Source organism: Rhinolophus sinicus, chromosome 2, assembly GCF_057876585.1.
Source record: "Rhinolophus sinicus isolate RSI-liver-muscle chromosome 2, RSI-T2T, whole genome shotgun sequence".
Classification (NCBI taxonomy): domain Eukaryota; kingdom Metazoa; phylum Chordata; class Mammalia; order Chiroptera; family Rhinolophidae; genus Rhinolophus; species Rhinolophus sinicus.
In genome coordinates, this window is record NC_142502.1 from 64,004,934 (window position 1) to 64,077,022 (window position 72,089).

General features: G+C 37.8%; 1 pseudogene; it reads left to right on the forward strand.

Moving 5' to 3' along the window:
* The first annotated feature begins 9,468 nt into the window (after positions 1-9,468).
* LOC109453496 (Y-box-binding protein 1-like) lies at positions 9,469-52,776 on the forward strand (annotated as a pseudogene).
* The last annotated feature ends 19,313 nt before the right edge of the window (positions 52,777-72,089 follow it).

The window sequence follows — 72,089 nt, forward strand, 5'->3', positions numbered from 1 at the left end:
TATACTAAGCATATATTACTTACAGCCACTACAGAAACAGTATGGACGTCCCTCAAAAAATTAAGAATAAAATTACCATATGACCTAGAAATCCCTCTTCTGGGTATGTACCAAAAAAATCTGAAAACATTTATTTGTAAAGATATTTGTACCCATATGTTCATTGCATCATTATTCACGATGGCTAAAACATGGAAACAACCAAAGTGTCCTTCGATAGATGATTCGATAAAGAAGATGTAGTATATATACATATATATACAATGGAATATTAACTATAAGAAAAGACAAAATATTGCCATTAGTAAAACATGGATGGATTTTGAAATTATCATGCTAAGTGAATAGGTCACACAGAAGAAGTTGAGATCCATATGATTTCACTCATATGTAGGTTATAAAATTGAAAGCAACAAATGAACAAGACAAACAAATAAGTAAAAACAGACAACAGTTTAGTGGTTACTGGAGGGTTAGGGGGGAGAGGGAGGTAGAGGGTCAAATATATGGTGACAGAAGGAGATTTGATCTCGGGTGGTGAACACACAATGCAATATATAGAATTGTAAAAAGGAAAAAAACAACTAGACATCTTTCCGTCAAAAAAACAAATACAAAGCCTGCCCAAATAACCCTCATGATAAAGGAATAAGATATTGTGGAGGACAACAGTCTTTGGGCTCCATATTTTGAACATTGTCAAAAAAATTATATTTTGAACAATATTGTCTTTGCAGCAAAAGCCTGATTCTGGCCTTGTAGAATCTGCTAATTGAGAACTATTCCAAATATTAGCAATATGCATTTCCGCGAAAAGGCTGGATACCTTAACATATCGAAAAGCCAGTGGCAAATTAGAGCTGTGTACTGCATTGCACTAAAGGATTGGCTGGGCCCCAGAGATCTGGACAAGTCACTATGCGAAAGGGAAACAACCAACAGAGAGTACGTATGTAAAGAATGAGGCCAAATGCTGCTGAGCTTGACACAGTGAGTGTACATGCTGTTTTAAAAAGTATCATTTACTTATAGGATAAAAGCTAAGATCCATATTTGGATGATGATTTAAATTATGTAATCTATGGCTAGCTCTTCAAAACACTTGAACATATACACATTATGAAAAATTATTTTGGCCAAAAAAGTAACCTGGTGGAGTTCACAGAACTGATTATTATTTTCTAATTCAATTTTATCTCCAGTACCTTGAAAAACTACTGGCTCAGTGACTTATTAGAAAGATAATCTATAACTTAACATGCATATACATAGGTAGGGGTTTCAGGCTAATGCGAACTATTCTCTTACCATTGCTATCTGGGTGAATTAAATTCACTGAGTCGGCCTCTCATGGGCACCTGAAATTCTCTCCCCTTTGATCTTGTTCCTCCTCTGCTTTTTTACAACTCAAACTTTCTTTCAGGATTTCTATTCCATATTGCCCTTGCTTTTTAGGAGATCTATTTCCTGGTATGACCCTGGCTAGGGAGATAGGTATATTTCTGGCTTTATCCTGGAAGAGAATGTGGGTTCTCATGTTTTTCGAAGCAGAGTACCAACAAGACAAGCCAACCCCTCTGTTGTTAATGTTTACTGCCTTTCTTAGAGAAACTCTGATATGTGGGTCATTAGCACACAGACAACGGTCAGGAAGAGGATTGGATTGATGGAAGGAGCAGACACACAGCCTAGGGTAAATCACACAAGGTTCACGTATCAAAAAACAGAGAAGAAAGTCAGTGCACAGTGCTGGAAGCTAACATCTAAGGGAGTAAGTGCCACATCAGACCTTGTGAAAGCTCAGCTGGCCCCCTTCAAGGCCAAAGTTACATACAGCAAAACTTACGTGCCACAAGACTGGAATAGTTCCACACATAGTCTAGTCTGGACATGTGCAAAAGACCACCCATCAAAGCCAAGTACATACTATCAGTTTGGGGCACAATGGGCCACATGACCCCAGAGCTTCAGGTATGCACAAGGTCCTCATGCATCCCTTACAGCCTCTCCAGGCCTATACATCCTGGTTCACATACTTCCCGGAAGTTAGAATCACAGACATAGAACAGGGCTTTGTTGCCCAAATGCCTATAGACATCAAAGTCACAGTCATTTGAGGAACTACCAGGCAAATCCTGCCATGTGTTATTATACTAAAAAATCTCCCTACCTGCCATCCCCATAAGGGTGAAAAGAGGAAAGAACAAATACTCTCCATTGTTTGAAGAGTATTACATGCTATTTGCTTATCAGTTTCTGTAAATTTTGACCCATACATGAATGCTAAATATTAAAACTAGTATTTTTTTTTAATGAAATAAAATATGGTGCCATAGAAATCTTTTAACGACAAACACCGCGGTACTGCCCATCTTTTTTTTTTCCTCTCTCTTTACTCACATAGAACTAAATTAATAGTTAACTAAATTAGAACTAAATTAGAAAAATTAGGCCCACCTAACTGGTTACCTGCTCTTCTAAAAAAAATGAAAAAGGAATTCTTTTTTTTTTTTAATAATTTATTTTTTAAATTTATTGGGGTGACAATTGTTAGTAAAATTACATAGATTTCAGGTGTACAATTCAGGTGTATTACATCATCTATAAATCACATTGTGTTTTCATCACCCAGAGTCAGTTCTCCTTCCATCACCATATATTTGATCCCCCTTACCCTCATCTCCCACGCCCCACCCCACTTACCCTCTGGTAACCACTAAACTATTGTCTGTGTCTATGAGTTTCTGTTTCTCATTTGTTTGTCTTGTTCGAAAAAGGAATTCTTAATCTTGAATGCTAACAACTTTTATCAACAAGCTTGGTGAGACACTTTTGGAGTTACTGAGGCCCCCGGCTTCACATTTGAGGACTGCTGGCTTAGTCCAGAACTGTGGCTAATTCCCACTGAATGAATGACAGGAGCAGGACCTATTTCTAGGTACCACCTTCTCTTTTCCTCATCTCCTACCTTCTCCTACTTAATACACTTAAATACTCCAGTCCTCACAATTTAATCTTTTTTTTCTTTTTCTTTTATTTAATACTTGGAAAATAAGGTTAATACAGCTGTAGAGACTTGGGCCATCACTCTTTTATTTCTGCCACCTTGTTCTCATTATACTTTTCAAAACACAAAAACATTTCCCTCAAAAACAACATTTCATTTTGATAAAGACTCTGGATACATGTGGAAAAAGTCCTTATTCAAATGGATCTGAAGATTGTAGGATTTATTCTGTATGGTTTTGTTTGATACAATAGCTCAAGTCACTCAAGAAATCATTGCAATTTAATAATCTTCTTCCCTGAACCCTTGTCTACATGCCCCAGATGTACACACAGAAATACGTGTTTCCATATCTGTAGAGCACTTACCCTCTGATCTGTACAAAGTGATGTCGCAAACCCTATTTTAGGAACCCTGACTTCTCCAAGTCTTGGTTCAACTGATGGCAGGTTTACCTCAAGGGAAAGTTTTAGAACACTGGCCTTTCACGGGGCTTAAGAACAGAAATGTGACACATTTAGAAGCCTATTTAACGCCGTCTACAGCTATTTTTCCCATTTTGGGAAGCTGTCTATGCTTTTTTTCTTCATACAGTAAAGGCTTACATATGTTTAGGCTGTCAGGCAACCTGAGAAATTTCCTCTTACTATGTACAATCTAGAGGCCACAATTTATCATAATATAGAAATTTTGCTCTTTGTTTAAAAATAAAAACAAAAACCAGTAACACCTTTGGAACATTTTCATGGGGTAAGAAAGACCACCTACTCCACTTATCCACATTTTTGACACCTAAAACCCCAACCTTGCTGGACTGAATAGGAAGACAGACTGAGGTCCACGAGGATAAGACTGAAGACATAAATTATTAATTCAAGCCAGAAGGAAAAGGAAGACCCTGCAGAATTCTAACAAATCAGTAAATCAGTCTTGGATTACTTGTAAGATTTATATACAGCTGAATGTGAGTTAGGGATGGGGAGGGAGAGGAGGGAGGGAAGGAAGGAGGAAGGGAGAGAGATAGAGAGAGAGTGAGAGAGTGAGAGAGAGAGTGAGAGAGTGAGAGAGAGAGTGAGAGAGTGAGAGAGAGAGTGAGAGAGTGAGAGAGAGAGAGAGAGAGAAAGAGAGAGAGAGAGAGAAAGAGAGAGAGAGAGAGAGAGACTTAAAGTTCTCTGATTGCAGTTCTTCTAAGCTAATCTTAGGAAACTCTCATCTTTTAATTAAAGCAAGAAATCGCAAACAATGCCACAAGAACAGCTTTGTCTGTGATCACACGGGCAACTTCTGGACTAGGGCTTATTGCAATGAACTGTATTCTTCACTCTGCACAGAGACATGTAGAGAACTGTTAGCAGGGAGTTGTGAAAGTATTCGGTTACTGCAAAAGTAATTGCAGTTTTTGCAATTATTTTTAACCGCAATTACTTTTGCACCAACCTAATACTTAGGACAGGCCCAGGTATTGTAAACCACAGTGGCACAGCCATTCATCTCCTCCTAAGGGAGGGATGCACTGTATGCGCTGTTCCTGGGGACTCTGGCAGGGGTATGGATCTCTTTTTCCATAGGCGCTTATCGAGTAACCGTTGCATTCACAGGCTGGCATAGGGTACAGGTACTGTTGATCCTGTGAGCCGTGCTTAGAAAAATTAGATGGCCTGGTTTAAAGTGCCACAGAAGCATCCTGCTTAGAATACTGCAGATAGAAACAAGGGGAAAAGCTACTTAATCAAAAGTGATAAAAATAGAATTATTTATTGAATCAATTGAGATTACCATGAGAAAAATTAGTGGTTTAGATCAGACTTGCAAATACTTTTTTGTTTTAAATGCTGCTCTGCAAAATATTATTTACTTTAACTTATTCTTTTAGACCCAAACACCTTTATACAATAGCTGCCTCTTCTACTATTTCTGATACATTTCATAATAATGACTATTACTGCAATATGGTGAAATAAGAAAACACTGATTTTATTGCAGTTCTAGCATTTACCATCTAACGTACCTAATTTAAAGGAAAAGAAAGTCTCTTAAATTCTCTGTAACTTGATTTCCTTATTTATAAACTGAATAATGTATATGTGAAATAATATCTCTGTGACCTTATTGTGAAGATTTAAGTTAATAAGAGTGAAATAATTTTAAAAGTTAAAAGCACTATTTATAAAATATTAATATTATATACATATCTTACCATTAAAACATGAGAAAAATCATGTGATCAGACTATAAGTGATAAAAGATAATGACAAAATAATAAATCTGCTTTTTGAAAAAATATACCAGAGCTTACACATCCAAATGTGTGCTGGTTTTTCACAATAGACATCTTGAGAGGCAGTAATTTAATGGGACAGTACTGCTCAAACATGTTTGAAGTTCTTTCATTTGTTTGTTTATTTGTTTTTGGAATTGCTATCAGAAACCAACTTACAAGCAACAAGAAAATCATTCCTAATTAGTTTGTCATTAAATCTTGTTTAGCACAAAAAGCAGTACTCCTAATTTAAACCCCTGACACATTCATCAAACTTAGATTTGTTTGGCTCATAGCACTCAAAAAATTAGTCACACTTGAAAAAGATAACTGGCCAGGATTTTCAAAGTGAGTATTATAGACTCTGAAAGTAATTCCAAAATAATAGTTTCAGAATTTTTTGAATAAAGCAGTATCATTGGAATAATTGTATAGCTTCCAAGATAATTATTTAGAGAGGACAACACTATTGCATGAGTAATTTCTGACTATATTTTTAAAAAATCAGTTCCAATACTTCATAGTCCTTCTTTAAACATTATAATGTCCCTTGTATCCTCTAGTTTCCATAAAGAGAAGAGAGGATTGGTTGGTGGGAAAAATCTATACCTCATACCATTTAAGTTGATAATTGCAAAGTTGTGAATTTTACAAAATTCACCTTAGACAACAATACATGTTAAAATATTAATTCTATTCCTGAAATTATATTGATTAATTAAATATCTACCTTTTAAATATCAGACTTTGTCAGTTAAAACAAAATGAAGTGATACCAAATACCAAATCATGAGCAAAGACCCAACACGGTCCTGGGTAACTAAAGCAACCGCTGTCCTAGATCATTTTTCTTGTTTGAATTAGTCAGTACTTATGGTGAATTAAAAGCAGCCACAAATTTTTTGCCCCTCCCTCCAATATCCCCCCCATTTGAATCTGAGCTGGCCCTTGATAGCTTTAACCAACAGAATGCAGCAAAAGTAATACTGTATCGTTTTAAAGACTGAGCTTTAAAATATCTGCAGTTTCTGCCTTCATGCTTGAAATGTTTCCTTTGCCACCATACTGTTAGACCCTAAGCCCATGAAGCAGCCATAGGAAGGAAAACCAAGATAGTCTAATTAATAGTCCCAGCTGAGTTCCTCAAAATCAAACTAGGAGTCCTGTAAGTGAGCCCCCTTGGATGTTCCAGCCAGAGATGACCTCAGCCCCAGCTGACACCACTTAGAGTATAACCTAACTCTCCTACTTATCAGCTATGTTTCTAGAGCCAATTATTTAATCCTCTGTGTTTCAACTTCCTCATTTTTAAACTGCAAGAATAATAATCACTGTCTTATTGGTTTGTTGTTGTTAAAAGGAAATAAAAGATGGAATGCATTTATGTAACAGTAGCTATCATCAGACTGATAAATAAATTTGCCATTTCCACATTGGTTTTTTTGTTTTAAATCTTGCCATCAAGCTAATATAAGCTAAGTATCACTCTCATACCTGCTATCTCACTTGGGAATCTCTCTCCACTGCTTATCTTTAATTTTATTTCTAGAAAATGTCAACACATTTATTAAAGAGACTATCATGACAATTATACATAATTATACCTGTTTCTTGATGAGGACATAGGCAATAATTCAATGGAAGTTTGTTACAGGTTTTTCTTCAAGTGAGCATATTCTGTCATCATCATCACCATCATCATTTTGCTCATGTGTCGTGATTTCTATAAGTTTTTGATGAAAATTATCCAGAGTATGTTTATAATGTGCAACCGCTGCTTCTCTCCTCCATTGGATAAATGCCCTAGAACCTGAGGTCACGTCATGTCATGGAATACTATTCTGTGATAAAAAGGAATGACAACTAATACATGCAATAAATTAGGTAGATCTCAAGGGCATTATCCTGAATAAAAAAAGCTAATCTCAACAGGTTGTTAGTGTATGATTCCATTTACATTACATTCTTGAAATACCAAAATTATAGAGATGAAAAAATGAGTAATGGGTGCCAATAAGCAGAGATGGTGGAAGAAAAGGGTTGTGTGCGACTGATAGAAAAGTTATGTATCTTGATTGGGTGTTGGTTGCACAAACCTACATAAGCAATAGGATGGCATGAAATTATACACATACATTGAATCAATGTCACTCTACTGGTTGTGGTATTATACTATGGTTATGTATCTGTCAACATTGACAGAAACTGGTTTAAAGGGTACACGGGACCATCTGTGTGACTTTTGCAACTTCCTATGAATCTATGATTATTTTAAAATTAAAAATTGTTTTAAAATACTAAATGTTGGTGAGAGTGGGGATCAAGTAAACATGTCAAACACTTTGGAAACTGTCAGTAACTAGTAAACCAAACCTAGACCTGTCCTATGATCTAGCAATCGCAGTCTTAGCTATATACTCAAGAAATGTGAATGATTATGTCCACCGAAAGATATATACAAGAATGTTCACGAAAAAAGAACAATAATGGAGGTATCACACTTCCTGACTTTGGCTTGTACTACAGGGCTACAATAATCAAAATAGCATGGTATTGGCAGAAAAACAGACACATAGACCAATGGAATAGAATTGAGAACCCAGAAATAAAACCACATAAATATGGACAGATAATTTTTGACAAAGAAGCTAAAAATATGCAATGGAGGAAAGACAGCCTCTTCAATAAATAGTGCTGGGAGAATTGGATAACCACGTGCAAAAGAATGAAACTGGACTGCTATTTGTCACCATGTACCAAAATTAATTCAAAATGGATCAAAGACTTAAGCATAAGACCTGACACAATAAACTGCATAGAAGAAAACATAGGTACTAAACTTATGGACCTTGGGTTCAAAGAGCATTTTATGAATTTGACTCCAAAGGCAATGAAAGTAAAAGCTGAAATAAACTAATGGGACTATATGAAACTTAAAAGCTTCTGCACAGCAAAAGAAACCATCGACAAAATAAAGAGGCAACCAACTGAATTGGAGAAGATTTTTGCATACAGTGCCTCTGATAAGGGGCTAATATCCAGAATATACAAGGAACTCATGAAACTCAACAACAAAAAAACAAACAACCCAATTGTAAAATGGGCAGAGGACCTGAAAAGACATTTCTCCAAAGAGGACATACAAATGGCAAATAGACATATGAAAAAATGCTCAACATCACTAATCATCAGAGAAATGCAAATCAAAATCACAATGAGATATCACCTCACCCCAGTCAGAATGGCTATCATCAACAAGACAAATAGTAACAAGTGTTGGAGAGGCTGTGGAAAAAAAGGAAGCCTCATACACTGTTGGTGGGAATGCAGATTGGTGCAGCCATTATGGAAGGCAGTGTGGAGGTTCCTCAAAAAATTACGAATAGAATTACCATATGACCCAGCAATCCCTCTCCTGGGTATCTACCCAAAAAATCTGAAAACATTTATACATAAAGACACGTGTGCTCCAATGTTCATTGCAGCTTTGTTTACAGTGGCCAAGACATGGAAACAACCAAAATGTCCCCCGATAGATGAATGGATAAAGAAGTTATGGTATATATACACAATGGAATACTATTCAGCGGTAAGAAAAGATGATATAGGAACATTTATGACAACATGGATGGATCTTGAGTGTAATGCTGAACAAAATAAGTCAGACAGAAAAAGCAGAGAACCATGTGATTTCACTGATATGTGGTATATAAACCAAAAACAACAAAAGAACAAGACAAACAAATGAGAAACAGAAACTCATAGACACAGACAATAGTTTAGTGGTTACCAGAGGGTAAGGTGAGTGGGGGTGGGAGATGAGGGTAAGGGGGATCAAATATACGGTGATGGAAGGAGCACTGACTCTGGGTGGTGAACACACAATGGGATTTATAGATGATGTAATACAGAATTGTACACCTGAAATCTATGTAATTTTACTAACAATTGTCACCCCAATAAATTTAAAAAAAATTAAAAAATAAAAAGGATAAAAATAAAAACTTAAATAAAAAAAACAGGTAAGCACCAGGATTTCCTCCCTTTGCTCTGTTATGTGTGTGGCACTGATGATAGGAGGCAGATAAAACTGAGAAGCCATAAAAGAATATATTCTGATATTGGGGCTAATAAAATTGTGTGAAATTAACAAGTTGGGCTTAAACCAGGGTCCTGACCAGATCCCACAGAATGGGGATCTATGATACACGCAGAAGACTCTGTGTCCCTTTCAATTGCCCCAGGATCCCTACAAGCCCCTGGCACAGGTAAGAGACCTGGTGCAGTAACATATGTACATCTGCCAGATTATTTTTAAACCTTGAGGGAAGAGGCAAATCAAAGTAGTATACCTCTTATTACTTCAAAGTGCTAATTCCACAATAATTGTCTGCATTTAATTTAAAATTAAATGAGATTTCAATTTAATTTTAATTTTAATTTAAAATTAAAATGAGATTTCTTCAAAAAGCAACATTCTTGACACTTCTTGTCAAGACGCCTCAGGTTAAACAATAAAACAGGCTGAGGTTTGAACTTATCTCTCACATTATATTTTAATTATGCTGCTATTTTTATTTGTAGTTCTTAACATGCTTCTGTCACTGTCACAGAACACTGGGGAATCCCCTTTGCATCTAACATAACACCAGTTAATCCCCTTCCTCACGAACCCAGAACTGCAGGGCCTTATGGTGCAACCGGAGGATTACCAACCTTTTGCAGAGGGAGTCATTTTTATTGGTTTTATTAAATCTGTTTTATTACTTTGCTGAAAAAAGCAACAGGATTATGACATCACGGAGGAAACAGTTCATACACTTGCATAAGAGTTAACTGATCTTTGCTTATATAATGACAGCAATTTAGGGTAAAAATCTGGTTGTGTTGAGTGCAACCCAGACAGCATTTCTGTGACGCCAGTCCTCGAATTCCTCTAGGAGTCCCTACACATTGTCTTTCCTGGTATATGAGCAGTCCCAACTCCATGTGATGGCTACCACTTTCCTCCTTTCCTGTCTGGATTCCTAAAGGGCTCTTGTTGAAGCCAGTGAGACCTGGCCCATGAAGCTTGTACAGTGGCACCAATTGTACATCGAATTCTACTTCTGCGCTATTCCATTTGTATCAGTCTAGTCCTGTTACTATGTGTGCCTCAGTGTGGGTCAATTAAACGGTTTTTATCTTTTTGCCACTATACATAGGATCTGAAGCAATAAGACCTGGCACCTTAAAAATATCAGAGTTTAAGAAAGTGAAACAACTCCATACCATAATGATCGATACATGTCGTTAAAATTTTGTCCAAACCCATAGAGTGTACAACACTAAGAGTGAACCCTAATGTAAACTATGGACTCTGGGTGATAATGATGTGTCAGTGTAGGTTCATCAGTTGTACCCCTCTGGTGGGGAACGTTGATAATGGGGGGAGCTGTGCATGTGGAGGGGGGAAGGGGTATATGGAAAAATCTCTGTACCTTTCTCTCAGTTCTGCTGTGAACTGCAAATTGTTCTTAAAAAGTAGTCGATAAAAAAAATATATATCAGAGAATTTAATTAACAAAATAGGTGGGGTTTTTTATTATTATTACTTAATTTTAACTGTCACTTTTATAAAAGCTTCCTTTCCAAGGGCTCAAGTTGAACTAGCTGTTGGGTATGGTCTCCATACAGCGGATCAGATCACCTTCCCCTCTGTCTTGGTCCACTGTCCTTGAGCCAAATTTATGTGCATCAACTTTTCTTCCCTTAGTGTGAATTCTTCATAAGAGGCTCCTGGATGCTATGGGCAGGTAAGACCCAAGTGAACCAATCCTTGTGCAGACAGGTAAAAATGACATCCCTAGCACACCTTTATGGCTCAGCTGGTTCGTAGACACTTGCCCAATTACACCAAAGCAAGGGAAACTACCAACCTTTAATCTACCAGCACAGCACACAGTTCAGGTAGAGACCGTGAAGGAAATCTGCTTTGGGTTATTTGGCTCATTATTTCAACATTTTATCCCAGAGTAACAAATTTTAAAAGAGGACAAAATTGGTCCCAATTTCATAAAATATATTATCTCAGCACTTCCATCTTGTAGCTTTTTAGTATTATTTCCTACAGCAATGGTCCCTTTTTTTTTCCCAATTGTTTAATATGTACTCCTTACATTTTCCCAGCTTCCACCAGCAGGGACCAGTTAAATATCTTCCTGATTGAGCCCTTCCTGCTGGCCAAGAGCTCACTCAATAGTGGAGAGACGTCTAAGGTTAGTGAGAATAAGTACCCTGAGACACAAGGAGAGAGTATGATCAGTAACTTAGAAATGACATTTCACTGTGAAGAGCAATGAGGCATTTTTCTACCACACTGTGTATGCCCAAACTTGAAAAGGAAATTTGTTCTTCCTGCAACTTTCTGTAGCCAAGGAGAGCCTTTAAACTTACCTCCTGTATGTCCCACTTAATTGTGTATATGTGACCAGGAATTGGTAAATACCATTTACATTTTATAATTAATTCCAGAAGCTAATTTGCTTTCAATGGGTGTTTGTTTAGTTCTGTTTCTTGGAAAGAAGCATTGACAGGGAGCATCCTTTCACGATTATACTGGTCCTTTCTCTCTAATGGACAGAAAAATCCCTGCGGCTGCAATGCCAGCAGCAACAAGAATGTCACAGATGTTAGCAGGTTTGCTATCAAGTATCTGTTGACATTTCAAATGTGTGCTGTGTCTTCCAGGACCTGCACCCTGGCTTTCTGTGCCCTCGGAAAGTAACATCCTTCAATTCTTCCCTGAGATAAATGTTTATGATTTGTCCACCACACTTTCCAGAATACTAATGTTGTTTAGGATGCAGACAATCTTTGAAACGTCTTCAGATATTTAAGGGTCCTTAGAACTGGAAACAACTTTTAAGGTCATCCAAATCATTTTATAGACCCAGTTTGAGTGACCAGCTTGAGACCACCCAGGCTACTGGCAGCAAAGCCAGGACAAAGCCAGTGCGCTCGACACTCAGTATTACATTCTTTAAGTATATTTGGGTTTTGTCCTATTACAAGAAGCATTCTTTACAGGGTTGAACCTCCATCTCTCAGTTCCTATTTTAACGCACAGAAAGCTGTTGCAGCTATTGGAGAACATCCAATAGAAAGTTCCCTGGAGTACAATGTGAGGAGCCCTGAGTATCAACTTGTCTTGGTTGATTGTGATTATATTCACATGATTTCAGTTACTTTTGTCCTTCATGAGACTGAGAATAAAGTTGGCACAGTACTTTATCTACAAGTTGTGGTGAGGTCATCGTTGTGAAAATAGATTGCAAAGATAGAGTGGTACACTTAGCATTCTATTATTATAATGCACTCTTATTTCCATACTTTCAAAATAAAAACAAATTGATTCTATGTTTAGGCCGTGCAGCACTGATTCATTAGAATGTGCAACCAGTCCTTTTAGGTCACTTACCCATGCAAACACTGGGTTCTTAGGACATCCCTAAAGCCTGTAAAGGCAAGAGAGGAGGGGTAGGTCTATTAATTTCATTATAGCGCTTGCATTTCTTTGAAGAGTTAGACCTTATCTTGTGACTGGTGACCTAACCTCTTCTCTTTTGCTGTACTATCCTCCACACACTCATTATTCTGGTTTTTACTCCTAGGCTTGGTCCCTATTGCCACAGATGTAAAAAAAAAACAAACAAACAAAAAAAATCCCTAATTAGAAGTACACATCACTGCTGGGTGTGGCCCACATTTGTTAGAATCTGACAATGGCATCGCTCAACCAAATAAAATGGAAAACGAGATGTACTGCAGTAAGATGTGAGATCTATGATACTTAAATCAAGGTGTTCAAGAAATATTCGAAGTGAGTCCAAACCAAATAACAAATCCCATGACTGGTCAACAAATAAAAGGAGACACTGAGGCCTTATATGTGACTTATTATAGCAATTTGAGAAAGTAGCCTCTTAGACCCTAAGATATCAATCCTATAAACACAGATTTTCAGTTTTTATTAACAACTGGATGACTCTGTAGTTTATGACCTTGAGGATATCTCTAGTTGCCTCTTTCTCCATATCGAAGGGAAGGTCAATACCATTTAAGCAGTTTTGAGACTGATAGGCTTAAGCATAAAGATAATTATTGTTTAACTGCTTCCACATCACTTTCTTAAATTGTCCTACAATGCCAAATATGATCATATATTAGGATTCCTGATATACACTGTATATTCAATTCAGATTTGGCAGTGATTTCTATTCTTATTTCATATTTACTTGAGTAAGATCTCCTTGGGTCATAGCTAGCAGTCCAATGTACTTTGACTGAATTAGAATCTGATATGAAAAGACTTCAGCTGAATAATATTGTTTAGAAGTCTTGACTATACTAGCAGTCGTTTGCACTTCAATAAAAATTTCAAAGAAATTTGGTCTCAGCTATACTGAAGACCATCATAATGTTCCAAAAAGCCAACAGTTTATTTAACAAAAAAATATAACCCTAAGTAGGGAGACAAGACTCAATAGTTCATGTATCAGTTTCAAATATCAACCTTGCTATGAATCTGTCTTATGAAAAATATCACTCATCTCCGTTTTCAGTCTTCTTTAAGCACCCATCCCTCTTCTCATATCATTGGCCCATGTGTGTACTACATATATTTATTCAGAAACCCCAGGGACCCATCCTCCTTTTTTTTTCTTTTTCTGTATCTTTAAATTTAATAGAGACTAGGAAGCAGAATCTTTCTGGATATTTAATCTATATATGTTGCTTTTACCTTTCAACCAATTATGTTTAGCATAACAGGTTTTTAAATTATAGTTAATTATTATTAAAGGTTCCTAGGTAAAAATATAAATATTAATGAAAAAAGCATAGTGAAAATTATGTTGATAAAGAAATCTGTTATAAATTCATAAAGAATGAGACTCACTATGTTAGCTCATTATGGCTGCATACCAAATTACTTCAAAAGTTAATGGTTTAAAACCACAAACGTTTATTATCTTACAGTTTCTGTGGGTCAGGAATCCAGATTCATCTTAATCGAGTTCTCTGATTCAGGGTGTCTGACAAGATTCTAGTCAAGGTAACAAACAGGGCTGCCTGCATCTCATAGCTTCACTGGGTAAAGAGCCACTTCTATTCACTTCTCTGGTTGTTGGTAGGATTCAGTTCCTCATGGTTGTTTGTTGAACTCAAGGCTTCAGTTCTTCACCGGCTATGGTAAGAGACCACCCTCAGTTCCTTGCCATGAACCTTTTCCAACATAGCAATTTGCTTCACCAAAGTGTGCAAGTAAGAAAAGTCAGAGGAAGTATGCAAGTAAGATGGAAGTCACAATCTTTTATAACCTAATCTCAGAATTGGCATCCTATTAATTTTGTCATATTCTATTCATTAGAAAAAAGTCACTAGTTCTAGCCATACTCAAAGGGAGGGGATTACAGAAGACATGAATAGCCAGGAGGTGGGGATCATTGGGAGCCATCGTAGAGGCTGCCAACCACACCCAGACATCCGGCCAGCAGAATTCCAGTAAGCTCAGCCATTTGGGATATAGTCATAAAAGCTAAAGCCTACAAAAGGGGTAGCAAAGGAGATAGATATTCCAAGGCCATTGCCCTTTTTGACCAAAAGATGAAGTTATTCTCAAACTTATAGAAAAAAAAAAAGCCAAATTAACTTGAAAAATTAGTAAAAATTAAACTCACTGATTTCACAAACTTAGGTGGGTTTACTAAGAAAAGTTCAATTCTAGTTATTAGAGATGGCAAATTAAAGATAATAGGAAAAGATGGGATGCTAAAAGCTGATATATTAAACGGTTATGTGGTGACGATTGAAGAAATAGCAGAGATTCCTTCAATTATCAACGATATCTGTCCTTTAATCACCAGGGCATCTGGCCAGCACATGATATCCCTAAGGGGATCAAACTATGACACTGTAAAATAAAGGCACTCCTTTGTGTGTCTTCTTGAATGAAAGGGCAACAAATGAGGTGGTGAATGGCATGTCTACCCAGGAGGGCATATGCTTTCTGCACTATTGGAGAGTTCTCTGCCATTAAGGATATTGGGAAATAAATTCTCAGGTAAGCCACAATCTTGATTTTAATTTGGAGCTGCATTTCATTTGTTTTATTAACTGAATCTTTCACCAAAATTGCCAGCAAAATACCAGACTAGGAAGTATGTGAGATATAGGGATAACCAAGAGCCTACTCTGAAAGAGTGCAGTCTTTCTGCGAAGGAAGTTATGTTTCCAGTGACTCCAACACAAGGCAGAGTGGTGACAAATTCCGTACCTCAATACAAACTGCAACCCTGCTCCTTGAAGTAGTTCCAAGATCCAACATCAGCGTGGGCATCCCCTGAGAGCTTATTAGACATACAGAATCTCAGCTCCATTCCAAAACTACTGAATCTGAACCTGCATTTTAACAAGCTCCCCAGGAGACCTGATGCACAGTAAAGTCTGAGAAGCACTGCTGTAATGTAACATCAAAGAGTTTTGAGAGAACCGTGAAGAGGAAGACTAAGCTCAACTGGAGGAATTAGAGAATGCTTCACAGAGAAGGTATCATCTGAGCTGAACCTTCTGAGGTGTGTATGATTTTAGCAGACACAATTTCAATGGAAAGAAGAGACTTTCTTTGTTGGGGGTGGGGTGGGGATGTTAAAGCATTGATAATAGTCTAGTACAGGAAAATGAACTGTTTGTTTGAAAAATTGAAATGAAATTTGAACATACTGTTAGGTTGAAGTCAGATTACAATGGCCTTCAAGTACTTACTAAAAGATTTTTACTTTATTGTGTTGGCAATAGAGAGACACTCGGGGTTTTCGAGCAGAGCACAACAGCAGTAAGAAAAATTATATGGAGGCAATGTGGAAGATGTATTGGTGTGAGGAGAGGCCAAACACATACCAGTTGGAAGAAATTAACACAGACAGACATAGAGTGAGGAGCTATAGTTCAGAGATGAGGTTATGCGACCTTGAAATTCTAAGCAGTAGTAATGGAAATAACGGAGAAGTGATGGAAGAGACATTTCAGAGGTGGAATCTAGATAAGCATTAGAGACTTTGCACCTGAATGATGGGGAGAAAAGTTATGTCATTGAGGGAGATGAGATGATGGAAATAAGAGCACATTTTGAGAGGAAGAAGATGAGTTTGTCTTTGGCCATGAGATTATTGCTGCAAATTTTGAGAATGTGAGCCATGTTATAGCCTTCCATGCTCCCTTCATGCAACAGTATAACCTTTCTGGTTTTACAATTCTCACCCTTTTCAGTGTCTTCCCCTGAGAGTTCCAAACAGATACCTGAAAAAGTCAGTGCACTTCAATTCAATCAAAAAGGCTTTATTCTTTTTTTCTGGTTTAAAGTGCCCACATAGAAGAAATCCTTTTATAATGAATCACATTCTTGCAACTATTTAGAAAGCTCTTGATTCCAATGTACTGTTGGACAAATTGAGTGAAAGAAATCCCTTTCAATAGAGTCTGAAAAATTGCGTCGTATTTCAGGAAAAAACAGAAAGAGGGTATAAAAAAAATGGTAGCTGTTACACTAATCGGAAAGAGGGAAAAAATATGTACAAAGAAGATATCAATGACTTTTCTTTCAGGTAGACGGAAACTTCTTTACTGATTAGAAATGACACGGCTAACACGTTCCAATTGAAAAGAGTATTTTTCTCTCTTGCTTTAGACCTTCATTACTTTCCTGAAGAACTTCCTCATTGCTTTTAGCATCACTATTTACCATTTGTCATGCAACATTCATGTGGAGTGCTTTGTTTTGTGGTGTGGTCCTCATCAGCGCCCTAAAATGTAGATCCTTTTACAGTAGGTTTAGATGTCTTCAAAGATGCCTTATTAAATTAATTACAGAATAAGTCTGTGCTGAAAGCATAACAGTAACAATATATCCCAAAGGGCCTTCCATGGAGTCATCTGGATGAAATATGACATGACTTCCCCAAAGTCAAAATGACCATAAAAGGTAAACGTTTTGAATTGATTCAGGACATCAAGGCAGCCACAATAGCACAACTAAAGACACTCACAAAAGTGGACTTCCAGAACTGCTTCAGAAACTGGCAAGAATGATGGGATAAGTGAATTTAAAGTAAGGGGGAGTATTTTGAGGGGATTAATGGCAGTGTGTCTTTCACTGTAATATTTTTTTATTTAAACATTCACCGTATTATTCGATCACACCTCATACACTCAAGTATTACGCTGCCATAAAAAAGAAAGAAATCTTACCATTTGCAACAATATAGATGGACCTAGACGGTATTATGCTAAGTGAAATAATTTATATTGAGAAAAACAAATACCATATAATCTCATTTATATGTGGAAGCAAAGAATAGAATAAATGAACAAGCAAAACAGAAATAGACTCACAGATACAGGTATGAGTACCTATGAAGTATCTATGAGTATGCTAGAAGGGAGGGCGATTAGAGGGATGGGTGAGAAAGGTAAAGGGATTCGATAGTACAAATTGGTAGCTACAAAACAGTCACGTGGATGTGAAGTACAGTATGGGAAATATAGTTAATAATAATATAAAAGATATCTATGGTGTCAGATGGGTACTAGACTTAATCGAGAGCATCACTTTATAAATTATATAAATGTCTAACCACTATGCTGTACACCTGAAACTAATATAAAATAATATTGAGTGTTAACTATAATTAAAATATATATATAGTCATGGAATGTAAAGTACAGTATAGGGAATATAGTCAATGGTATTGTAATAGCTATGTACAGTGTCAGATGGGTAGTAGACTTGTTTGGGTTATTACTTTGTGAGGTATATAAATGTCTACACTCTATGCTGTTTTGGACACCTGAAACTAATAATTTTTTTTAAATGACAAATGAAGCTTTCCTCCAGTCTTAGAGAAAGACAAGCATTCACGTTTTCAAGGTTAACCTACATACCTGTATTCTTCTTACTATTATTCCTTAACCTTCTTTTTTCAAAATTTTACCTTCACCAATTTGTGGAGTGGGCAGTATTTATCAAAAAACATTTGTATTGTATTTTACTGTATTGCAGTTTAATGTGCCATGCTGTGTTGTATTGTATTGATTGTATGAAAAAAGATATCAAGGTTAATTAATAGAAATAAAATGAATTTATCATAATTTAGATGATATATTACAGAATTGTACACTTGAAATCTATGTAATTTTACTAATCATTGTCACCCCAATAAATTTAAAATAATAATAATAATATAATTATTATATATAATTATTATATAATATATAATTATATTATTATATATAATATATAATATATAATTTTATTACTATTATTATTATTTTAGGGAAAAGTGGCCATAAGAATAGTGTGAGATAAAAATAAAACATATTTAGAAATAAAGCAGAAGATACAACTCAGATTAAACTGAATATTCACACTCTAATGTACCTCAGAAATGGGTCCCTTTCTTGCTACCATTATAATGAGAACAACATCATGCAATTGCATAGCAGGTAGGGACAAAGTAGAACTTGGAATAGCTAGCTCTTCCTTGGACAGAAGTCTTTGGAGCATATGGAGAACAGTTTGAACAGTCAATAAATAATGAAGTAATTAAAGAATTTGGATTATGTTTTTAAAAGTGTTAAACTGGGCCTGCATATCAAGTATCTTCTGTTTATTTCCCAGTTATTGTGATAATTGTCTGAACAAATATCTTGTTTGTGGATCTACAATGTTTGATGTCTTTTTATAAAGGACCTTTGATCGGAAAGCAGTAAAGTATGGTCACCTGGTAGCCAGAGTATATCCATATACTTTACACATTTTTCCTCAGTCTCCCCTAAAATTTAGGCCTAGGTTATTCATAGTGATAAAAAGCATTTAACAAGAAGATATGAGTTCTTGGGTAATCTTGAGTCTCCGTTATCTTATTTTTAAAATGAGTTTTGGTCACTGCAAAATCCTAGAGGTTTTTTTGAAGGCGCCTCTGTTGCTGCTGCAGAGAAGGGCTGTAGAGAACAGCAGTTGGAGATTCACACTCCATGATACTTAAACCAGAGCGTCAATATGTCATTTATGACACAAGATAAATGAAAGAAGACACAAATTAACAATGTCAGAAATGAAAAAGGAGACACTTTTACAGATCCTGCATATAATAAAATGACAATAAGAGGAGACTGCGAACAAGTTATACCAATAAATTTTAAAATTTAGAAGAAATTGAAAATTTCTTATACTAAAAACACCTGACTGAAACTGATACAAGAAGAAATAGAAAATCTGAATAGTCCTATATTTATTTTTTAACTGGATCTGAAATTCAAATTTTTTTCTACAAAAAAAAATAATAATAATAATTCTAAACATAGATTTCCTCACCAGTAAATTCTACATATACATAAGGAAGAAATAAAACCAGTCTGAATGTATTCTTTCAGAGAATTGAAAAATAAGAACACTTTTTAATTCTTTTTAGAGTATATTAGTGATAGAAAAACCTGACAGAAACATTGTGAAAAATTAAGATTTTTAAAGGGATAGTCATGGACTGGAAGAAAATATTTGCAATACATATAACCACCCCCTATATTTACATCATATCCATACAGAATACATTAAAAATTCCTGAAAAGAAATTAGAAAAAGACAATCCAATAGAAAAATTGAAGAGTCACTTCATAAAAGAGTATATTTAAATGACTTACGAACATGAAAAGGTGCTCAATCTCATTAGCCATTACGGAAATGAAAATTAAAACCAAAATGAGCTATCACTATCACTCACTAGAATAACTAAAATTAAAATGATTATCTACCAAATGTTGATAAGGCTATGAAGCAACTGGAATTCTCATACACTGTTGATAGCAGGGTGAGTTTGGCAATTCCACTCTGTATTATCTGTTGCTATAAAAATGCTTGATAACAACCACAAAACCTCCGTGATCTACAATGAACATTTATTTAACTTATAAGTATTGTAACCGGGGGCTAGTATTGTAACCGAGGGCAGTTGGGCTCACCTTTGAGTCTCAGCAGGATTCACCCATGTGTTTGGCAATCTCTCTGATGGGGCAATTGGACCATGAGCCACAAGTTTGTCATCTTATTTTAAGCTATACTTGCATTATTCTCATAGTGATGGCACAGAAGCAAGAGCAAGGAAACTCAAAAACACAAGTGCTTATTAAATCTCTATATGTACAGTTATTGCTAGAATCCCTTTAGTGAAAGCAAGTCACATGATTCAGAGTGAGAGGACAGTACAAATTTATATGGGATGGGTGTATTTATACCCATAGGTAGGGGTGAAGAATTGGGGCTGTTAAAGCAATAAATCTATCACATACAAAAACGTATGGACATATGCACTAAGAAATGTGTGACAATGTATGTAACATTATTATTGATGTGATTGTAAACCACCCAACTGTCCTTCAACAAAATGGATAAAGAAATTGTGGTACGGGGATACGAAAATAAATTTGGGGAATGTAATCAATAATGTTGTAAAGATTTTGTAGGGTATCTGATGGACACTTGCCTTATCAGAGAGACCACCTCAGGGATGATGTAGATGCCTGATCACTGCACTGTACACCTGAAGCTAAAGCTGAACAATAATGTATGTCGACTACAATTTTGTGTGTGTGTGTGTGTATTTACAAGAAGTAAATGCTAATATATACAGCATTAGGAATAGAGACAGTGGAAATGTAATGGCTGTGTGCGATGTCAGAGGCAATAGTGGATGGGGGAAGGGGGATTGTCACTGTGTGAGGGATATAAATGATAAATGTCTAACTATTACATTGTTTTGTGCACCTGAAATTAATAAATAAATAAAAAGTTAAAAAAAAGAAAAAAGAAATTGTGGTATAGTCATGAAAATTAATGAATACAGCTTTACAAAAATGCATGAATCTTACAAGTATAATATTAAATGAAAGAATTCAGTCACAGAAGAGAACATTACATACAATTTATTTATATGAGTTCAAAATCATATAAAACTAATCAATAATTTTGGGGAATGCTTGATCAGAGAGTAGAACTGTTTTTTAAATGCAAGAAAATTATTAATAAAGATCACTACTTATTAATTAATATTAATAAATGGCTGCACCTCCCAATACAGATGGGGGTAATAATTGGGAGGCATAAGAAAGAGGGTTTCTGAGGTGCAACTTTCTATTTCTGATGCTGCTTACGTGGTCACTTTGTGATAATAGACTGGCCTGTAAATTTTTATTTTAGCACTTTCCCAGGTGTTATGTTTCATAATAAAAAAAATATTAAAGAAAAAAGTTTCATGAACTTTCTTAATAATTTTTCTCTTCTACATATCATACAAAGGCAACTAGCCAAACAAATGGAAAAGAGAAATCTACCAAGTCCATTTGCAGCAATATCAGAAAATAAATCTAATCGTCAGTCTACAAAAATATGAAAGACCTTTTAAAAGGGCTAAGAATTGAACTGGAGTGAGAAGAGGTAGGGAAGAGGTGAGGAAGAAAATGCTGATTTTCATTATAAACCTCATTGAACTAATCAGCTTTTAAAACTTATATACGAGTGTCTTTAGTTGTGCTGCTATGGCTGCATCGATGTCCTGAATCGATTCAAAACATTTACCTTTCATGGTTATTTTGACTTTGGGAAAGAGCCAGAAGTCGCATGGTAACAGATCCAGTGAATAAGGTGGATGAGGACACACCATAATGCTTTTATTTGACAGAAATTGCCATACCAGAAGCAATGTGTGACATGAAGCGTTGTCATGATAGGGAAGATGTAAAGACACTCACGAAAGCGGACTTCCAGAATTGCTTCAGAAAGTGGCAAGAATGGTGGGTTAAATGTGTTCAAAGTGAGGGGGAGCATTTTGAGGGGTATTAATGTCAATGTGTCTTTTACTGTAATAAATTTTTAAAAATTTAAACATTCACGTATCTTTTGATCACACCTCGTATATGTATATACACACGTGTGTGTGTGTGTGTGTGTGTGTGTGTGTGTGCAGTTTCAAATGGGAAAAGTACAAAATCTGAAATGTTGTCAGATTTTTGGGGGTAGATACCCAGAAGAGGGATTGCTGGGTCATGTGGTAACCCTATTCTTAATTTTTTAAGGAACTTCCATACTGTTTGTATGGCTGTATGAATTTACATGCCCACTAGCAATGTATGAGGGTTCCTTTTTCTCCACATCCTCTCCAACACTTGTTACTATTTGTCTTGATGACAGCTACTCTAACAGGTGTGAGGTGATATCTCATTGCGATTTTGATTTGCATTTCCCTAATCGCTAGTGAAGTTGAGTATCTTTTCATATATCTGTTGGCCATTTGAAGTGTCTGTTCAGGCTGAATTCCCTTTTAGCCTTTTAAGTTTCATGGTTTCTTTGCATTTCCAGATACATTTGGCTGGTGACAAATATATAGTTACTCATTATTGGAACCAGTATGCAGTCTTGATTATTTTGCCCAAAAATCTAAAATTTGGACATTTTACACACAATTAAACTATTCAAGCAAATCAATCAGACTTTGAAAGGGAAAAAAGACTATTGTTCATGAAGGATTTTGTTGCTACATGAACCATCTTTTCCCGCAATTGCTATTACTGGAAGACATTAGTCATTTTCTTTCTGAAAAAGGCTAGTAAAGAAAACAATGGTAAATGCATTTCATAATCATATATTGAACCTATTCCAAAATACAGATTTCCTTAGATGACAGTATAATTAAGTCCGTGAAGATTATTGCCTTTAAATGTAAAAGGAGAAAATAGAAACTACTTGCCAAAAATTATGTAATCATTTTAATTGTGCCATATTGTATGTCTGACTGAATTAAAACAATGAACTTTTTTTCCAGACAGTGAAAGCTATTTCAAATAGGGTGAGCTTCAGATTGCTTCTGTCTTAAAAAAAAAAAAAAAACAACTATATCAAATGATATAAATGATTCAAATCATACTGCATGGCTCATTAAATATCACATCCATCCACCTTTCTCACTTCAGTCTCTAGTTTTCAGAATATCTGGAAACACTGAAATGCATTATTTTGCTCTTGAAACTGATGTTCTTGAACACAATATTGACATATCTATACAGTTGTTCACCTTTGGGCTTTTAGGTCCACATCAGTCCCATACTGAAGATGGGAACAGTGGCTTGGTTGTCACTTCTGAACTCTTGTTGTCTGTCTGATAATACTGTCATGTAATTACTGACTAATGGCATTATTCACAAAACTATCCACTACTTTGAGCATTTTTGGCCTACTGCCATTCTTAGAAACACCAATCTGTTTCTGTGAATGTAAGTGCTGCTTTTAAATATTTTTAAGTGTGACATTTTGTGATTTCTTGACTTATTTTTATCTCCATCCTACTTAACAATCTTCTTTTTTCTTTCTTGACTCGAGTTTAACTTTGTAAAGTTTCTTTAGACCAGTGGTTCTCAACCAGTTACAATTTTGCTTCCAGGGGACATGTGGTAGTGTCCAGAGAAATGTGGAGTCAGAGAGTGGGTCAGGGCCCTGGCATCTGGTGGGTAGGGCCCAGGAGTGCTACCAAACATATTACAATGCATAGGATAACCCTGAAACAAAGAATTATCAGGCCCAAATGTCCATAGTGCCAAGGTTGATAGACACTGTTTTAGAACATGGGAGAAAAGGTGACAATTGTCCTGTTCAAAGTAATCAAAATAAGATTCAAGCTATTGGTGTTGCAACCTGCAACCAAGACTCACCAGCAAAAGCTCCTCAGCAGGAGCCCACCGCGTCAAATATGTCCCTGGAAACTACATTAGTGCAAGAAATCCCTCTGCATCCATCAGAAATCAGAAACAAGCAGGCATGCCCCTAAGAGAAAGGAAATTGAAATAATGAGATTTTTAAATGCTTTGAGATGAAAATTGCTTGTAAGAGATAAAGACTGCAAGGAAGCAAAAATGGCAATAACAGAATTAAAATTTGCATTGAAAGTAGAAAAAGAAGTTTAGTCCTGTGGATAAAAGCATGATCTTTGCTTATGAAGGACAAACCTGAAAAGTTTTTCAAGAATGTGCAGAAAAGAATAAAGGTCTTTAAATGATCAAAGAAAAGAAAGAAATAAAAAAGAAGATAAATCACACATGAGAATTATAGGTATACCTACAGAAAAAAAATCACTGCAATTGGAAACAAAGCAATTTGCAAAGAGTCATATTTAAAGTACCAGGAAAATTCATGAAAAGTGACCCATACAAGATATCTTTTATACTACTGTTGAATTACAAGGATATAGGAAAAAATCATATATGTTATGTACAAAAAACATCAGAATGTCCTCGCTATTGCTAAATGTCAAGAAACTGTGAAGTAACATCAACAGAGCTTTTAGGAGAAAAAGTTTTTTTAACTGAAGAATTTGAATCCCAACTAATTTGTTATTCATTTGTATAAAGAAATCAAAAACTTGTTCTCGTATGTGCATGGTCATAGAATATAAACCACTCACAAGTCTTCGTTTTTTTAAAAATTACTTAAAGTTATTCTCCAGTTAACTAAGATATGAATAAAAACTAAGAGCCCAACATAGAAATTATCGTTTTAATAAGCCACCAATGAACACTGAAACCATAAAATCAAATCTAAGTGGCTGATGTAACAATGGGAACACAAACTAAAAGCAAATGTTAAAATAATTCCTGAAAGAGAAGATAAATAATATAAACAGTAATTTTTTAACTTATCACTGTAAAGAAAAAAAAATCCAGGACATTAACAGAAGCTAGTATGATGAGGACAAGGAAAAGGTGGGATAAGAAAAATACACTATTCTTTACCCTAAAAGGGTGACAAAGAGGAGTTCAAACATTTATTCTTCAGTTTTACAATACTAAATATGTGGATAAATATTTTTTAAACATTTTCATGGTAATTGGTGGTAGAATTAAAAAAAAATAGATAAGCATCTTTCAAATTTCCAAGAAAGAAAACAAAAGTTAGAATTTTAAGAAAAACACAAAGAGGGAATATTAACTGTATTACAATTTTTAAAAATAGATTTAGCTCCATTAATAAAAATAAAAATGTAATACCTAACTATAAATTATTTAGGAGACATTATAATATCAAAGATATTTATAAGTGGAATACTGCTTTGCACTTATAAAACTGATTAATGTTTTGAAAATTAGTAAGAGTTGGGAAGGGTGTGATGAGTCAAGAACTCACATAGTTTTGTGAAATGTCTCTGGAAAAACGTGTCTGCACACATAGGGACCTGCTATAGGTTTATAGCCTGTGACCAATTAATTAAGTTCTTGAAAATTATCCTTAAAAAATATAATCAGGATATAGACAAACAGCAATACACAATTAGTTTTGTTACAACGCTATTTTACTATGAAAAACCTAGATATTTTCTAATGTCCAATAATAGGAGATGCATCAAATAAATTATCATATATCCATATAATGGAATATTATGCAACTATTTAAATTATAATTTGTAAATTTATTTAATAATATAGAAATGTTAAGTATATAATTCTAATTAAAAATAGAGGTAGAGTTGTAATATGATCTTAAAGAAAACTGCATATGGCTATACTTAAATTTAAGGAAATTTACCAAAATGGTAATGGGGGGATAATGTCTGCTCAATTTTTATGTTTTCTTGGTACTAGCATGCATTTTCCAACGTTCTACAAAGACCATACATTGTTTGAATCAATGGGTTTTGTTTTTGTTTTAGATGTCCAGTAAGCAGCTATATGACCTGACACATTTGGAAAACAAACAGAAAAAAAATTAAATGAGGTTATCCATGAGCACAGAAGTTATTGGCAGTAATTTAATACACTTTTTCTTCAAACACTTATTTTTTGACCTCATTTTTTTATTGCAAGCTTGGGCTATTAGGGAAAATTCCTGGGATTTCTTTCAATTAATGTTTCTTCATTTCTACCAAGTTCTAGTGCTTCTTCCTTCCAGGCAGCAACTGACTCTTCTCGGGTTCTCATGTTACCTCTCAAGAGTATAATAAATTAATTTTACAGAATGAAAAGTACCGGTGGGGGGGGGGGACATTTCTCCAGGAAGCAAGAGGTTTTGGCAAATTTTTGATAGATATAATATTGTATATTAACTACATTTTAACTTAAAATATGAAAAAAATTTTTAAGGATAACTATTAAAGTGAAAAAAAAAAAAAAGAAAAGAAATCCTAAACTTGGAAAAATCAATATAATAGAGAGTAAGAGATGTAGACTGAAAACAAATTAATTAGAAATAAATATATGTAGCCATAAACCCACACAATGTCATTCTCCACTTGTCACACAAAATGCCCGAGAGTTTACACCCCATCTGGAGACAAAAAATAGGGCTAATCTGTAAAAAAAAAAAAAAAAATTGAACACAGTTTTAAAGGAAAATTAAGACAGCTTTTGTGAGTGTCAACAACACTGGGAAAAGCCCCCACATGATAGTATTTGGGGGACCAGTACAAAGACCATCCAATTAACAAGCCCTTATGTCCATATGTAGACAGCGAAACAAATGAAAACCATCTATTAAGAAAAAATGGCATCTTTTCATCTATAACAGTTAATGCTAGAGATAACATACCAATCATCTTCAAAGTTCTGTACTGAAAGAAAGGATTTGCAACCTGAAAGTCAATTTCCAACAGAACTATAAATCAATCAAATGTGGGGATAAAATAAAGACATAATTCAAATATGAAGACAGAATAAAGATATATGCAGACATTCAAAGACACAGAAAGTTAACACCCACATACCCTTTCTTAGGAACTTGTCAAAAGACAGAGTCTATATTTATAATTGATGGAACAAGAAAAAATATGTACGTTTATTTTTTTCATTTCTTAAACAATTTATTATTTTAAAAGTAAGCAAAAAAGAAGAAAAGGTATAGTCTTTTATTGTTCACGGGAGTTATCTAGCAGAATTTAATTTTGGATTTTAGTAGGCTTCACAACTAAACTTTTTATATATGGAAAGAGTTTCTAGTGATATTAACTCCAAACATAAACTAAAGTGTTAAATATATGAAGTTGGGTTATAGGGCTTTTTAATTTATTTTAATTTTATTTTTCAATTACAATTGACATTCAATATTATATTAGATTCAGGTGTATAGCTAGTGGTTAGACATTTATAAAACTTATGAAGTGATCTCCCCACAAAAGTCTAGTACCCACTTGGCACCATACATAGTTATTACAATACTATTGACTATATTCCCAATGCTGTGTGTATTTATTATGTAAAGGTATGAAAGCAAGTAAAAAAAAACTGCAAGAAGTAATACAACTATATTGAGAGAAGAGAGGGAGAGGGGTGATGATATAAGTGAGCTAAATCATCAACTATCATTCCAGGAAATCAGTATTTAGGTATTTATAAGCATCAAAATAATTCAAAGTAGGAAAAGTTAAAGGGTTTGTGTGGGAAAAGGAGGAGTGGGAAGACAAAATATGGATGCTTTTTATTAGTATAAGTCCTTCTATTCTAAATTATTGTGAAATTATTCACATGAATAATTTTTTAAGTTATAAAACTTTTAAATGAATGATAGGTGAGGGTGTAGAGACAGTACCTACAGTCCACTCATTAGAGAAGTTCAGCTAATAAAGGGAGAAGAGAAATGGGAAAATAAATTGACAGGGGTGAGATCAAGGAAAACGACGTGAATTTGATTTTTTCATGGAAAATTAGTATATTTATACATGGATTGGAATGGTAAAAAAAAAAAAAAGAAAGAAAATTAATAATACCTTTGTACCCCATCCGTTGCAGGCAAATAGGCAGTACCCAAGCTAATTAAAAGGTGAGGACCATTTTATAAAGAAAACTTGTACCCTCAGATGTCACCCTTGTCCATCTACCATCTCCACATGCTTATCTTCAAAGCTTGAAGTGTGGTATCAAAGCTGATGTCCTAAACAGCTCCCTATGGGAAATTGAAGCTTATTTGAACTGTCTTACTGGAAAGCTTCACTTTTGAAAGACTTCTTTGTCATGTTTCTTCAGCCTGATCAAATTGCACAACAGATGAATACAAATCAAGATTGGCTTATGTCTTATACTTGATTCAGAGAAGATACACAGTAAACAAACTACTGGAGGAATTCTAACTCTTTACAAAGCATCAAGTTGACTCATTTGCTCTTTTCCATGGAGACCATACCTCCATCTTAGTACACAGACCCCCACCTGAGAATTCACACACACACACACACACACACACACACACACACACACACACACAAATATATATATATAATACTAGCCAGAAGTTATGTTTAATGGTTTAATTGTTCTGTGTAACCTTCCCCAGCACGGTTACTTCATTAGAAGTAGGAATGGAGGGAAGTGCAGTCAGGAATCTATACCTGTTTTGCAGAACTCTTCTCATCATGCCTCGCAGAGATTTTGGCCAGATATTAAACATCCAGTGCCACAATCACAGTCCTGCACAACCATTTGGAACAGTTGGATTGGTTGCCTGACACCCTCTGACAAAAGGCCAGTCTGCCTCAATTGCATATAAAAAAAATGTTCATATTGACACTTTAAGCTGTCAGTAGTAAGTCTAAAGCAAATATTCAGTCTGACATGAGGCTGAAGTCCAAGGATGCCTTAAAGAGGAAGACTGAAGATAGTGGGCCAGCAGGCGTTAGATTTCTAATGATTAAACATGTCACCCTATCTTCAAGAATAGGAGTCATTACTGCTAAATTACTCATGAAATCCATGGCTTTGATTCATGTCAACTATTCTCATTCAGATTTAGCTGAGGCATACAAGTAATATAGGTCAAGAAAGAATATGTCTGAGGCCCTGCTAAGTGTCTATTCTTTATTATTTGACTTTTACTTCATATCCTAGGCCCCAGGACAAGGTGAGCTCTTCCACTATAGTGGAGGTCATAGAAACCTGAAGTCATTTAAGCTCCAGGAAGTCATGTAAGGTCCAGGTCGCAGATGGAGTTGACTGACTTTCTTGATCAGCTAGAAACAATTTAGGATATCTATAAATACTACTAAGGTTTGTGTTGCTTTATTTGGCATTTAAGTTTATCTTTTTATTACCCCACTTTTCACATGTATATACTTTCCATGGGAGCAATCCTTTGGTTGTCATGTATCTGCCTCTACTCCCACTGCAGCCAAGGGTGCAGACCTGACCCTGACCCAGACATCAGCTTGTGGTCACATGGGTTGGTCCAGAGATGAACACCTAATTTCACAATAGCCATTTCTACCCTTCCCTGAGAAACTAGACAGAGGTGGTTTCTCTTTAACGGCTCAAACTGCAATGAGTAAAATTCTGGGATTTGTAGGCATCCATCTTCTCTGTCATTTGGGCTGAAAAAACACAGGAAATCTGGCTGAAGTAGGAGAGCAAAATTAAACAGATGCACAGAGAGAAGCACATGGGGCAAATGGGAAAAGACACCTTCAAACTTCTGCAATGGTTCTGAGACTCAGCCTCAACTTTATCTTTTTTTTAAAAAAATTAAAGTTTATTGGGGTGAAAATTATTAGTAAAGTTACATAGGTTTCAGGCATACAATTCTGTAATACATCATCTATATATCATTTGTGCTATGAGTAGATGCAAGATGTTGATTAGAACAAACTATTCTAGTGAGCCATAGAATTCCATTAGGTCCTGAAGGCTCTACCTAGAACACTTCTAAGTTATTACGGGATGTAATGTGAGATACCAAAATGATCCTATAGAAGACATTTCTCCTATAAAATGTAAAACACACAAATAAAGGATTAACATTCAATTTCTTCAACCCATAGGTTTTTTTGTTGTTTGTTTTATTTATTTATTTATTTATTTATTTATTTATTTATTTATTTATTAGGGAGTATTGAGTTTAGATAGGGGTTACTTTGCTGGAGAATACCTTTAGTTTCTCAGAAGCGTTTTGCATAATTTGTTACCAAGCTGGTTTAAACCCAGCTCAAAAAGTGTTACAGCCAAGGCTGGATTCTTTCTTCCTGAAAAGAAAGTCTTAGGTCTTTTTGACTTATGAAGGATCTAAGGGAAGACCTGTTGGAGACTTACTGTAGTAAGAGGGCGTTAATAGAAGGAAACATATGGAGACCTGTAAGCAGCTCCAAAGAACATTGAAACTTGCTCTACTGGTGGTTGATATTCGGAAGCCATATTAACAGGGGCCGCACAGGCTTCCCTCGGTAGAAATGAGCAGGCTCTAACGTGGGAGGTAACATGACTATTTTTTGATGGTTTTTGCTTCTCAATGCAGACCCTAACATTCCTGCCTGCAACCCAGATATTGGTATAGCTTATTCACTCATCCACTTTTTTTCTGTTTTTTAGATAAGAGACCTAAAGTCAAGAAAGGTTAAGGAAGTTCATCACTGCTAGACCTGCCCTACAAGAAATGTAGACTGCATACTTCTACACATAAACTAAAGGAAAATGTTTAAATAATGATAAAGCCACCAGCACATTGTTTTCTGTCACAGCAAATTTCATCCTTCCTGTTAAAGAGGAATAGGGATATTACAAACCTGGGGGCATATCCTCTTAATCATTTAATGATTATATTTAGCTCTTCAGATACCTTGTCTCTGTTTGCCCATAATTAAATTATGTATCCAAAGGAAGAAAGCTTTCTATGTAATTGACAACACCTAGTCATTTACTCATTCATTCATTCATTCATCTGTTTGAAAAACCATTTAAGTGCCTACCATGTGCTGGGTAGATTCAGTGGCAGACATAATGACTATCTTTGCACTATGAAATACTGGAAACTATAGACAACCTACAATTAAATCGAAGAATTCTACAGGTAAGAAAATTTGAGGAAAAAAAGTTAAGTTCACACAGCTAGTTAAGAGACATAAATAGCACTCAGGTTTCCTTTTCTCTGGTAGAAAGACCTCTGGATATAAATTAGAAAGCTGATCTAAATGCCAGCTCAGCCATTTACTGAAGATTTGATCTTGAGGAAGTTACTCACTAGCAAAATGGGAATATTATCTTTTTCCCAGGATTACTATAAGAATGAAACAAGATAAAATACATAAAATATCCCAACATAGTATATGGCCCATTAAAGGCATACAACATTATTTTGTAATGTTTTTTCTTCATGGTTCAGCTAGCACATTCTTCATTACTGCCAATATATTTCCCAAAATGTTCATTTCTATTCTGCCACGGACTTATTAAGAAACTGATCCTCTTTTACCTGTCTTCCTCAGTAATTTCATTTCTAAAATGGACCAAGTTTCCAGGCTATGGGTGAGAAACTTCTTTATCCTTCTCCTGATATCAGGATGCTGCTGGCTTATACCTTATCTTTACGGGAATACCCTCTTCTCCCACATCCATGCTGATGGCAGTCCTACCCGAAGCCACAAGTCTCTCAGCCAGGAGCTCTTGTGCAGGGCCCAACCTGCCTAGCATGGCCCTTTCTAGGATGGTCTGAAGCCCCTTGAAAATGTTTCTATTTGTTCACTCATTCCATCAGTATTTATCAGCTAGCATTATCAACCTACACGGCCTAGTTGCTGCGACATAGCAATGATATAAAGTCCCTGCTTACAAGGAGTTTATATTTTAATGGTAATAGTAATGGTGTTGTGTGATATTTAGTTAGTTATCCAACACTCAGGGAAACTCATCACATAAAGTGATATCATAGTGCAGAGGAGGGAGAGCCTATTTGTTGAGGGAGAGTAAGGTTATCAAGAAAGGCTTTTCAAGGAAAGTAATCTTTAGAATGGGCACCAGGGAAGAGTTGGACCTCTAGGAGAAAAGCATGGTGATTCTCAATTAAGCAATAGCCCAACTGGATCACTGTGGCCAGAGTTGGTGTGCCTAAAGAAGAGCAAAGGTGATACTACAAAAGTAGGCAGGGACCAAGTAGGAAGCACTGATGCTTCCATCGGGTAAGTGACGAGGAGGCTGTGAATGAATCTTAGCAAGAAGTGTAACACAATCATATTTGGGTTTAATAAAGATTACTCCACAGACAAGGAATTGGGTGATGGGGCCTGACTTAACTCAGAGAGAGCAATTATAAGGCTATTATAATGGTCTTGGTGATGAATGATTAAGGTCTAAATCAATGCAATGACAATGAAGATGAAGAGGAAGAAAGAGATGTGTGTGTGAGAAATTTAGGAGGTAAAGTCAACCGGACTTGGCCACTTACTAGCTATGGGAATGGAGGTTCCAGCAATCATCTAGATTGACTCCCACATTTCTGGCCAGGATGACTGAATGGGTGATAGGAAATGTGGAGGATCTTTTTTTAAATGTTGTTATGATTTAGTGTAGAGGGCAGAAAACATAAATTCACTTCTGAGCTCCTTGGTTTTGAGAGCTTGTGTGGGACATCCAGGGAGAGGTCTGTACAAGATGCTACAGTCATGGAGGTCATCGGGAGCAGGTGGCCTCTGCTTGGGTGGTTAGGTCATCGATGCATGAAACAAGGTCTGAAGCAGAACCTTAAGAAGGACCAACTTAAATTTAAGGGTGGGATCTCAGAAGAGGATGCTAAAGGCAGATTTCAAATGAGTGGTCTGAGAGTAAGGAAAACTTACTAGGTACCAAAGTGTCTTGATCAAGTGACTGTAAAATTTTAGGGACTATACAGCATCACAAGAATATTCAGCAACAATCAGAAATAGTAGTCATTGACTCTAAATTTAAACTAGCTATTCCTTGTCACTTCTTTCTCACAGGAAACATGACCTGTCAAGTGTCCATAATTAGCTCACATGTTGAAAACGAAGTTTTCCACTAGTTTGATGTTAGCATTGCTGGTTATTATCAGCAAGGGGCACTTGCCCACAACATGTCATTTGACTATCTGTAGTGGGCTATAGTAATTCTTCTGCCCATAGTTGCCATTCTCAATATGAATGACAAGAAAACTAACCATAGAGTCAAAGGGCTGGAAGAGACCATTAAGATCATTCCAGATTAATGTCCTTAATTTACAGATCTATAGATGAGGTTCAGAGATAATGTGAACTGCCAAAGTTGGCACAGCAAGCTTCAGTACCCAGACCGGAAGCCAGCCTTTCTGAATCTGAGCCCAGTGTTCATTCCAGCATACCACCCTACAAGCTAAAAAATAAATTATATCCCCAAAATTCATCTATATGTTATATCTAGAACTTTGCTTTACAAAGCATGGGCTGCAGACTACCAGAACGAGAGCTTATGCATATTGCAGACTCTCAGGTCCCTCTCCAAACCTACTGAATCAAAATCTGCATTTAACAAGACCCCCCAGTCATTCAGATGTACAGATTACATTTTCAGAAACTTTGCTCTAGAACTCGGATTGTATTTTTTCCGTAGAAATGATGACCTATCTTCAAAGATAAGTTGACAACAGCCAGTGTTCACTATACACAGATGCTAAGTATAGAAGATTGTTCTTCTAGCACTATATGTTCCAAATAATTAACCGAGGCTACAGGGAATACATTTTTCCTAACCAAGTTCTAAGACTAAAATTATTTCCCCTAACCTACCTTCCTGACCCCACAACAACTTCATTCCCTAGTTATCTCTGGTAAAAGACAGAAATGAGAGGTGTTTATGATAGAAAAGTCACTAACAAAAGAAAGGATTTAGGGAAAAAGAAGCTGGAGCCTCTAGAACTTTCTAGTTGGCTCATGATAGTTGGCTAAATATACAAGAATGAGGCTCTCCCATAACAGCTATTCTTACGGTGTGACAAAAGCCAAGAGCAATATCAGGTGAGAAGGGGAAGTCTGCAGCACGCGTACAGAAACCAGGACAAGGAATCTTAAGGAGACAGAAGGTGGCCAGAGCTCTCAGCACCTCGGACAGCAGTGACAGGCTGACTTCTGAGTCTCAGTAGCTAGAGAGGATCTCTTCAAAGGCTGATAAAGACATGGCATGTGGTGTACAAAAGCGAGGTCATTTGTATAAAAGAAACTTTTATACAATGAGGACCAGTCATGAGTTCTGGGACACCAGAAAACAGGCCTGGAGGACGGGGACTCTCAAAACAGATGCCGAAAGAGTGGTCATAAAGTGCATGGGTGCCCAAGGCAGACCTGCCCATAGCCCAGGGCTGCCCCTGGCCAGGCTGTTGAGTCAAGGATCACTTTTCCTTGAGGATATGGTTGCAACAAGCAGCCAAAGGCTCTGCTCTCTGCGTGTGGGAGAGACGGGTTTGTGGGGAGCCCGCCTCTGAAATACAGATGTGCTGTATTTTAATTCCTGAAGTGAATCTCACAAGAAGCAAATTAGCCTTTACCTATCCCAGAGCTAATCATTTCTGTGACACATTTGATACAGCCCCTGGAATCTGTAGCATATTTAATGATGTTGTGACTCCTGCTTAATGTTTTATAATAATACCCATTGTGTGAGTGTCTATCACCTAAGTGAAACAAATCAGACAATCCCATTTATATCTGAGCAAAATGTATTTCATTTGTATGTATTTAAAATGTATTGATAAGCTGAATCTATAGTATTTGAAAGTATACCCTTTGGCAATAAAGTTAAATATATATATATTCAAGATATATTTTCTTGATTATATTATATTTTTTCAAGATTCAAGATTATATTTTCTTGATATTTTCAAATATATATATATATATATATATATATATATATATATATATATATATATTTATTTATTTATTTATTTATTTATTTTTTTCAAGAAATATTTTCTTGTAATGTAGCAAGGCAATAACAACAACGCATGGTGCCAAATTTGGTAAAGGCCTTGGGGGAACAGAATACCACAAGAGGCAAAGAAGAGAGCCTCATGGAGGAGCTGTCATTTGAGGGAAACTGTGAAAACGGTTACAATTGCAACAGATTGGAGAGGTGAAACGGGCTGGCATTTCAGGCAGGGGACTAAGACATGCAGATGGGGAAATATAGGGCAAGTTCAGGGAGCAGGAAATGGTAGGGAACATATGTAACTTTAAGGAAATGATAGGAAAACGAAGCTGTAAATATAGACATGGCCCATATTTTCAAGAATCTGAAATGTTAGGCTGAGCAGGAGTTCCATACTTCCAGAAGTTTTTTGACTGAGGGCAGAGGGGAACACAAGTGTGAGCTCTAAGTTAAGAATGTCATTCCGGCAACAGGATGTATGATGAAGCAGAGCATGGGGAGACTGGGAGCAGAGAGACTGCATAATTAGGAGGCCACAGCTGTAGTCCAGTGACAGGGCATGAAGTTTGAATTGATGAGGGAAGGCAAGGGGAGTGGATGCATGAGACATTGCAAAGGTAACCTCTGGGTATCAAGCCTTCAGTTCCCAAGTTGCACTGACACTTGTGGCTAAATGGATTACTGTGGTGGTTGCAATAAATGTAGGTTCGGTGTAAGGGAGGGAGGAGAATGGAGGCAAGAAGAAAGGCCAGCTCACGGAAGTTGAGTGCAGCAGATGCTGTTGGTACCCTTAGGACTCATGTCTCCATGCAGTCAGTATGTATAGCTTCTTTCTGCTGCCACCTGCCCCTTGCTTCCTGAGGGCTCCTTTTGGTGACCACAGGCACTAGGGAGTTAAGACCTTCTTCGTGGCTCTCAAGCAATGACAGGTGGGAGCTAGTGTAGAAATACCTGTTTCCTCACCCTTCAGGAGACAACTCTAAGACCTGTTCTATGCTGTCTCCAAGAGGTTTCAGTGGGGTTAAGCCCTATTTGCCACAGTGGTAAACGGCTCAGTACTTCTTTTTTTTATTGGCTTCCTTTCTTTTCCTGTGTCACTTACTTGTTCACTCCACTCAAGGCTTCCTGGGATCATCTACTAAACAAATTGAGATTATTGGATTGTCCTCAAAATCTGCTTCTGGGAAAACTAACCCTTGGAGATAGAATCATTTGAAGTGATAACTTAAGGGAAACGCTGACAAATGGCTGAGGAGAGAAATTGAAAATCACTGGAGATGAACCAATATTAATGCTGGAGGATTTGGGATTATACCAGAGGAATGAATGGTGGAAGGTGAGATGGGAGAGACTAAACTAGAATTGGGGATGCAGCAAAAGGGTCTGAAACATCCAGGGGGTTGGCAGAAAACTTGAGGAAGAAAGAGGAGAGGGTGCTACAAAGACCGTGTTGGCTTCCAAACAGGAGAGGATGCTGAGTGAAGACAGTTGAACCAGACCCTGGTCTGGCGGGATTGGGTCTTCTCTGATTGCAGTGGTTTTCTCCACACCTCCTCACTCTCAGGACATACATAGTTAGGTTTTTCTTCACTGATTTTGGTCAAATTAATGTTTACAAAGTGGAAGCTCCACACGTAGGATGAGTTGTATTCCCTGTAAAAATGATGTGAACCACCTAATGTTTGCTCTGCCCTAACTGCCCCTCTCTACCTCCTTTACCTAGAAACCCTGCTCATCCTTCAGGAGGCAACTGAGGCTTCATGTAGAGAGTACCGTGGGTCTCCCATTGTAATCGCCTCTCCCTGTACCTTCTATTCATTTGTCCACCTTTTCCACCATATAGTGAGTTCCTCGAGGGCAGGAGTCATGCTTTTCTCTGTGGACCCAGTGTCTGAAAAATAGTATGTGCCTAACAAATGTTTGTTGAGTGCTTGAAATCTGTTGAATGCTAAGCTCTGCTCTCACATAAGTGATTTTGCTCAAACCTCAAGACAACACTATTAGATGATGCTGTTATTATCCCTAGTTTATTGATGAGGAAATTAAGTTTGGAGAACTTAAAAACTTAGTCAGAGTCATTCAGCCAATAATTAGCAGAACCTGAATTTAAACTCAGGCAAAGGCCTCTGACGTCAGAATCTAGTTTGTTAACCACTAAGCTTTCTTTCTTTTCTTCTCTCTCATACTTTCTCTAGACTGGGTGATGTATATAAATATAATGCAATTTTTATCTGGTTTTCCCTTTAAAAAAAGGAACCACTGACTTTAGGGCAAACTCTTTCTGGACATTTGCTGGATATCAGTCTAACTGATTGAAATAGGGGTTCTGCAAGCTGCTATGCCTGAATGAGAACTGTATCATCAGTGATGATGACTTCCCCAGGGACAAGGTCCAACTTGTCCCGGAAGTACATGGTGGATTCTGTAAGGCACTGTCCAAGACTGAAATCTCTACTACCACGGCCTCAGGAAAGAAGCCTCACAGTATAGGTGGCTTCAGGATAGAGCACTTTAAAGCAGTATTTTTTTAATCCTGATTTGCAATATGCTTCATCCTCATTTCATTGACCACCAGGGGTTGAAATAGAAAATGTATCACCTTAGAAATAACACTCTACAGGATTGGGTTGCTGTCCTCCAGAATGAGGTTTATAAATTGAATTAATGGCCAGTAGGTGGTGCTACTCTCCAGTAGCTAGACTATGTGAATTCCAGAACCAAGGGATGGAATATGATTAGCCCTTTTCACCACTGCACCCAGCTATCCACTTGCTAAATATGTGCTTTCCTATTTCCAAGAACTTAGGCTCTAGCGGTCTGGTTCCCAGAAAAGATGCTTCCACCATAAGACCCAGTAAAAGTTTCACTGAACTTGAGAGTTGTAACTACAGCTTATAACTTGAAGCTATAACTACAACCTGATGGCCTTGGGATCCTGGGTCCATCGGCCAACGGGCAAAGAAAGGAGTTACTATACTGGCGAGGGGAATGTGCCCTTATTACCATGAGAAGCAAGGGTAGCTGCTATACAATGGAGCCAGGGAAGAATCATTCTGGAAGCCATGGGATTCCCTGGGGCATCTCTTGCTGTACCTATGCTCAGTGATCACAATAAATGGACAAGCATAGCTTAACAAGGGCAAGACAACTAAGGGTTCAGGCCCCTGAGGATGAAATTATGAGACTGTGTGAACAACAGTGAAGGCAACCTAGACCAGTTTAAGAGCTGTCAGATGTTGAAGGACATCTGGAATGGGTGGTGGAAAATGGAGATGATAAATATCAACAGTAGCCTGGAAACCAGCTCCAGCAATGGGAACTATAGCTGGGTTTGTTAACCTTGTTTTAACTTGGTACCAGTGGAAGTCATGAGCAGAGCTAAACAGTAGTGCAAGGAGGGGGCAGTGTCTTATGCACCACTCCGTACCCCTCAGCCTCACCTGCCACTTACCCCAGTCACCACTGCACAGCCAACTTCATGCAGGCAAAACCTGACAGTGCCCCACCTCTGGCCCATGGCTTAAACCTTTGGCCCTGTTTGGAACTTCTCTGTCGAAATCAAGGAGCCCATCTGGTGGAGCAGGTACAACTTGGGGAAGGGGGCAGGGGGATTAGTTAGCACCCTCTGGAGTGAACGCTTACCAGAAAAATTCTTCCCTCTTTCTCATCCCGGATAAACTATCTTCAGATGCATCTTTGTGGCTTCTTGGGTAAGAGACCCATAGAATCAAAGAGTCAGGTGCACTTAGCTGTGGCAAATTAGATAATAATGCATCCTTGCGTTGGCTGTCCCCTTTTCCCTGTCTCACTTCTCTTGTCCCTCACTCCTGCTCCCTGGAATTGCACTCCCTAAAAAAAATTAGCATATAACTCCCTTCTCTCAGGCTGGGCTTTCCAAGCATTAAGGCTAAAATATCTGCTAACACTTTTCTGGTTTCTCACCGAAGGAATAAAGAAACAAACTGTAAATAGTTTGAACCCTAGGCCCTGCCCATTGAGAGCTTCAGTGAGTATATCCAAGCACCCACTTAAGAAGAGCTGGTCTCTCTCAGTTTCACCTCATCTCTCTTTCTGTGCACAGATGCCTTTGCCACTCTCCTCCCTTCCTCCAGTCTCCCTGGGAAAGGGACCCCAGTATACACCAAGAACAAGATGGAATCCTGAGTGGCACACCATGAAGCCACCCGACAGAGAAATGAAGCCATTGTTAGAAAGGCCAAAGACGTAAAAACTCTTTCCCACATCCTATAACTACCCTTTTCATTTTCTTCTGCCAGTGCAGAACAAAAACTATGTGCCATGCCTTTCATTTGGAAGACCCCTTTAGTTCTAATGATTGAGTAGGGTCAGACTGGATTCCATAACAAAGGAAGCATAATTGACAATTTAAGCCAGCTCTTTCCTAGACTTTAAAGACAGGAGGCAAAAAGATTTCTGAAGTGTACTCACTCCTCAGGTCATCTCATATGGCAGGGAGTAGATAGAAATTATATGCAGTGAGCCAGAGCTAAGGATAAAGACTGTGCATTTTGCCCTAACCTCCCAGCTGCTCTCTATCTCAGAAATCTAAGCACTGCAGAGAAATCGGCATCTGAAAAATTATGATAGCAGCAGCACCAATCCCTTCAGTTGCTGTCAGGTCCCTCCCCATAGCCATCATTTATCCTGAGTCATGGCAAGCAGATCCCACATAGCATTTCAGACACATCATTAGAGAAGCAGCAGGGCACAGGGGACAAAATATGGGCCTTGGAGTCAAACACTCGTAGGTTCAAATTTTAGCTCTGGCTCTCAGTACCTACGTAGCCATGGGGCATATTTGCATTTTGCATTTGTAATTCCTTCACACTAATAAATGTTTCATTTCCAGCTCAGGAACCAAGCCTCCTCTACATAGAGATTTAATGCTACCATGTCTAGAAAAATCATTAAAAATGAGAATCAGGGGAGAAATACTATGCACATCCAATCTTGTCTAGCGTCCTCAAACAGGATGACCAAGCTCTGTTATTATCATGTTTCTTCTAGAAGGTAAAGGCAAACCTCAACTCCAGTGCTGTCTAAGTACTAAACAACACCTTTCTGTCTTCTTTCTTCATTGTCAACCTCCACGCTGGTCCTGATGCTTAAATAGCTTTTTTTCATCTTTTGGTAATCTAAAGATAAGTGATCAGAAGTTAAATCTTTGGATGGTGACAAATTACCATGGTCCCTAACTTGGGAAAAATTGATTTTACCATCAACTTGGTAAATTTTAATTATTTAAAACCTATTAGGTTGGTGCAAAAGTACTTGCGTTTTTTGCAATTATTTTTAACTTTTTAAACCGCAATTACTTTTGCACCAACCTAATAATAGTAGCCTAAATATGATGCCCGATGAGAATGGTATTAATACAACAGTAAAGAATAGTGTATGATATGCTGAAATGAAGAACAGTACTTGGACCAGAAAGATGTCAGAAATAGGTGTCTTTGATGCACATGATCTCTCATTACACAAAATGCCATAGTAAAAACATCAACAAGGCCGGCCCGGTGGCTCAGACGGTTGGAGCTCTATGCTCCTAACTCCGAAGGCTGCCAGTTCAATTCCCACATGGGCCAGTGGGCTCTCAACCACAAGGTTGCCAGTTCAACTCCTCGAATCCTGCAAGGGATGGAGGGCTGCGCCCCTTGCAACTAGCAACGACAACTGGACCTGGAGCTGAGCTGTGCCCTCCACAACTAAGACTGAAAGGACAACAACTTGACTTGGGAAAAAAGTCCTGGAAGTACACATTGTACCCTGATAAAGTCCTGTTCCCCTTCCCCAATAAAATCTTTAAAAAAAAAAACATCAACAAGCAGTGTAAGGGTAGCTTTCCAGGGAAAAGCTCATTGTGAACAGTTACTATACTAATAACAACAAAAAAGAAGGACCTTACTATCACTGTAAAAGCAGCAGGTAAACAGACATTAAGAAATATAAAAGTTATAGCATGCACAGGCATACACAAATTTCCAAATATTATCACACACACAAAAAAGCTACATTGGAAAATTAAACCTCATCTGCACCTCCAAAACTGCCCTAATAATATCAATATGTCAGTATGGGGCTATTTGCAGTTATCCAGGTGTGCAATGACAGTTTTGGGGTTAGAGTAGTACAACTAAAGATTGACAGAACAGGACGATGATTTGGATATATTTTGGAGGATATAATGTTGCTTTTGGTACTCTCACCAGCTCTGGTAATCCTCATGTATCACCTTCCTTCTGTAGAGGTAGTCCAAGTTTCATCCATGTCAGATTGTACAGGAGTACTACCTGAGCCACCTGTTGCCTCCTGCAGGAAGGGTCTTCTAAGGACTACACTGACACACTCACCCAGTAAAACTTAGTCCTAGAGCTCATACATCACAACCCTTGGGCATCTGATGCTGAAGTTCTCACTTCCTCATTCATGTTTTGTTCCAGCTGAGAATGTATTTCTGCCACCATCACTCCTTGTCTGTGTCTACTCCAGCAATGTGGCACCATTCTGCTATCATTTGAAATGACACGGTACTTGCAAAAAATAGGATATGGGTCACATATTCTTTGCTGTAAAGAGCACACACACACACACACACACACACACACACACACACACACACGGTCACTTGAAAACCTCATTCCTGATCCCTGGCTACTCGGTCAAACTCTCATCTTCTGAAATGTAGCTTAGATTAATAAGATATGACACATATCATCACAAGACGCTCTGGGGGTGCTGCTGAGAGCTGTTTCTCATGTGCATTAGAAAAGATGCATTTCAATCATCACAATAAAACTGCATTGCTTCCAAAAAATTAACAATTAATCAGAAGTAGCAGAAATAAAGACCCTGACAACTCAGCAATGAGACAGAAGCAATCCTGTGGGGGGGAGGGGGAGTACTTTTAAATTGTTTAAATGTGCTTGTCTAACATGTCACTAAAAGCTGTAATCTTCCATTTTCCATTAACAGCTCCATCAATTTTCCCTTAATGTTTTAAATTAACTGTCTTTTCTCAAACATGACACTGTTCAACATTTAAAGAAAATAGCCCCCCTTTTTCTATTCTGGATTTAGAAAACTGAATTCATTTTTCATTTTCATTTTTATAAAAGTTTATTCATGTTAGAAGTTGTCATGTTTCTTATCATTTGAAATTTCAGAGCACTGCCCAAAAATAAATGTACCGGTTCTTTTATAAATTCTATGATACCTGTGATGTTAGAATTAGAGCTGTTCCAAGCTGGGAAAAATTACATTCTTTTTATAAAATGCATAGTTTTTATAAAATTCCACAAGCTGACCCTATTTTCATTTAACTGATTTCATCCTTGTACCATGCTCTATCTTTTCCTTCTGATAGTGACCCTCCTGGGAGAATGAGAGAAACACGGGGGAGTATATGATCACATCTCCAGCACCCTATATTGAACACAAACAATAAGCTTACATCTATTAAAAGGGATATGTATTCCTTCACCCCATCCCAATTAGACTTGGCTAATGGATAAGAGAAATGTAGAGTTCACAGACCAGAGAATTTCCATATCCATCTACCAAGCAACCACTAGTAGTCATGTTGGGAAAGATTTCAGACATGCCCTATAAGCCCTACTGTGGCTGTTTTGTTTTGTTTTGTTTTACTTTAGAAGGTGTACTAATTCATTTCAGTTTAAAGAATGTTTACTGAGTATCTATTTATCCGGCATGTGCTTGGCACTGGGATGCAAAGACGAATTAAACATGGGCCATGCTCTCAAAGAGCTCAAAATTCTATGGGGGAAATAAAGATCATGTTCAAATTATTATATTGTAATGCAATGATATTAGATAGTAGATGTTGCCTTATTTTATTTTTAAATTGTGGGAGTATGGCAGACTGATTAACTGTGGCTAATTTGGAAGGGGAGAGAGCACAAATTATTTTCATTGAACTGATCTTATTTTTATATCCTTGTTCTCTTACTGTAAAAGTGACATTACTGAACTTGAAGACTTCAAGTGACAGGTGAATTTGAATTGGGCATTGAATAATGAGAAAAGGTCTGTAACAGTCTGTGCCTCTCTCTCAAGCATGAAGTTAAAGACATGGACATAAACAAGATATTCAGAGAAATATTACACAAATAGCTTGCCTTCTATTATAACCTGTTTTTTGTGTTTTTAGCAAGTAATGAGGAACATGAGAAAGGTACCTGTATTCAGATTGTGAATGATCTGATACACCATTTCAAGGATCGTAGACCCTAATCTCTTGCAATAGAAAATAATCGAAACATGTTAAACCACTATGTCATGATCAATCTTAAATGTTAGGAAGATTATTTTCACAGGATGCCTTGGTAGAGCATTGCTCTATTGTCTTCTAGGAACCAAAGTTGCCATTGGTAAATTCAGCGCCACACTAATTCCCAGCCCTTTCATGGTGACCTCTGTTTAGTTAGTTATCTGTGCCTTTCATGTGGGAAGCATACACAAAATGTTGGATGATTTTTGTCTGTCAGGTCTTATTTCTAACTAAGGCATGGAAAAGTAGATTGGAAACTCTAGTTACAAAGGCAAGGCTTTGGAACACCTGCAGAATAAAGGGCACCAAACCATATTTCAATTGAATAATCTCCAAATATCAGTATCCTTCTAGGGCCAAGAAAGTTCTCTAGCCTTATCTAGTCTTCAGGTTAATGCTTGGCAACAAGTGACCTGGGAACAAATCAAAGAACAGAGACTGGAAGTCTCACCATTCAGTATACAGACCCTCCCTTAACTCCCTTGAGTCCATCACTGCACCCCCAGCCTCCAATGTGCCTGGTGTTTCCTTTGCATGGGAGAAGATATTTGCAAACAATGCTTCAATAAGGGACTAATATCCAAAATATGTAAGGAACTCATACAACTCAACAACAAAAAGACAAACAGTCCAATTAAAAAATGGACAAAGGACATGAACAGAAACCTTTTCCAAAAAGATACACAAATGGCCAATAGATATATGAAAAAATGTTGATCTTCACTAGCTATTAGGGAAATGCAAATCAAAACCACAATGAGATATCACCTCATACCTGTTAGAATGGCTATCATCAACAAGACAAATAATAAAAAGTTTTGGAGAGACTGTGGAGAAAAAAGAATCCTTATACACTGTTGGTGGGAATGTAAATTGGTACAGCCACTATGGAAAATCGTATGGAGTTTCCTCAAAAAATTATGAATAGAATTACCAGATGAGCTAGCAATCCCTTTCCTGGGTATTTACCAAAAAAATCTGAAAACATTTATTCATAAAGATGTATGTGCTCTGATGATCACTACAGCTTTGTTTACGGCAGCTAAGACATGGAAACAACCAAAGTATCCTTCGGTATGATCAGATAAAGAAGATGTGGTACATTTACACAATGGAGTATCACTCAGCCATAAAAAAGAATGAAATCTTACCATTTACAGCAACATGGATGGGCCTAGAGAATACTATGCTGAGTGAAATAAGTCAAACTGAGAAAGACAAATACCATATGATCTCACTTATGTGTGGAATCTAAAGAACAGAATAAACAAGCACACAAAACAGAAATAGACTCTGAGATATAGAGGGGAAAAAAATGATGGTTGCTAGATGGAAGTGGGGTAGAGATGGGAGAGAAAGTGAAAGGATTAGAAAGTGTAAATTAGTCACAACATAATCACGTGAATATGAACTACAGTATGGGGAATATAATCAATAATGTTGTAAAGATCATGTAAGGTGCCAGATGGGTACTGGGCTTATCAGGGGGATCATGTCATAGACTGTGTAGACGCCTGACCACTGTGCTACATACCTGAAGCTGAAGTACAATAATATTGAATGTCAACTATAATTAAATATATATATATATATAAATATATATATATATATGGGATGTGGAGTACAGCATAGAGAATATAGTCAATGGCATTTTAACAGCTATATACGACGTTAGAAGGGTAGTAGACGGGGGGGTTATCACTTTGTGAGGGGTGTAAAGTTCTAACTATTACATTGTTTTGTACACCTAAAACCAATATTTTAACAAAAGACTAAAAAATAAATAATAAGATATGGTATATATACACAATAGAATACTACTCTGCCAAAAGGAAAAATGAAATACTGCCATTTGTGACAATATGGACGGACCTTGAGATTATTATGCATGTCAGAAAAAGTCAAGAGCCACATGTTTTCACTCGTATGTGGGATATAAAACTGAGAGCAACAAAGGAACAAGACAAATTAGGAAACAAAAACTAATAGACACAAACAGCTTAGTGTTTACCAGAGGGTAAGGAGGGAAGGGGGAGGGTAGAAGAGGGTGATGGAAGGAGAACTGACTCTGGGTAGTGAGCACACAATGTGATATATAGTATAGATGATGTATTATGGAATTGTACACTTGAAACCTATGTAATTTTACTAACCATTGTCACCCCAATAAATTTAATTTAAAAAAGAAAATAAGGAATGGGTAAATTGATTACTTGAGCTGCCTGTAGATTTATCTAGGCTGTATGATGGTTTCTACTTTAAACAATAAATTTCAAATAGTTAGACAAGATCAAGGATAAGGCCTAAAAATTGGTTTCACTGTTTGGCTCATTAAAACATTTGTCCACCCCTCAATTTGTTTTGTGAGCCAGGAAAAGATGAAGAGTTCAGGGTTTCCATAGTGACTTTTTAGTTTTGATATCAATTATAGTCATTAACCACTCTGGAAAATGGTCTGAGTGGTAACTTGTTAAAGAACATTTCTTCCTCTCTCTGGAGTCAGAGTGACTGGTCTAGTCGCCCACTAAAATTTGTCATCTCATATTCCACCACTGCAGTCCTGTGTGCCCTTGTGAGGCATGTTTAGCTGCTTAGTTTCTCTCATTTTAGATAATTTCAAACATTTGACAGAGGGCATTTGTGTCCTTTCTGTCATATTTTATAAAGCAAAAAAATGTCTTCCTGAATTCTGTTAAATTATACAGGTTTTCATTCCATTATGATTTTGGAACTGAGTAACAATATGAACACTTTTTTCACAAAATCTTGAATGTCCATCAATCTCTTTGAACAGCATATGAACAGCTCCTTAATTTGTTGTTTTATCCTTGCAACACCATAAAAAGCTGTATCCACAGATAAATGTAAATTTCCCTTCTAGTACAGATGAAGTGTAGTTAGAAGTATTTTGCATGTATTTTGCATTTGTGCATGTATAAAGTTAGTATTTGAAAATAATACTTGATTTGAAAGCAAAAAAATTGGAAAAACATGAAATATGTGAATAAAATTTATTTGAAATATGATTTGCATCAACCACAGCATTAAATAACAAGCTGTCTAATATTGTTAATTTGGGATGTTTTCTCAAGAATGAAAAATGCCTTAATCACAACATATTACTTCCATCCAGACCATCACCCGGCAATGGTATGGATTTATCAAATGACTGTTAACATTTGTTGGGTGCTTACTATGTTCCAGATGTTGTTTTAAGTGCTTTACATACATTAAGTTACACATGCGAATGCTATGAGGCAGGCACTGTCATTCCTATTCCCATTTTACAGATAATTAGAAATATGAAGTCTGGCTCCAGAGTCCATGCTCTTCAACACTCAAATATAGCATTTCATAAAATAATTGCAAACTATGATTAAAACCTATAGTCATAAAAGAGAGCAAAGCTTGCAGACCCACCCCAAATCTAACCTAAGTGTTAGAATTTGAGGGGACCCAATAAATATCACCTCCATTCCCTAAATTTTTCACCAGTTGAGATATAAAATGAAAGTGTAAGGCAAATGGGAGGAGGGGTAATGTATTATCTGTATTACTAGTACAGGTGATATGGAAGGATGTGGCTTCCATATGTACGGACAGCCTCAGAATGAGGCAGGATTACATAGGTGTCACCAGGAGTGTCCATGTATGGTGCCTGCATCCATAAAACTCCATGAGTGGTACCTGCTTCTGTAAAACCCATGTATGATTCAGCCATCTGTAAATCTCTATGTATGGTTCCCACATCTGTAGTCTGGAGGAGCAGATCAGGACACAGGGTCCCAAGATGAAGAAAGAGAAGAAGGGTCTGGTTTACAGTTTTCTAAGTTTTCCCTTCCAAACTCAGCAATCAAAGATACTCCTTCTCCTATATTATTTGGGTCAGTCATGCAGAGTTTAATAATATAACTCAGTTCCGATCCCAGTGTTTTTCAGTTTTAAGATCTGTTATCTCAGACTCTCCCTATAAGTACAGTTTATGAGATTCTCAACAAAAGAATGTAGGCTTCCTTCTTATCATTAGTTGTGAAAACATATTCTTCCAATTGCTACAAACACCACCATGGTTAGCATGTCTGTGCTCCATGGTGTAGCGTCTATGCCCTTGCTCCCTTTGAGCAGCATTTTCCCCAGTGAGAGCTGATACTGGCAACGTTCCTCTCAGGTGCCTCGGCAATCTAACCGCCTCCTTCAAGAGGTGTTCTCTTGTGGCCTGGCAAAGTAGAATCAACATAGAATTTGGAATTTGGAGTTCTGAATTAAGTTCCACCTGTGCAAATGTCTAAGCATACCTTGAAAATGCTGTATGGCCTTCCTGAATCTTACATTCCTCGTGAGTACAGTGTGGATAATAATAATAAAAAACAAATCTTGAGGGATAACCCTTATAGGATCAGATGAAATAATAAATTTTGGAAAGTGAGAAGCACCATATAAATATGTCATCATTACCTAGCCCTGAATAACACTAATAATTATTATTGATATTATTGTAATTGAATTCATAATATGATTCAATTCAGTATTGCCAAATTGAGGCATACTCTTGGCCATATCACATTTCTAAAATACAACTGCATCTGGAAATATTATTTACTATTAGAAATGAAAATAACAGTAAGTCTATAAAAGTTGTGTTGGCCAACACACCCTAAATAATTAATTTGAAGTTGTTAGTTCTTAAACCTTACTCATTTGAAACACTGTGTGACATCTAAAGAAAGTGGTTTTGTAAAGCCCAGTATACCTAAGGCTTTGTACATGTGGATTTCTGTAAAAGATGGACATAGCATAATTTGTCTTTTCATATATTCAAGTATATTTTATGTAAGAAGTAGTCACTCCTATCTACATCCTGTCCTGAAAAGTATGCTCTAAACCTTCCTTCACCATTTTTATTGCTGTCTGCAAGAAGTCATTAAATTTGTGAACATTAAAGGGTGCTACAGGGAAGTTAAAACAATGCTTCCGGCATGATCTGCTCATCATGAGCTGTAATGACAATAAGATTTCCTTTCTTGAGACATTTATATTTCTATTAATGTAACTAGAGTATATTAGCTTATTTATATATATCTCCCACTATTGACTTGTATAAAGCTTAATGTCAACTAAAAATCTTTTTCCAGGTACTACTTTTAAGTCGCAGATCTACCATTTTGCTCCTGTGCTGTTGGAGGCAAGTGAGGCATGGGTTTGTTTTGCTTTGTTTTTTTCTTAGACCTAACTAAAGTCCTTTATATTTATTTTTATTAAATTTCACCCATAACTCCTGTCTGTCTGATTTACTACTGAATCCCCACCCCCATTTCTTGGCATATAATAGGCATCTGGTACATTTTTTTTTAAATAAATGCTTAAATAAATAAATCTGCTCCATTGTCCCAGTCTACTAAGATATTTTTTGATTCTGGTTATAGTAGCCAATGTATTACCTTTTGCTTCTAAGTTATGTCATCCACAAATCTGATCAATATTCTCTCTACATTCTCACTGAAGTAACTAATAAAAAATAAAAAACTCCATCACTACCTGGTCAAGGACAGAATCCTCAGGTGCATTCTTAGAGACCTCCCTCCAGGTCAATGTAGGCCCATCAATTAGCAGACAGAAATGAGAGAAATGAATTGCCCTTTGAGAGTTATACCACAAATCAATACCTACATGCAGAGCAGAGACAGCAATGTCACCTTAAAAAGAAGAAATGCACCCAGGCCTGTAGGATGTGCCTGAAACCTGATCAAAGCTACTACTTTATCTTAAGAATGTATCAGTCAGAAGTGAATTGGAGGAAAGGGCAACAGTATTGACAATAATATCCAGTCTTTGTCCAGGGAGCAGGACCCAGTCAAACCAACTACAGGATGTATGCTTTGGAGAGGGACAATACCAGGCTTTGAGATCTTAATGCCATTAAATATTGGAACCATTTAACTAAGTTCCCCCGCTCTGATTCCGTCATCACTAGGCCACCTGCCCCACCACCTGCTCATCGTGTGAATTTGAGTAACTCATACGAACATTCCTTTGTTTCCCCATCTGTAAAATAGACATACTCATCATATGTACTTCATGGGGTTGTTTGAGTATCAAATGGTGTAAATATACATGAAACAACCCTTTAGGAAATGTTAGTTATTGAAGGGAGAGTAGGTGTGGGTTATACCTACAGGAGAGTCCAAAATTAATAATTGGTAGGAGAGCTTTGTTCACATGTAGTACATTCCTCTCGCTGGAACTGGGATGCAGGAAACACCCCATTTAGGAGTTTCTTAGCCTGCATATTTGAGATCTGAGAACCCAGTGAATAAGGTCTTTGTGGCAGCCTCTGACCTTACTGGGCACCTTTCTTTGCAAATTCTACAGCGTATAGGTTTTAACTTATTCACATCAATTATTAAAATTAATAATATATTAATTATATGTACGGGCTTATTTTGTTTTCTGACTTTATTTCTTACTACATTTTCATTTTGTCTTTTGCCATATAAACCACAATTTCCTAGTTTGTTTTTATCTTTGAATGATTTAAAATATAAATGATACTGTTTTTAACTTACACTAGATTATTTGGGGTGGGCGGTCATGTAGGAAGCAAGGCCTGATGTTGGCCAGCAAACAGGACGGAAGCTTCTCCGTGGTGCCCACTGTCATCTGCTTATTGGTAGAACCCCAGGTGCAGCCTTTCATCTTCTTCTTGCACAAATAGTGCAGGATAAACAAGAATCCCCAGAATGCTTTCAACCCTCATCTCTGCCTGGTGCTGGCCTTTCATCCCAACTGCTACGCTTTCTGCTTCCCCATTAACCATATTTCATTATTAGGCTAAGGTCTCCAAAGAAATATAGAAAGAGAAGAGGAAGGCAGGGAGAAAAAAAGCATGGAATGTCCCTGGCCACCACGAAAAAGCAACCTGTAGGAAGGGGTAAATTCCTTCCAAGCCTACAAAGGCACTATATCTTTGAGGCAAGAACACAAAAACACTCTGCCATCTTCCTGATTTCTACTACTTCACCCTAGATCTGCTTCAAGGGGTAGAAATACTTCTGGAGGCCTGATAGATTATCAGTCATATACCCAGTCTCCATCATGGCTAGATTTTCACTTTTCCTCATTGCATGAGTATTACTACAGGAAAACAAGCAAGGAAGAAAATCGGGCACATTTAGTCAGTTGTCAAATTCCTCTCTGCCATCTGCTATTTCTGAGGACATTGTATTGTGAAAACAAAGTAGTTTCTGTATTGTTCTATAAACTGATAAAAAGCAACATGACATAGTGGTCCAAAATCTATGTTTTTTAATCACACAGGAACTGGCTCAAATTCTAGACATTGAGACATGTGACCTCCAGCAATTCATGTTATGTCCGTAAGTTTCAGGTCTCCCTTCTGTGAAGTGGACCTAACAATGCCTAAGTCACAATATCATTGTAAGTAATAGAGAGAACACGTAAAAGAGGTTTAGCCTTAAAAGTCACTCAAAAAACAATATTTATGATGGTTCCTCCAAAATACTGTGAGTAGTTTAGGAGTTCCCCCGCACCCTCTCTCTAGTCAGCAAGAGATCTGGGAAAGACGTAGGGTAAACAGAGCCCAGCCCTCTTGCTCCCACTTCAATCAGAGTAGCTCCGCTTCCATCTGTTCTGCTTCTATATGATGTTTCTTCTAAACAAAAGGTCTCTTTGGTGAAGACAAATTTTAAAATCACAATTGAATAATACAATGACTTAAAAAGACTGGGAAACCAATAAATGTCTAGGCTTTAATATTTGCAAAACAGGCTTCCATTCATCCTGGTGGTGTCTTCTGACAGCCCTTTAGCCACCAAGGAAAGAATGACTCCCTTCTTCCCCAAGTCCTGGGCAGTTAGCTGTTAAGCCCAGAGTCCATAAACCAGTTACTCCATCATTTTATTATTTATATTTAATGTTTTAAATTTATATTTTCCAAGAAATTTTGAAAAATATATAAAATGAGGAAAATATTTTAAGATTGCTGATCTCACCATCGAGACATAATCAACATAATGTGTTTCTAACAAGGCTTTATGCATAGATTTTTATTTTACCTTTTTTAACTGAACTGTGCCTGTACATGTTATACAACTTTTTTACTCTGTTGTTGTATATAGCATCATAAATATTCTTCTGTATTCCTATATTCTCTTTTAAATGATGATGTAATATTTCATCCAAAGGGTATGCTATAGTTTACTTCGCCTTGCCCCTATATTTAAAACATTGAGATTGCGTCTAACTTTCTTACATTGTAAATAACATTAAAATGAATACCATGACACATGGAACATTCTAAAAATTATTGCTTAGAGAGATTTATTTTATATAAACTCATGAAAGTGAAATCACTGAGTTCCATGGGTAGCGGGAGTGGAGAGCGGACCCCAGAGAGCACTGAGAAGTCACACCGCCGCTGGTGGCCAAGTTACCATCACACGCGGAAGGAGCCACTGCTGCCGTAGCCAGTCCCCATCGCATCACACAACCAGGAGCAGCGAGGCCCAGACCCAGCAGCGGCCCGCAGCCCCCACGCTCAGAGCTGCTGACACCAAACCCAGCACCACGGCCAGAGGCACAGGGAGTGATAGCCCAGGTGGCCTCAGATCAGCGAGCCTGCCTGTGGGGACAAGAGGTCATAGCAGCGAAGGCTTTGGGAACAGTAAAATGGTTTGATGTAAGAAACAGATACGGTTCCATCAACAAGAATGACACCGAGGAAGATGTGTTTGTACACCAGATGCCATAAAAGAGAGCAACCCCTGGAAGTACCTTCACAGTGTAGGAGATGGAGAGACTGTGGAGTTTGATGTTGTTGAAGGAGAAAAGATACGGAAACAACAAATGTTACAGGCCCTGGTGGAGTTCCAGTTTAGGTAGTAAATATGCAGCAGACGGTAACCATGAAAGATGCTACTATCCATGTCGCAGGGTCTCCATGCAATTACCAGCAGAATTACCAGAATAGTGAGAGGGAGGTGGGGGGGGGGGAACATGAGGGATCTGAGAGCGTTCCCGAAGGCCAGGCCCAAGTGACTGTTCCCCCCCTTACTACACACGACACCCTATGGTCGTGGGCCCCAGTATTTCAACCCTCCTGTGCAAGGAGAAGTGATGGAGGGAGCTGACAACCAGGGTGCAGAACAGGTAGACCAGTGAGACACCACATGTATCAGGGCTATATTTGCAGACCACAATTCCACAGGGGCTCCCCTCGCCAAAGAACCTAGAAAGGACAGCAACGAAGAAGATAAGGAAAATAAAAGAGACACAAGGTCAGAAGCCACCTCAACGTTGGTATCACGATAACTTCAATTATCCACACAGATGCCCAGAAAACCCTAAACCACAGCCGATCCACCAGCTGAGAATTCCTCTGCTCTCCAGGCTGAGCAGGGCTGGGCTGAGTGCTTGTGGGCTTACCATCTCTACCATTATCCGGTTTAGTCATCCAACAAGAAGAAATGCATATGAAATTCCACAATAAGAAATGAATTTAAAAATGGAGCTAAAGACCTTAAGTGCTTGCTGTTTGCCCATTGACCAGATAACTAGACCGGTCTGCATTGTCTATGCAGCATGGGGTGTTTATTATTTTTACCTCAAGACATCACTTTTTGATAATGACAACCTCTTTAAGAAAAAAGAAAGAAATCCTGGTTTTTCTCAATATACTTTTAAAGCTTTTTAAATTGTTTCATACTTAATCAAATTGAGATTTTTAAATTTTAATAAAAGCTTACAAGTTGATTTTTTTCCAGAAAAGTCAACAAACTGCAAACACCTGTTAATGAAGATCTTAAATAATAAAAACGTGAAATCACTGTATCAAATAATCTGAACAATTCAAAGATACTGATATATATATTGCTTTCTAAAAGACTTATACAAATTTATACTATCATTCTCATAGTGTTCCTGCACCTTTTCTTGCCCTGACTCGCTTTGCTAGCCCGTAATATTATATCTGCTTAAGACCAGAAAGTAAAGCCCAGAAAGAAGAGAAAAAAATACAAACTACCTTACAAATTTTGTTTACATTTGTAATGATACCAACTTTTATAAGCTAAAATTAGGTAAAATAAATAAGCGTAAATGGAATGTGATAACATTGTTGGGGATTTAATTCTAGCTTCTCCCAGTAAAAAGCTAATAAAGATTTATCTACAGCTTAAAGTAGCCTAAGTGGGTCAAGGAAAATGACTATACATATTGCCTTCCCTGCAAACCAGTGCTTTATAATCTCTTATCATTTTTCTGCATTGGAGCCTGATGAAAAAAAATTGGTTTATACAATTGGATACTCATAAGATTAATGTGTATTAACATTTACTTTGATCCCAAGGTTATGCTTTCAAGGTTACACCTGTAAAGCCGTGAAGGAGTTCTGCTGGTTTGCACAGTAGCGTATGAGCTACCAGCAATAACGATCGAAAAACGTGTTAAGGAACATTGCCACATTATTCTTTATTTCTAATGGAAGGTAGATATTTTCTAATTTTCTTCAGAACAAAGACTTGAGCCTAGTTGGCAGTTAATTGCCATAAAGGAGTAATAAAAGTGCATTTCATTCCAGAATCCTCCTCCCCACAATGACAATACTCAAACAAATCAGAACTTTTTCTACCCAAACTAGTCAGGTAGAAGAAAAAAAAACAAAAACAAAAAACTGTACCTTAAAGGAAATGTGTACAACAGCAGACCCAAGCTTCCTGCCCAAATACTAGTGAGAAAGATGATACCAGACATGAACAACAGCCAAAATCTCAGCCATTTTGCCAACAATTTTCAGCGACCTCTCAAGGACAATTCCTCTTAAATCATTTAATTTAAATCAAAGCTACCTTTGAGGCCAGCGTTTGTAGGACAGATAATGATATTACACAAATTTCTATTGGGTATTTTTAACTCTAAAAAGGTTAAGAATTGCCACTTTATGTCTCGAATTGTAAATTAAATTGGGAAATGTGGAAGATCAGGAAGAAAATCATTTTCATACCCCTATGTTTGTTCAGAGTACAAATTAATATAATTTATACTCTGTCCCCAATTTCGTGTAAGTCAATAGTTTCCAATTTTGTCCAAACTTTTAGTCAATCAAGCAGTAAAATAGACTCTTCACCCATCATCTTTTAAAGGAGCTAAAGACAATGAAATGTTCTGAAGTTAGACCATCAAAAGCAAAGAGACAGGAAAGAAAGAGCTTGGGTCATTCACAAACTGAATGATCAGACTTAGAATGACAGAGGTAAGACCAATTTTAGCTTTCTCTTACATCCTCCTTTCTCTTCCTTTGATTAGTGATGATTTTGGAATCTTGTTCAGTCCCATTTAAAAGGATATAAATGCTATAAAAGACACTTTCCAAAAAACTCATGTAAAATGAGCTAAAGTCATCACTGCAGTGGTTCAGAGCTTTTAATTCATGCATTAGAGTCACCTGGGGAGCCTTTGAAAACAATGTCCCAGGCCAATTGAATCAAAATCTCTGGGAGTATGGCCTGGCCATTAGCATTTTAAGCTCCCTCAGCATAGAGCTGTGCAGCCAGACTTGGAATCACTGCATTCCTGTGGCAAAAAATAACAACCTCACAACACCCTGATGGGTCACAGTTGTTTATGTACAGATTGGAAAAAAAAAGTGATATTTATAAAACCATAGAATTCTAAGAGTCGAAAGGGGACTTACAGAAAACCTAATTTCATTGCCTCCTTTTAAGTGTTAGCAGGAGGTCATCTTTCCTTTAACATGCAAATTCCAATGACTTTTGAACCAGCCACGCAGTTTGAAGTTCAATTTACCAAATCTGTTATATAAAGAATTCTCTTTTAACAGATATTTGTGGAAATCCTCAGATAATGCACACACCTTCCTTAACACCGTTCATACTTTCTCCAACTCCCTTTCCACCTCAGCGAGTCATTTATCTCCTTACTGCTTGTCCTGATGCCCCTACAGGTCACTCACTGCTCAGTCCCCTCCAATAACCACTATTGTTTTAGAAAGACACGGCCCCTCGCCCCCCCCCCCACCCCCACAAAACCTTTGTCTTTATTTTCTCTACCTGAAACTTTCAGCACAATTTCAGGGATGATTTGGACTTAAAGGAAAACTACAACCAAAACGAGCCTATAACTGCTACTTGAGAGGACCACCACCGTCAGGAGCCCAGCATCTTCCTATCCAGTCACTTCCTTCCGTCTCTTCCTTCTCCCCAAGTGTCCTGTGTCATCTCCTGGCACAGGAGAATCACGGTTCTCAGGCACCAGCCCCTGTCCACACTGGCTGATGATCGTAGTCTGGGTCATTGTTCCTCGCCATCCACGCCCTCTCCCCTGGTCTACAAAGTCCCTTTAGTTCTGCCAGGCCTTGCTCATGTACTTTTGTGTCCTGTTAGATGTTTTCCAGCCACTTGGCAGACGGGGGAATACCTCCAGCCCTCTGGTCCAGACATTCCAGGCAGTGCCTCATTCTGCTGATACCTTGGAGGGAATATCTAGGGCCTTATTTGTTTTTTTCAGAGCCACATCCAGAAATCAAGCACCTTCCCCTCTGATCTCAGATCACCGAATTTACATAGAGTTGGCCCAAAGCTGGAGGCAGAGAGAGGGCACAGGGAACTCATCACCAGTTTATTCTTCATCTCCTTTTCATCTCTCCTCTGTCATCAGCCCATAACTTGAACAAATTTAAAGCAGGAATCTGACTCTGCAATCATCCTATGTTCTTCCCACATATGCTGTTTATAACATAAACTTTGACTTTTGCAGCTTAAAAACATTTTCTTCCACATATGGAAAGGATTGTTCAAAAGTCTACTTAGAAACTCAAAAATCTGTTTTCCTTTTCCTCTTGTATGCCTGCTATACCAAGTCTAGCCTGAGAGAAAGCCCAAGTCGCTCATAAATAGTAGGGGTAGGAAAGGGAAATCTGGAAAAAAGTCTCATCAGTTAGTATAACCCACCTTTCCACATCTTGGAAAGGGTGCAAGTACTCTGCCTAAGAAAATGGCAAGAAACTGACAGACCCAGAAAGATGGAAGAGCACACAAGAAGACGCGAAGGATCAGGAAATATCTGGAGAGAGGTAAGACTTGTTAACTGGACCCTGAAAAGAGACACTTGGGAGAAGAGGCTATCTCATAGTGATATTCAAGTGAAATACAGTAGCATACTCTCCCTTCCTATCTACCAGGAAATCTTCATTGCTAAATTCTTTACAATAAAAGCAAATACTGTGTTCTGTGGTAATGTTGGTGTTAGAAAGAAAATGGAATAGTAATAAGTTACATTTAGAAAATAAGTTACCCTCTGCAGCCATGCCACTCTGCAGAGACTGTTCTACTAAGAGAGCAGATTAACTCATTGGAACCACAACATTTCCAACAGTTCCCTCCATGCAAAGGCCCATTTTGTTTCAAATCTCCGTGATCTTAAAGAATAAACTCATCCAAACTAGCCCAACCTTAAAGCGAAATTCATCGGAAGAATAACAGGGGTATTTATGTTACAGAACTCAAGAGTATCAGGACAGCTCTGTCTTGTGAGGACTAGAATCAGGATCCAGGAAATCAGGACCCCAAGTAATTTTCTCTATTTGTCCAAGACCACATGGTCTCCTGTCTCTTCTGCCTGCGCATGGAGATATATGGCAGTCGATGGATTTGGGGGACTCCATGTAGCCACTTAACTGTAAGGGAGAAAGCCAGCTGTGGAGTAGAGTGGACATGGGGTTGGAGAAATGGCCGGACCTAGCACATCACAGACATCCAATCAATATATATGGAATGGATACATGGAGATGTTATAGATATTTAAGTGGAAGAGACCAGTAGGAAGTTGACTGATGAATGTGTAACTCAGAAGAAGTATCTGGCTGGCAACAGAGATTTGCATGACCAGCATAAAGTAGTAGTTTAAGCATCAACTGAATAAATCACCCAGGGAAACTGCATAGAGAAAACAAAAAAAAGAAGCTAAGGACAAATGCCTGGGGAAACACTGGCGTTTTATGCGGTGAGCAAAGAAAGAAGAGCTTGAGGAGAATGAGCAGGACTAGTCAGAACAGTACGAGGAAAACTAAGAGCAAGTAGCATTGCACAAACAATGGCGGATGGATCTCCAGGGAGGGAATGGAGAAAAGAGACAAAGGCGGTTCTGAAATCAGTGTTGATAATAACTGCTCTTGATGAGCTTTGATGAGAGGTGGACTCAGCAGAGGCCAGGGTGTGCTGTCTTGAGAAGTGAATGGGCCACGAGAATGCGGGCAGTGGGTAAGACCACTCCTAAGCCGGAGCTCTGTTTGCTGTTTTTACATGGATTATCTCATCTAATCTGCATAGAAATCTTGTTAATCAGGGATCATTATCCCTATTTTATAAATAATAATAACAAAACAAAACAGAAACTCGGAAAATTTTTTAATAACCCAACTTTCATTTCTGATAGTATTTTAGACAGATGTTATTCTGAAACACAGCCCTCCTGTGGCAAAACAACTAAAATTATTCATTTTTATTGTTATATTTTTATAACATCATCTATGTTAACTATAAATATTTTAATATATTTCATATTAGCATTGTTGAATTCCCAAGATCACATAGCTAAAGGAGACATTGCCTATATTCAAACTGTAATGTGTCAGACCGAAAATTCACATTCTTTTAGGGGAATATTTTTTTAAAAAAAAACTGAAATAATACAAGTAACAATTTTAAATGCCATAAAATGTCAACAAGTTTTTCTTCTCTGGACCTATTCCACATCATTTTTCAAGTGCTGAAATCAAAACTGAACACTCTCTAAGCATAATCTGAGCAATGCCAATTACACTTGCTCTGGGTGGTTGCAAATCTACTGTGAGTGTTTTTTCCTAGCTTCCTCCCAGGAACTAAAGTCAGCCAATTCCTTGATGTTCTAGGCCTCTGTAACTATAAGATTGTTCCTTCAGTTATACTGAAAGTTGATCTGCAATTCAACTGACTTCACTCCCTGACAATCCACACACTCAGATCTCCCCTGTATCTTTCAATGGCCATACATAATTAGGATAGGCCTGAAGCTTGCATAAAGCCCAGAAAAATTCATTTTGGGTCAAGCTCAAGGTTTCAGGGGTCTCGTGTTGATTAAAATTTTTGTAAATGAGTATGGAGAGATGAGCGTGACCTCTGACCTCACCCAACTGCTAAGGCAGATGCTGGTCAATGCACAACAGTCGTCAGAGCATTGGCCATGTTTACCTGCAAACTACCTCAGCTATAATTAATCCAGAACCTGCTTGGTCATGCTCTGGCCAGGGAGAGGGGTCCTGGAATTGGTCAAAGATATGTTATGTGAGAAAAATAAATAAATAAATAAATGGAAATTTTCTTTGCTATATTTGGGAATAATCACTTCTCAGTGTTTGCCTCTCTACCCAAGCATGAAGAATGAACGTCAAGAATCCCACGCCTGCCTAAGGAAAACATAGCATGGGGTTTTACTCTGAAACAGACTAACATTCAGCAGAGCTCTATAGCAAGAGGATTTTATAAATTTCCCATGATGTATTTTATAGAAGAATATGGTGTTGGGCATGATCATGAAATTGTAACACCCCAGGGTAGGCAGTAATCACTAAAATCAGTAAGGTATGCAACAGATGTGTCATCTAATGTTTTTCACTAAAGGGACTGAATTTGTCAATTCATTTCATATTTAGAAAAAATGATGTAGTCTATACATAGATTATTATCAAACTGTTGCAAAGTACACATAAAAATAGGAAAATATACTAAATAAAAGTGAATATTTTATAGTGGTAAAATAATGTTATTTTTAGTTTCTCATTTACATGTCTATATTTTCTAAATGTTAAACAATAAACATTATTTTTATAATAATTGCAAAGTAAATGTCATTATTTTTTCATATTTCATGAACCATTTTTGTCATGTTTCACAGTCATTGTTTACGAGTACAACAATATGCTATAGAGATCTAAGGGTGTCAGACAATGTGTGTGACTCAAAGGTCAGAATGGGGACAACTGAAAGTTCCAGAAAACATATGGCATCAGTATCAGGCTAAGGTTTCTAATAAGTAAAGTTTTTCATCAACAGCAAGAGCTCCCATGGGAAGTAATAAAACCCAGTCTTTTTCTCACCTCTTCCTCTCTGTGCCCACAGACAGGCAAAGGATGGAAAGGCTGCACCCAGGAGCCAACATGAGACAGAGGGCCCCGCTGGAAAGCCTTGCAGCCAGCGAGAGATGCCAATCCCACATTAATAAAGAATTAGTGGTACACAGAATAAGGAACATAGAATTTGTACAGAATATGGAAGAAAATAGCCTTCGATAACAATATATTTAAATTATTCTTTATATGAACTTTGAACATTTGCAGATTAGAGACAGAATTTTGGTAAATAGTAGAAAGAATATGAAACGCAAAAGAAATATTCCTGTCCAAATGCCTATGATAAGAATGATAGGGCATAAAAGAAGGTCAGCAAAGTCTGGACTATGAAACAGAAGAAATTCATCCTGGATTATGGCAGAGTTAACCTGGCTGAGCTTCTCAATTAATTTTTTGCGTGGGAATAAACTGGAAATTAATATCAGAACCTCAATGTGTGCTTGATGAATTTAAAATCTACTGAAGCAAATGCTTTATTAAAACATAAAACTTTTGGTCCTTGTTGTGGATGTAGTCATTCACAAATCTTTTCTATTGTTTTCAAAATGCTAAGGGAAAGTTCAATCAGCAGCTACTTGGACTGGATAGATCAAGATTCTGATGAATACACTTGGACAAAACAGGAAAGAGAACACTTGAAACAATAATGGTTTACAGAATTTTAATTTCTGACTCAATGCATGTTAGAATTATTCTTTTTTTTTTTTATTAAGAATGAATTTAGCAGAGTATCAGTCACACTGTTCAAAACTCCAGGAAGAACATTTTAGACTATGACTAAAGAAAGTTGTTCTAAAAAAAAATAAAGAAGAAAAAAACACATTTTCAGGTGAATTAGTGTGTGATCTTGACACTCCTTTACCAAAGAGAAATCTATTCGATTACAGTGTTAAACAATCACTGATTTCTAATGGTCCCTGGTGCACTGAAAGCTCTGTTTACAAATTTAATGCGAATATCTAATTGATTGAAACATTAGCCTGATGGTCTAGATGCAGCAACTTAACTGGAATTTTGCATAATGGTGCTTCAGTTATTTTCCCACATATAACAGTGCTCGTATTGCCCCTGAAAGCCAAAAACATGTTTTATGATATCTCAGTTTTCTCCAACTACCTAAACAGCTGTTCTGAAAATCTCACAAATTTTCAAAATGAAATTAATTTTGCACCAATTTATTTTATAAAAATAAAAACATAACCTCTATGTTTTAAGGAGACTCTGTCAAACACATAATTCCAGAAAAGACTGAGACTTGCCTTTTAGAAGTTTGGCGGCATGGAAGTTTAATTCACCTTGTGCCATACATATGACAGAATTTTCACCAGGTAAGCACTCCCTGACTTGAGGAATGAAGCCAAATTCTCTGGAGCAATTGGACATGGCACCACTGAGAGCTTCCAGACCACTGTGATGGACTACACAGTGGCAGCTGCAAGTAGGAAAGGGACCATTGGAATTATGCAGCCTCAAGCCTAGCTGGAAAATATCCTTTGAGAATACCAATAATTTTTAAACTCAACTGACTTCTCCAGGAAACAAATACTCAGAAGGATTAACTTTAAATTAAAGCATAAAGATTGTGAGCTACATTCTACAAAGGAGACTCCTGCCACCTTCATTTCAAGATATTTTGGGATGGAGATAGGACAGTGAGGGAAGAGAGAATAAAGCGTTCTTTCAAGTTCAAGGGCCCTAGCCCTTGAGCCTCTTAGGGCAAGGTTCTTAACTAGGATCCAAGAACACTTTCTAAGTGTAGGAAGATTTGGCATGTTTATACATACATACTTCCTAGGGACCTCTACATCACATATATTTCAGGTTTCTGCAGATATGAGTAACAGAGGTTTTGTGATTATTTCAGAGGCAAACTTAGAATATCTGATCAGAGCAGATATTTCTTTTCTTAGTACAGGAGAGACATCATAACAGTAGCCTGATGCCCAGAGGAATTCTCCAACAAATTGCCTTTCACAAGAGTGGAGCCACAGCTCTGAGATGAGTCAGAGCAATTCCATTGACCCAGCACTTGGCATGGGTAGAAAACATTATCCAGTTGCCCTTCCTCATGAAACTCATGAGTCATCAGAAGTGGTTTTTGAGCACTTAATGGGATCATTGATATAGCATTTACTAGAAAAGGTGAAGGTCCTCAAGAATTATTAACAATCACTCCATCAGGCAGAGCAGAAAGAAGATTTGCATTGTGTAGAACAAGGTTCAAATTTCAGCTCAGTCTCTTGTTGAATATCTGAACCTGGCTTACTTAAAATTGCCATTTCCTCATCTTCACCTTAAGTCTTCTAATACCTTCCTTGTCACACTGCCTGATACATTCAATAATGAATAATTTTCATTAGTATTCTTCACATAAATGGCCTCTCTATCCATTCTGCATTGAAGTCAGAAAATGGCCACCCCGAAGAGAGACCTAGAAATGAAAAGAGTGTTCTGAGCCAATAGGTCTCCATCTGACCATTCATTAAATGACAACAGAAAAGCAGAGGCAGATGAGAGGAAGGGAAGTAATGCTTCTAGTACCATGGGTTAGATATATTTAAGAATTATGTTAGTTTAGGGGGCTGGGCTAAGAATAGAACCTCCTTTCATCATAGTGAGTTGAAAGGAAAATTCATTTTGATTTATAAACACCAAACTAACAAATGCACTTACAAAAGTAGTATTGACTCTATTATTACTGTTTTTGTTAATGAAATCAGTAGTCTTAGTATAGCAGAGATTAATTTTACTACTGTGCCTGTCTGAGGGGGCGGTAAGTGGAAGGCAGGTCTCAATATGGCTTTCTTCAGTGCCATGCAAGTATGGGGAGTGAGGAGGTTCTCTGATACAGCACACACACACACACACACACACACACACACACACACACACACAGAGTTCATCTAAGCCCCACCCTTTATTGCAGGTAGTTTAGAAAAAAAGCCTTAGATTTTAAATAGTTGTCTCTTACAGTATTCATCCATTCCAAAAATATTTATTAAGCATTTACTGCATGTGGAACATGGTTCTAGATGTTTGGGGTACATCTGTGAATAAAGCAGAGATGGCTGCCTATATAGTTTATATTCTAGCAAAAGGAAATAAATGGTAAAAAAATGGTTTAATAAATGACTTAATAAATGATTAAAGCACAGAGGGTAAGGGGGGTGGGGGGTGGGAGATGAGGGTAAGGGGGGTGGGGGGTGGGAGATGAGGGTAAGGGGGATCAAATATATGGTGATGGAAGGAGAACTGATTCTGGGTGGTGAACACACAATGGGATTTATAGATGATGTAATACAGAATTGTACACCTGAAATCTACGTAATTTTACTAACAACTGTCACCCCAATAAATTTTTTAAAAATGATTAAAGCATATAGTATTTGAGAGTGTGGCAAATACTATGGAAAAAAAGAAAAAGTAGATCAGGGTAGGAAGGATTCAGAGTGCCAGGGATGGGTTTGGGTTGGGTTGCAATTCTAAAGAGGATGGTCACACTTGAGCAAAGACAGATGAGTTGTTGGGGTTTTTTTGGGGGGGAGAAGGGAGTCAGGGGGGCTTGTAGGTAAGAAGAACAACCAGTGCAAAGGCCTTAAGATGACAGCATGCCTGGGGTACTCAAAGAAGAGCAAGGAGGCCAGCGTGTCTGCAGTGCAGGGAGTGAGGGGAAAGCTAGAGGAGACAGGCTCTGAGAAGTCCTGTGGGTGCGGCATTAAGGACCTTGCAGGACACCGGAAGGGATTTGGCTTTCAATCTGAGCTTGTAACTCGGATGACATCCTCACAGATCTTCATGCACAGAGGGGTGCAATTTCCCCTGGAATATCAGTGTTGACCTACCGGCTGCTACTGAAGGAGGATCTCGCCCAGCACAGACAGGAAGTATAAAAAATACAGCTCCTTGTGGAGATCATGGCTGGAGGTTACTCGAGGCCAACTAGGTGCTATCTAAATCCTAGTGCTGCTCCTGCCCAGAGTATCCACCTAGTTTCAGACTCCGGGTCCCTGTTCCCATAGACTTTTGACCTCCCCACGCTCTCATCTCTTTCCTTTTCCTCAACCCAGAGAATCCTTTCATACCTCAGAGTGTGTGTGTGGTGGTAAGGGGGAGGAGGAAGGCTGGACCAGGCTATTTCTCGTGAGAATTTTCTTCTCCATCAATTTTTATGAATCAAAGTCTCTCCCCTTCCTCCTCCAGATACAGGCTTCTTGAAACTCAGAAGGCAAAATAGTGACCTCGGCTGTTTTTTCCCTATCTCAGTGTGTCACACCATTCCCAAATAAGTGAAAGCAACAAATACGGAACACTTGGCTAAATAGGAAAAGGGAAGAGCCACAGAGTAAAAGGATATATTACTAACAAAAACACACCAATTAATATTTTTAAAATACTCTCTCACCGTATTTGTTTCAGACAAATCATTTTCAACAAATATTTGTTGAACATTTTCCATGAGCCAAGATATGTGCTAAGTGTGAAGAGACAGCTATGAATGGAGCCTAACCCCTGCCGTCCAGGACCACACAGCCTAGTGGGAAGTGAGGGATGACAGTAAATTACAGCAATGTGAACAGTGACGGTATAGCACAGAGCGTGCACTGGCAGAAGTTAGTCTCATGAAGACAGCATGCGGCAAGGAGCACTGATGGCCTAGTTTTCCCCACTCCAGGCAAATGCTGATGCTGGTCAGTCAGGTGAAGAGAACATGAAGAGATTTAAGAAAGAGGCAGGCACTTCTAACTAAAATAGGGGAGTGTTAGATTTCCAGCATTAAAGTGTGCAATATCACATTTCACAGGGACTCCGGTCTGTGACGTGAGCAAGTCCTCCTCATGCTCTAAATGGAAACTAGAAAAAAAATCGTTCATGAAACTCTTTCAACGCATATGTACCCAGTGCAAAATGTGCTCCTAAAGTGAGGCAGAAATCTAGTAGGAATTCAAAAGTCATTTAAGAGTTTTGGTGGGATGATATACGCAGGAAACGCAGAACTCAATAGACATGTCAGGAGAATGTCAGCACCCTAGTCAGCGCTCCTCAATTTGAGTGACCACCCTGCTCACAGGTCAAGTTTCTGTGTATATACAGTTCACCACACATAAGCTTAAATGATGATTTCCCAAAGAAAATCATCTGGTGGATTCAAGAACCTTTCTCCAGTTCCAGCTCTCCAGGGGATGGGAGATAAGCCTAACCCGTATGGCTAAGGCAATAGTTATTGTCCTCATCTATACGTTCCATGCCTCTTCTTTGTCCATTCTCGATATAGGGATGCCTGTTTCCTGCCTCGGGTTTCTTCTTACTCATCAAAAAAACAAAACAAAACAAAACAAAAAACTCTGCCTTTGCTAATGAATTTTCCCAAAGTATAGTCTTTAAATACTGAATTATCAAATGACTCTTTTGGAAAGTTTTAGTTCTTCCCCCCTACAGCTGCCTTCTCTGATGCTGCAGCTCTCTGCCTTTTCCACACAACTTCCCATTTAGTGGCTGATGAGTCTCAGTCAAAAGAAGCTTTATTATTCTGTGGAGATGAGAGGAAGTGCCTACATCCCTTTTGGGGTTGGTAAAAGGCATTTTCTGCCTAGAATCTGATCTGAAAACAAACTCTCATTGCACAGCCTTAATCATCTCTCTGGAAACAGGAAGCTGGGAATGGAAAAGCTAATCATGCAATTCACCATGCTGAGTGGCTTACACGGGGATACAGGCAGGCACCTAGAAAGCACTATTGGAGGACAAAGGACAAAGCATTTAATCAGCCTTGTAGGATCAGCAAAGAATGCCCCCAGGAAAACATTTGAACTGAGTTGTGAAAAATGGGAATATGCTTTCACTAGGATGATATGAGATCAAAAACTTATAATTAAAATTTTTCCAAGACTGCTGAAAGACTTCGGTGAGGGTTCAGACTTCAAATGAAAAAAAGCAAATTTTCCAAAGATGATATAATAGAGGAGTTTATAAACTGTATTTCTGTCACTAGAACTACATGGATGATAAAGATTTGAGGAGAAAGTGAAGAGATGACCAAAAAGGCAGTCCCTTCCCTAGTTCACCTGGGGCAGCTTAGTTGTACATATTGGGATTCCAACATTTAAAAAAAAAATCTATTAGAAAAACATAAAAAATATTTTAATAATTTTTTAAAAGATTTGAAAAACATAGTGTTGGAAAATCTACCCTTGGTCTTTTTTAAGACAGCACTGTGGTAAGCCACAGATATTTTCTCGGTGAAGATTCTACTGTCAGAGCTAGGCAAGTGTATCTGTATTTCCTGACCTCACTGTGGAGCATCAGCATTTTTTGGCTCCTCAGACCTTATCTGTGAAATGACAAAGCTCCTGGGCCCAAACAGAAAGCTGTGTGAGATTCAAGGAATGGGAACGAGAACACCATGGGTAGTAGTAAGACTGAGATTTATGGGAATGGGTAGTGCCTGGCGGTTTGTCAAGCCCAGTCTCCTTTAACTAAGGCACATTAGCAACAGATCGCCCCACCCTGAGCCTCCTTCTCATTCTGCTGTGGCTTCCTGCTTAGTTTTCATTTTAGACCTGAAAGATACTAGCCAGATTCTTTTCTAGGTTGCACTTGGCATTGCTGAGGCCAAGCTGTGTAGTCCATATGACTCTATGAACTTTCTTGATAATTTAAGCTCTTTCTTTAAAAGATATGTTCTCACCTCACAGGGGCTCTCTTCGTTTTAACTTTTTGACGCCTAAAATAAGCCCCATATTACGACCAGTGATGTTTCCCAAATGCTAAGAGAATTACGTGGAACTTCTAAATAAACAGAGATTCTGCTGAAAACCCTTGAAAGAAAACTATTTCTCAGTGACAGGACTGAAAAATTATATGTCTTGCTTTTCTACATCCCAAAACAAATGTAGGCTCCAAGACTCTAGCTGGTATGAAAGTGTTTTTTATTTTCAGGAAAATTAATCAAAATGCTTTCTAAATGTCATCCTTACCAAGCAAATATTAATATACATGAGTCTTCTCAGAGGCAGAGGCAATAAAGGCCTGTTTCAGCTTGCCAACGTGGTTCTTCATGCCACAGTAATGTCAGTGCTGGACTGAGGAGACAATTAAATGGTTGAAAGATGAGAAAAACGGACCTGGGTCTTCCTAGAATCCCACAACGGATTTTTAGGAAAAGGAACTATTATTCTACAGTTGAGGAAACCAGAAAGATTTAACAGGTTGCCCACAATCACTAGCACCTTTTTTGTCTTCAGACCTTGTCTGCAAAATAATACTTCAGGACGAACATTAATTCAAATCGTGGTACAGTTGGAACCACGACCTGGTCTGGGGCTCTTCCCACCATTCCACACAGAATACAAAGAAGAAAATAGAAATAGAAGAATGTCAGACCTAGCCAGGGCAGTAAGAGTTTAGGAGGCCACGTGCACATACAAGTTATATTTGTATTTCTAGTAATTGCCCTAATAGTATAAATGCTTAATCTGAGGTCTGTGACAGTGAGTCACAAGTATGGAAGTGAAAATTCCAGAATCAAATGAAAGAAGTGGGGCCAAAACTATTGTTGCCAATGCTGTTAATGTAAGCTGGTACCAGGATGGCTGCACAAGATTTTCTGGAATTACTGGAAAGTCCAGATTCCAAGTCCCCACAGGAGATTTAAGGTGGGAATCAAAAATCTGTGTGTTGTAAAACAAAGCTCCTGGGGACATCTATCTAGTGCAGAGTCATGTTCAGAACCTTTGAGGTCCCTTGTCACACTGCCCTTCTGTTGAAGGACCTTTCTTTCAAGTTCTCAGTAGGATTTTCTTACATAAGACCATCTGGGAAAGATATGACATAACCAGAAGGAGTATCCATGTTTGAGTTGTGGCCTGCTTGTCTGTTTTTAGTTAACCATGCTCCCTGTGGTCATTTTGCACATTTAATGATGATGGTGACGACGACGACAATGGCAATACCAAAAACCATGGACAGAGTTTCCTAGGCCAGTGCTTCTCAAATTTGAATGTGCATAAGAATCACCTGAGAATTCTATTATGATTCTGAATTATTGGGCCTGGGATTGAGTCTGAGGTTTGCATTTCTAGAAAGTTCCCAGTTGTGCCACGGCTGCTGGTCAAGTGATGACATGTCGAGTAGTAAGGCACTAGCCTTTTTAAACTGGCTAACTAAGAAAAACAGAGTCTATTTCAAACTCCTTAAAGATTCAGCATCTCAAAAGGCACATAAGCAGAGTACTGCTCCTAAAAACAGCACGAGAACCTCTAGAGGCAGTCTGGTGTCACTGGGCGGTGATTCACGCCAACCATGGACAGGGACAAGTGGTCTATATGCTACAAAAACTAAAACTAAAACAGGCCACTCAGTAACTTTGTTCCAAAGACCCCAGGTCACAGAGCTTTATGCTTGTTCATAAGGTAAGAAAGACCTGTCATTCTTTTGGGTCACAGTCACATGATTTGTCCCATCCCCATGAAACCCACAGTTGTTTGTTGCTACTCTAAATGAACATGCAACTATTCTGGAGAAGGCACAGAAGGAAGACAAGCTTTCTGTTACATATGGATCCCCCCCCCTTCCTTTTCTAAGTCTCAAATCATAAACATGGCACAGTGAAAGCAAATCCCTGCCAGGTATGGTTCTGTGGCAGGAAAAAGGGACTACCATTTCTCAGCAGAGCAACAATCAATAAATACAACTGTCAAGAGTTCAAGGACTTCCTGGCTGATCGAGGAAAATAGTCTGATCACAAGAGGCAGTAGCCACAATAAGCTGGATTGGATGGTGCTTAAACAGGGTTGTAAGAGACAGGATGTTCCTCACAGCAAGTCTGTACAGAAGCCGTAGGTGAGGCTGGGGGTAGGTTGCCAGTCAGAAGAGGAGGAGGGCTCAGGAACCGCCAGGGGACAGGGTGTTGCAGAGGGTGTTTACATGTGTGGGTGAAGTCAGTCAGCAGCACTCAGCATGGTAGGGAGTCTGGGTCAGAGCTTCGAAGGACCACAGCAGCTGGGGGCCTTAGAACTGTAAGGCCTCATCATCTAAACAAGCAGCAGCTGTTGGGTGAGGTTTCGCAGGGTATGCAAAGCAGTCAGTCTCTAAATAGCTAAAATTTTGCTTCTCTGAGTTTTTTTTAAATAATTTAAACCCAAAAATTTGGGTTTGGCTCTGGTGGGCTTTTGAGCTAATAAGTCTCAGCCTGCATTAAAGAAACAAGCAACCTAGGGGCCAATACACAGAGGCCTTCTTTGGCTCGTTTACACAACACCAACCTACTGTTTTCAGGCAGGACTGGCAAAGAATAACGGACACTTGCCATATGGTAGTTCTGAATAAGCCCCAGCAAATTTTAAGAAATAGTGTTTGTCAGTGGGAAGGGATAGAGTCCTAAAAACTTTCCTAATTGGACAAGAAAACAAGGTGAAAAAAACGCATGTAAAATAGGCTAGATCCTCAAGTTTCTATTTAGCTGTAAGCTACATACAGTGAGAACCCAGGTGGAAGTCAGCTGCCTTTTATCTCTAGATACAACAGAAACAGCATGTTTAAAGGAACAACTGCAAAACTCACAAAGTATAGCTTCAGCAAGGCTCTTAGTGAATTTCACTTTTAATCTAGGCTAGAAAGCTTCAGAACAATGGCAACGCAAAAGATACCTTATCCAAATGATCCCACTCAACAGAGGTGAAAGGAACCTTGAAGAATACGTATCAATGAGGAAACTGAGGCTCAGAAAATTACATGACCTGTAGAAGGTCACGCTGCCTGCACGTTAGGGATAGCCTGAAACCACTCCTTAATTTCCAGCCCTGGGCTCTTTCCCGTCACACCCAGCAAACCTCCGTTGATTATATAATTTAACACAGTAGTTCCCCTTTATCTGCGGTTTCACTTTCTGAGGTTTAAGTTACCTGCAGTGAACCACAGTCCAAAAATATTAAATGAAAATTTCCAGAAATAAACAATTCATAAGTTTTAAACTGCACACCGTTTTGAATAGTGCGATGAAATCTCGCACCATCCCACTCTGTCCCACCCAGGACATGAATCATCCCTTTGTCTAGTGTATCCACCCTGTACTTACAGTATAATAAGATATCTTGAGAGAAGAAGAGAGACGACATTCACATAACTTTCATTAAAGTATAGTGTTGTAATTGTTCTATGCATATTTTATTATTAGTTATTGTTTTTAATCTCTTCCTGTGCCTAACTTATAAATTATATTTTATTATAGGTATGTATGTATAGGAAAAAATATAGTACATGTCATGCAGGGTCTCTGGTCCCACTCCCCATACAAGAATGCAGGATATGGCGAGGCAAAAGGAACACCCACCGAGCCATAGATAGGGGAGTCATACCATTATAGTCTCGCTGGTGGCTGGGTTGGAGAAACAGGAAGCAGGTTCCGCAATCTGCCGTCAGCTTCTCTGCCAACCAACCAACTAACCTCCTAGTGTAGCCACGGCAGTTAAATAGTGGCTAACGGTTAACTGGTAACAGCTGATGGCCATATAGCCACAGCGGATAGCCATCTGATAATTGAGCCAGCACCTTTCCACGTGAGGTCGAGAGCCTGGAAACTGCTCTCTGGGACTCTGTCCCCACAGTATATTTGGTACTATCCATGCATGGTTTCAGGCACCCACTGGGGGTCTCGAAACATATCCCTTACAGATGGGGGGGAGGGGTACTGTAATCTCAGGATTTATTAGAGAGGTTGGAGTGTATAAATTTCCTTTGTTGAGTTGTAAACCTTTCTCTTTTTTCCAGCTTTATTTAGATGCTATTGACATATAACATATCTAAGTTTAAGGTGTACGACACGATGATTTGATATACATATGTATTGCAAAACTAATTGATTGGCATAGTGAAAGCAGATCCCTGCCATTAGAATTTTGACAGGGATTGCATTTAATCTACAGATGGCCCTGAGTAGTATGGACATTTTGGCAGTATTAATTCTTTCAATCTGTGAGAACAGAATATCTTTTCATTTATTTGTGTCTTCTTCAATTGTCTTATAGTTTTCACCTCCTTAGTTAAATTTATTCCTAAGTATTTTATTATTTTTGATGTTGTTGCAAATAGTATTGTTTTCTTAACTTCTTTTTCAGGTAGTTCATTACTAGTATATAGAAACATAACTGATTTTTGTCTGTTGCTTTTTTTATGCTGCAACTTTACTGAATTAATTAATTAGTTCTAAGTTTTGTGATAGAGTATGATTTTCTATGTATAAGATCACACCATGTGCAAATAAAGACATATTTTCTTCTTCCTTTCTGATTTGGATATATTTCTTTCCTTGTCGAATTTATCTGGCTAGGACTTTCAGTAACATATTAAATAGGAATGGTGAGAGTGGGCACCCTTGTCTTGTTCCTGATCTTTAGCAGAAAAACTTTCAGCCTTTCACCATGTGTGTAATTTAGCTGTGGATTTGTCATATATGGCCTTTATTATTTTGAGGTATGTTCCTTCTATACCCAATTTATTAAGAGTTTTATCATAAAAGGTTGTTGAATTTTGTCAAATGCTTTTTCTGCATGTATTAAGATGATCATATTATTTTTATCTTGTAATAAATTTTTATCTTGTAATATTCATGTGACATATTACATTTATTGAGTTGTGTATGTTGAACCATCCTTGCATCCCAAGAATGAAACCCCCTTGATCATGGTGTATGATCTTTTTAATGTGCTGTTGAACTTATTTCATAGTTTGTTAGCACATAATAGAATTTATTCTAATAAAATCTAATCAGGTATACAGTGGGTTGTCTTCCATGAAGTGATATAACAATCCAGAATCCTTCCAACCACATCCCCGAAAATGGGAGTCAGCAAACTTGTTCTGTAAAGGAGAACTAACACTTTAGCTTTTGGGGCCATAAACAGTCAACCATTGTTGTAACTACTCAAAGCTGCTCTTGCGGTGTGAAAACAGCCATACGAGGTCAAACAATTAAGTTCACGAACTCATCCTAGAAAAAGTGCTACATACCTCACTGCTGAATATCACTATGGTCACCTTCGAAGTACTCCCCTTGGGAAGCTATGCCCTGATGCCAGCACCTAGTCCACCCTTCAGAGCAATTTTGGAACTCTTTTTCTGGAATGGCCATCGGAGCTTTCATCATATTACCCTTGATGTCCTGAATGTCATCAAAATGTCTTCCTTTCAATATTTCCTTTATCTTCAGGTAAAGAAAGAAGTTATTAGAGGTCAGATCAGGTGAGTAGGGAGGGTGTGCCAATACCCTTTATTATTTGTTTACTGGCTAAAAACTCTCTCACAGACAGTGCTATGCGAGCTGGTGCGTTGTTGTGATGCAAGAGCCATGAATTGGCAAAAAGTTCAGGTCATCTAATTTTTTCACTGAGCTTTCTCAGCACTTCCAAAAAGTAAACTTGGTTAACTGTTTGTCCAATTGGTAGAAATTCATAATTAATAATCCCTCTGATATCAAAAAAAGGTTAGCAGCGCTGTTGCAAGAGGTTCATGAACTTAATTGTCAGATTTTGTAGACAATACCTAAACAAATGAGCATGACTGTGTCCCAGTAAAACTTGATTTACAA